Genomic DNA, 72,089 nt, shown 5'->3' with positions numbered 1-72,089 from the left:
ATTTTGGACTTGCATGGGGCCTGTAGCCCCTTTGTTTTGGCCGGTTTCTCCCATTTGGAATGGGCTATTTACCCAATACCTGTATCCACATTTTATCTAGAAAGTGACTAAACTGATTTTTATTTTACAGGCTCATAGGTGAAAGGGACTTGCTTTGTCTCAGATGAGACTTTGGACTTGGACTTTTGACTTAGTGCTGGAGTGAATTAAGACTTTGGGCGACTGTTGGGAAGTCATAATTGTGTTTTGAAATGCAAGGACATGAGATTTGGGTGGGGACACTACTATGAATTGTAGTAACCATAATTTCCATGTGTCATGGGAGGGATCCAGTGGGATGTAATTGAATCATTGGGGCAGTTTGCCCTATGCTATTCTCGTGATAGTGACTGAGTTCTCACAAGATCTGATAGTTTTATAAAAGTCTTCCTTCTTCCCTCAGCTCTCATTTCTCTCTCCTGCTGCCATGTGCAAAAGAACATATTTGCTTTCCCTTCTGCCATGATTGTAAGTTTTCTGAGGCCTCCCTAGCCCTGCAGAACTGTGAGCCAATTAAATCTCTTTCCTTTATAAATTACCCAGTCTCGAGTATTTTTTCAAAGCAGTATGAGAACAGACTAATACACTCTGTCATAATATTCTGCGATTACAAAGTCCTAAACATTTAAATTACTGTCATAAAGCTAAGAAGAAATAACTTGTCATATTCCAAACTCCTGGAGGAGCTCAAGCTCTGCTTTCTAAGTAATCCCTTCTCTGCTTTACTACTCAGTGATCGCTAGACTAGGATCCCTAAGTGAGATGACTCAGTTACATTTTGGCTCTATCAGCAGCCACGTGGCATTGGCTAGGTAAAAAGAAAGATCAAAATAGTAGGCATTTGCACCACTAATTTTCTGCCATCTTGTATTTTCATAATTTGTTATTTATTTCCCTTTCTGACACTCATAAGCTAATATAGTAAACATCGAAGAATATAGGAACATTATTAACTGGGCATACAGGAGTCTTTTTCCTTGTACCAAACATTCTCAAGCACTAAATCCAAAACGTAAAGTGCAATAAAATCCATATACCACTTACCCACCACTCGTAAATTATTTTTCTCTTCTTCACATGTTAACACCCAAAATCAAGCAAAAGCTATTAATAAATCTAAGTTCCAATGAAATTTGCTCTTGCTGCTGAACAAATCTAAGTAAATTATAGATAGATATTAGTAACTTGAGGTAAGAATTCCCAAAACTAGATGTATGGGGTGAGGAGTTAACTATTGACAACAGTACAGAATCTCATTTCCAATTTAAGAGATAAATAATATCAGGGGAAATCCTGAGAGCCAAAAGTGGAAGTACAGAAGTAAAGATGATAAAATAAATTATTAACTAGGAAAATTCTTCAATGAATGCTTCCTAGAGTGTGGTCTATTATAGATAAATTGAACAAATAGAGGATGGAGATAACAGAAATTAAAGGCACAGAGTACAGTGCTATGGTTTAAATGCTTTTGTCCCCTCCAAAACCAATGCTTAAACTTAGTACACAAAGCAACAGTGTTGGCAGGTGAGGCCTAATGGGAAGTGTTTAAATGATGAGGGCTCTGCTCTTATAAATGGATTAATGCCACTATAAAAAGAGCTTGTGGGGCTGAATTAGCTATTTTTTGGCTCTCCTGTCATGTGAGGACACAGCAAGAAAGCTTCATCAGATACTGATGCCTTGACCTTCAATTCCAACCTTAAGAATTGTGAGAAACAAATTTCTGTGCTGTATACTTACCCAGTCTATGGTATTCCATTACAGCAGCACTATGCAGACTAAGACAGTGGGAAAATATGCCTTCTTCATTGCAGAAAGGGTCAGAGAACAACAGTTTTCATGAACCAGAATGTCATTCTCTCATATATTCTCCATGTGCCATGCAATGAACATGTGATGAATGGTGCCAGTTCTAGCTATGTACAGTATATTAGAATTGTCCACATCATTTCTGAAGTTTCCATATGAATTCACTCTCCTCTCTGGCCCCAATACTAAGCCTCTCCTTTATTCCACTACTTTCCAAAGTAGAGAAATCAACCCTAGAACTACAGAAGCCCTTTCTGCCAACAGAATTTTCTGGAGTTTATGGTATTTGTTCAGGGCAAAAGGAAAATCAGGCAAAACCACAATATAGACTACAAAATTGCAGAGGAGAGCTAAGTCTGAGAAGCATTCAAGTTGGAGAGGAAGGAATGCCACAGTTGTGAAAATATGTTCTGGGTAGGTGACTGCAAAGTGAGGGGTAGAAATGCATAACCCAACTGGAGAAAGCCTACTGGTGCCAGAATAACTTTTGCTTCCCAGAACACTCACCCTCCCCCCTAGGAATGTGGAACAGACTGTAGAGAATCCAAACAATACCCTTACGCAGGAAGTAAATACACTAAGAGTGCAACCAGATGGCTTCATAGGCCATCAGTGACTGTTTTTCCCCTCTTTTCCCATTCCCTTTTCTTCTTATGGCTTAAAAGACCAGTCATGCATGTATTGCAAAGGCAGAGATCTGCCTCTTCTTGCTATTACCCAAGATGGCCTCACATGTATCCCCTGAATAAATCTTTGACTACCTACAAATTTGGAGTGGTCTGCTCCTTTCTTTGGTCTGAGCTTGCCCCGTTCTTATGAAGGGTAGATCTTGGTCCAGCAGGGAGTTTTCCCAACAGTCACCTTGCTATTTAACTATATTCACTCACTGTGCAAGTATCCCACCTCCATTATTCCAACTTGTGTACAGAATTCAACTCTCTTTAAAACCTATTATATACATAAATCACAATGTATATGCATTAAGTAGAACACACTCTATGAAATACAGAATAACATGGAAAAAATTGATATAATGGGGAAAATAAAGCATAAAACAAGATTGAGGAAGGAGATAAGCTTTGGCTCCTAGTTTCAACAGTTCAATGAAACAAAGATCAAAGCTAATATCTGACTTTCATAGTTTCATTCAGATGGGAGTCGGATAGACAAGTGTTAGCTTTGCAGAGGATAAAATAATTTAGTTTAGGCTTTGGGAAAATCAGATTCCTGTGTTTTAACATAAAATGTTCAGCCCAAGCAGGAAGCATAAGAAACAAATCAATGCCCTTGTGCTAATATTGTAAGTGGCAAGGCTTTGGAATAAGATAGACCTTGTTTGAATCTGGCTCCAACCCTAACTAGTCACATAATTTTGAGAAAATAGCTTAAATGGTTGCTATAGACTGAATTGTGTCACCCAAATTCATATGATGAAGCCCTAACCCCCAGTGTGATGATATTTGAAAATATGAAGCCTTTGGGAGGTAATTCTTTTATGACATCAGGGTCTTCATGATGTGATTGGTCCCCGTTAAAGAAAAGGCATCAGATCTCTCCCTGTCTCTCTGTCTCTGTCTCTCTCTCTCTTTCACACACACACACACACACACACACACACACACACACACACACATACACTCTCACTCACTCTCTCTCTCCCTCAACCCCCACCAAGTAATGACCCAGTATGAATATGGCTATCTGCAAGCCAGAAAGAAGGCCCACACCAGAAACTAAGTTGGCTGGCACCTTGATCTTGGAACCCCAACCTCCAGAACTGGGGGAAATGCCTGTCGTTTAAGCTACTCAGTCTATGTTATTTTGTTATAGTATTCTGAGACTCAAGTCAACTAAGACAATAGTCTTCTCTAAAATGGGGAAACTCTGCCTCATAGGGTTGATTTGAAAATCTAGTGACATAAAGCACATACATTATATTTTACAGTCTTCTAGTGCATCATGAGAAATCAATATGCGGTAGGAATCATTGTTCTTAGCAAGATAAAGACATTTAAAGTATTGATACTATTGAGTATCAATAGTATCAGTAACATTGAGAACTATTTCACACTATTGAGTATTTAGGACATCAAGGTCTTCATGATGTGATTGGTCTCCTTTAAAGAAAAGCCATCAGATCTGTCTCTCAAAAGTGTGAAATAACTTTTCACACTTCTCAAAATACTCAAAAGTGTGAAATAACACAAGTAGTTCCACACAACTGAAACTTTGGTATATGCAGAAAGGTATGGAAAATGAGGTCAGAATGGTAAAATAGTAAGCTACCTTTTTTTGTAAAGGGAAGAATGGAAGTTTCGTTGTGAAAAAATAGGTACATAATTGGGAGATTTTATGCAATAAGAGGATGAATTGAAGGCAGCACACTCATTCCTCACCTAGAAATTAGATAAAACAGATGATGATGATGATGATGATGATGATGATGATATTTATTATTATTATTATTTTGAGATGGAGTCTTGCTCTGTTGCCCAGGCTGCAATGCGGTGGTGCAATCTCGACTCACTGCAACCTCCACCTCCCAGGTTCAAGTGATTCTCCTGCCTCAGCCTCCTGAGTAGCTGGGACTACAGGTGCCTGCCACCACACCTGGCTAATTTTTGTATTTTTACTAGAGATGGGGTTTCACCATGTTGGCCAGGCTGATATCGAACTCCTGACCTTGTGATCCACCCTCCTCAGCCTACCAAACTAGAAAAAACAGATTATTAAGTATTGAGGAATTTTTCTACTGGTTGTCAAATATTTTGCATTATAAAGGCAGCAGAGGAGGTGATATTTACACCACGGGAATCGGCAATTGCTACAAATCAGAGCTCTTCTATAGTTGTTATAGTTAGATTAGTATCTACAGTTTTGCAACTGCATTCTATTTGTTGCATTTGTTCTTTGTTTCTTTTCCCCTCTTTTTCTGCCTTTTATTGTTTTAACTGAGCAATGATTTTTTCTTTTCTTCTCGACATATGAATTATACTTTTTAAAAAATTTTTATTATTTGCTTAGAGTTTCAAAAATATAGCTTTAACTAACCAAAATCTATCTTTAAATATTACTATATTGCTTTATGTATACAACACATACCATATAACAGAAAATCCCCATTCCTCCATTTTTTTCCCTGGCTCATTTCTTGTATTTATATACTATAATGACTGAATACATCATTACTATTATTACTTAAAGGAAAGTTATCTTTTAAATCAATTCAGAATCAAAATTTTTAAAATTTAATTGACTTGCATTTATGCCTTCTCTGACGGTCTTCTTTTCTACATGTAGATTTGATCTCCTTCACTTTTGAATAATAATTTTGCCAGATATAGAATTCTAGATTGCCATGCTTTTTCTTTCAATATACTTAAGTATTTCATTTTATCTTCTTCTTTCTCTTATTGCCTCCAGTGTTTCTGACAAAAACTCCACAGTGATTCTTGGAATTGTTTCTCTATATATAATACAATATTTTACTTTTCTGACTTTGACCAAGATTTTTCTTTGACTTTTCTGCAGTTGAAATATAAAATGTCCAGATATGATTTGTTTTTCAGCATTTATCACAGTGGATAATATCTGAGCTTCCACATCTGAGGTTTTGGCTCTGGTTGGTTTTAAATATTTCTTGGCAATTATTTCTCTAAATACTGATACAGGAGATAGAAAGATATTATCTTAGGCAGATAGTGAGGGCAAAAGAGTCCTTGGCAGAACTTCCCTTCTAACCAAAAGCAGCCCAAAAATCACTTATTTTCTAATAAAGAGCAGCCTGAAAGATCGAACTACAAACATAGGGACGGAAGCTGGGAGCTTGCATGAGGGGATGCTGGCAGCTGCACCAATAGAAAAGGCTACCTGGTGCCAGGCATGTTCACCATGGGGCTCCACCTTTCCTTTTTTGTTAGCATGTGTACAGTAAGAAAGAAATAAGCAACATGGAGTAGCTACCCACCTGCATAATAAAAGATGGGGGTAGAAGCAGCCAGAGATTTGGGCCCTATGCAGATGGCACAGCTGGTCCTAACCAGTTTTTCACACCCTATATAGATCAGACGCCGTCTCCCCACTAGCTCATCTATAAAAATCTCTGCATTTCACAGCAGATCAGCAACCATTTTTCCAAGACTCCTCTCTGTAGCAGAGAGCTATTCTCTTTCTTTTGTCTATTAAAATTCAGCTCTAAACCTCACCCTTTGTGTGTGTCTGCATCCTTGATCTCTGTGGCCATGTGACCAAGAACCTCAGGTGTCACACCAGACAAAGAGACCATTTCAGTACTTTTTATGCTTCCTTCTTTCTTTCCTTCTGGCTTTTCAATTACGTATATGCTACATCTTAAGATATCCCACCACAGTTATTAGATATTCTGTGGGCTGGAGGGCTTAATACTTTTTTCCTTTGCATTTAGTTTTGGAAATTTCTATTGAAGTATCTTCAAGGTAACATTCTTTTCTAGATTATGTCTGGTCTATTGATTATTTTCAATTTCTGTTACCATTGTTTCACTTCATACATTTTTGTTTGATCCCACTTTTAGTGTTTTCTTCTGTCTGCTTATGTTACCCATCTGTTCGGTATGCAGTCTACTTTTTCCATTAGAGCTCTTAACACATTAATCATAGTAATTTTAGACTCCCTGTCAGCAAATTTCCACATCAGGATCATATCTGAGTCTGCTTCTAATGGTTCTTTTGACTCTTCAGACTGTTTTTCCTTGTCTTTAGCATAACTTGCTTTTTCTTTTTGTTTTTTTGTCAAAAGGAAGACATATATGATCAGGTAATAGGAACTGAAATAAACAGACCTTTAGTATGAGATTTTTTGTTAGTCTGGCTAGTTGTTAAAATGTTATTTACTTTTTGTCCTGAATGTCAGTGCCAAAGGCTTCAGAATCCTTTACTGTCCTTTTTGTCTCTCCTCTTGACTTTGAACTTCCCTGAGCATCCTTCTCAGAGATCCTACCAAGAATAATCAAGAAAAATAAGGGATGATAATATAAATGGTCAATATCAGGAATGTAAAGGGATGACACTACAGATATTGAAATGGTAATAAAAAATTATGAAAAATATTATGCAAATAAGTTTACTTACTCACTTAAGTCCTGTAAAACAAAAATGTATTACAAAAAAAACCTGTGAAACACAATTTACCAAAACTGTCTTGTAAGGAAATAAAACAACTAAATATTTTTATATCTATTAGAGAAAGAGAAGTTGTAACAAAAATCTTTCCGTAGTGAAAGTTTTGGGAATAGATACTTTGAATTCTATCAGACATTTGAGGATAAAAGTTTACCACGTCTATACAATCTGTTTTAGAAATGTCAGTTTGCTGTCACACTAAAATTAAAGATATTACACAGAAACTAAAACAAAAACCAATTCTCACATGAAAATAAATGCAAAAACACTTTTAAAATATTGAAAAATTATACTTACCAATATACTTATCAGCATGATAAATTATAATACATCATTAAAAGTGTTTTATCTCAGGGACACAAGATTGGTTCAACATTTAAAACTCAATAACCTTTCCCTCTTCCTTGAGAAAGAGAAATTTATTTACTTGAGAGACAAAAGGAGAAGGCACCTGACTGAGGTGGCTGATGGCCATGAATGCATAAAGCAATCTTGCTAACTGAGGCTCTCAACAAATGGGTTTTGTTCTGACTCTTAGGGATAATTAGAGAAAGGCTTTAACACTCTCCACTTCCATTTTCCTTTCTGAGATCACAAAAATTATCACAAGGCTTTATCCATGGGTTTACAATGGACTTTAAAAGTCCCAAATGTGGTTTCTTGGTGTGATGTGTAAGAGAAAAGCTTCAGCTGAATTAAATTTAAAGAGTTTAACTGAGCAATGAAGGATTTGTTACTCAAGCAGCCTCCCAAGCCAGAGTAGGCTCAGAGACTCCAGCGCAGCCACATAGTGGAAGATTTATGAAGAGAAAAAGAAAAGTGAGATACAGAAAATGGACATGAGACAGAGAGCTGGATTGGTTATAGCTCAGAGTTTGCCTTATTTGAACGCGGTTTGAACAAGTTGGCCACATTTGATTGGCCAAAACTTGGTGATTGACACAAGAGTATACTACAGCCTGTTTACACTCCCATTTAGGCCATCATTCACGCTGTATGAGAAACCTTTAGGCTGAACTTAGAATATGTAAGAAGGCAGCTTTAGGCTAAATTTGATTTAACATTGCTCTTCTACTTACTTTTGCTTTTCTCCTTAGAGGCTTTCTGCTGTCTCCTAGACTGATGACTGGGTACAGATTGACAAACATTTTCTATAATAAGCCATACAGCAAAATCGTTACACTCTGCAGCTGGATGGACTCTGTTGCTAGTCAACTCTTCATTGCACCATGAAGTAGACATTGACAATGCATAAGTGAATAATCACAGTTGTGTTTCAATAAAATTTTACTTACAAAGTGGATGGTGTGTTAGTATTGTCCCACAGGCAGTAATTTACTAACATCTTGGTTAGAACATTAATCTGGTGGGAACTTCTCCTGAGGACTTTGAATGAGCATAGGAATTAGTACTTCAGATGATAAAAAGTCATGAAGGTTCATCCAGACGTTTTCCCCCTTATCAGGAGCTCTTGTATGTTCTATTAGTGAGCTTTCTGTGTGATGGCACAAATTGCAAATTATTGCCCACTGCTTCAGAATCAGTACAAATGCACATTTTTAAAGCATTTCTTTGCTTCATCTATTGCAATTTTATCTGCGCAGTATGGATTATGGAGCAATGTTCTGAATTGTCTTCACTGGTGACAGTAATTTGTATGTTGTATGCTGGAGTCCTAACCAAAGGCATTACTCTACATGAAATGACTACCAAAAAGGGGAAAGAAAAATGTCCTGAAACATGGTAATTTCTACCAAGTTTCCTCTACTCCCTGACCTTTGAATTGGGGTAAACTGACCTTCCTAATATCCCTCTCTACCTATTATCTTAAGACCAACTCAGTGTCTCTACATTAACAGCAACATAAACCTATAAAAGAAAACCATGAACACTCAAAGGTATTTTTATGGCCATCCTTCCAGATCCTCCTTGCTTTTTCTTAACTTACTTTTGCTTTGATAAAGTTATCATATGGCTCCAAATCCAGACGTCAACTATCCTCTCCATGACCCTAGTTTGTACTAAGATGATCAGCTTTCTTCTGCTCCATAGATGGCCTCAGATCATTTGTATTATTTGTGAAGCAAACCAAAAATACTTCTCAAAATACTTAGGACTGTTAAGTTAAAAACAGAAAATGGAGGGGAACATGCTGCCTCAGGCACTATTTGCCTGATGGCAGGACATAAATCTTTTCAGCCCGGAGAAGGCACCACCAGGAACCTGAGGAATCTGGGAACAGATTTTACTACCTTCCCACGTTTTCCCACCTTTTAATGACTAGAACTGCTTTCTCCTTTGCTTTTCACTATATAGAATTTATGGGTCTTTATTGAAATACTATTTAAACAAGGTTTCTAAGCCACAGCCTGGAGAGAGAAATACTTTTGAACTGAGGCCTATCCCTTGTGATGGGTAGAGCACACATTAATAAGCTGCTTGTTTTTCTTTTGTTAATTTGACGTTTGTTTTCAGGAGAGTGTCAACTAATAACCTAAAAAGGGAAATTTTAAAAAAACTTGTTTTCTCACCTACAGCTGTATTTCGGGCCCCACTTTCCACTCATGGCCACATCCTGCTTGCAGATCTGCTGCTGGGTTAACACAACATCATCTGCCAGTTGGTGTCATTTATTTGACATCTTGGGGTTATAGTACTCTGAAGGACACCCACTGCCCTTAACAGAAAAACACTGCTGAGCAAAGGGTTTAACAGGACTCTCGCTCTACCAGAAGTTCAGTGCATTTTCCAGGATTTTCAAGGCTTCGATGCTGTCATGTTGTGAGCCCACTATCCACTTGTGTTTTTCCATGAATAATGAAGGAAACCTGAGTAATCATGAATGTAATCATTGAGGTAAAGTAACCTAGTCATAGTCAAGAGGACAGCTAGTGTTAAACTCCTTTATATAAATTTGAGAAAGGATTTATATATTCATAATAACTTTCTGATCTGGAAAGCCCTAGGTTTGTCAACTATTAATAACTGGGTGAATGCTTCAGGTAGTATTTAAACCAATTGCTATTTCATAGCAGACATTCTCCCATGCAGGAGATGCAGTAAAGTACTGGTAGCAATAGATGCTCCTACCAAGATCTCCTCCTGCAACCGCACAGGAAAGCAGGGAGAAGAAACCACTTTGCTTCTCTCATATTTGACAATCATTCATCAGAATAGAGGTCCCTAATGTCCCACATGTAAGTCTGCTGGCTAAGAAAGTTCTAAGGTTGGAACTCCATTCAGATATCAACATTTGTAAGAAAAAAAGATTTTAAATATAACTGATACAAATTTTACTTTGATTAAGATACCTACAGGAAAGAAACTGTTCATTTTCTCTAACAGGATGGAAAGCAAAAAAACACGGGTGGGAGGAGTCTGCACGTTGTTTCACAACTCCTCTCTCCCTAGGGCAAAGCAGAGTGTGAGGAAGCCAGCACTGGTCAAGTGACTATAAGGAGGGCCATTTTCCCTTGTTGTCTTTGAAAATACTTCATTTTCTTAGCATTTCAGGAGATTATAACATCCTGTATTTCAGTTTCTGAGAGCTTTACTGACTAATTTCCCTATTCAAAACAATCCTCATTTCCTACATTTCTGAAGATCTCAAGATCTGGACTACTGTTGAAGAAATTCCCAGTAAGGTGAGTACTGTGGGTATTTTTTATAGAAAAGGTCTAGATGCTTCCTTGAAATCCACAAAATCACAAGGGAAAAAGCAATATTGGTTCTTCAGGGTGGTGGGGTGAGGGAAGTAAGGCTGGTATCAACGATATTCAGAAAAGTGAAAACTGCAGTTACTACTTCCAATTATTTACTTACTTCAAAGATAGTAGATATCCTTTATTCTACAACTGGGGCATGATTGAAGGAATATGCATTTTGACCATTGCAGATTTTAAAACAAATTCTCTGAGTATATATTCTGTGAGGTTAGAAAGCGTGGTGGACATTGGGGTCTGGGCAAAAGACAAGATAACAATTTCATTCTTTTTTATGGCTGCATAGTATTCCGTGCTGTATATGCACAACATGGATACAGCTGGAGAATGTTATCCTAAGTGAACTAACACAGGAATACCAAATACTGCATGTTCTCACTTATAAGTGGAAGTTAAACATTGAATCAATATGGACACAAGATGGGAACAGTAGACACTGGGGAGTGCTTGAGAGGGAAAGGTGGGAGCAGTATGTGGGTTGGAAGGCTATCTATCTGGTACTATGCTCGCTACCTTGGTGATGGGATCACTGGACAACAAGCCTCAGTGACACACAGTTTACTCATTTAACAAGCCTGCATATGTACCCCCTGAACCTAAAATGAAAGTAGAGGATAAAATAAGACAAGGTAATTATGTGCACAAAGTATCAGGAAATAATATTAAGTAAAAACACATCTAGACATACAGCTGTGTTTTATGGTATCTCAATTTTACAAAACATGTTCTCACACACAAACCTATGTGAGAATGTTTTGTAAATAATATTATTCTACAAATGCAAACACATAGTAGAAAATTTATCCATTTTGCAAACACAATTATTCAAATAAATTGTGTCAATATTTTCATAAGTATGTTTAACTTTTACATAAGCACCATTCTATACCAGATGTACAAGGCAGTTTTTATTCATTTTAAGATTACTTCCTGCCCTCCTGAAAGTTAATGATTTTTTATTTTTCTAGTGGCAATGTATAGGGGAGAGGCACAGAAGACAATTTGAAATAGATTTATATTGTCAAAGTTTAGAATTTTTAGAAGACTTTCTGTATAGCCTGGTGCAATATCTCAGTGTACTTGACTAGAATATGAGATTTTAAATGTTGATTTCAGAATTTATATATGTTAGATAAATATTGCTATCAATTATGTTGCTCAAATTTGTAAAAATGTTTTTTTTACCTTGTTCATTTAGTATTGGAAGATATAATATAAAAACTCCTATTATAAAACTGTATTTTCTTGTGCTCCTCTCAAATTCATATATATAATATATAGATATGCTCACATGCATAGTTGTATAATGTATATTATGTGTGTATGTGATCACGCATACAGGTTTCCAAACATAAACATACACATATAAATATATATATTTGTGGCACTGTGTACGTATGTGTATATATGAAGATAAATATATTATATAACATTTTATTGTCATGAAGGACTATACAATAATGAAAAATAATATACATTTATTATTAGATAAATCTATAATTTAAATTATTGTATCTTCCCAGGAATTCAACCTTTTACCATGTGGTATCTGATAATACTCTTTGTCTTAAGATCTTTTTAAAATGATTCTAACATAGATAAGCTGGCTTTCTTCTAGTTTATCCTTGTGTGATAATTTAAATTTTTTTTTCATCTTTCAGTGATCTTTTACTGACAATATACATACAGAAATTTTAAATCAAATTTGATAAAAGTTGTCATTTAACTAGTTAACCTCTTTATGTATAGGCTAATAATCAACATATTTTGGCCTGTTTCTGCTATCTTCACTTCAATTTATAACACTTCTATATTCTCCTACTTGTCTTTTTTTTAAAACTTATATTTCCATCTCACCCTTTAAGACAATTACATTAGTAAACTGTCATATTCTTTTTCTTCCCTCCCTCCACCATGTTGGTATACTTTCTGTTTCTCTTTTCTTTGATTAGGGCTTTCTTTTTAAGTCATAGGCACACATAATCAAGTTCGTTTTTCATTCTTGCTTGTCTTTTGGCCTGCAGCTTTTTAAAATTTTTTTTTAATTTTCTATTGAAAAGTACTTCCAAAAATGTTTCTGTGTGCATCTTTGTCTGGAAAAACTACTGAGGCCTTGAGGTTCCGGGAATAGTTTTTTGAGGATCTTTTGTTTAAATATCATTTTGTTTAGATTGAAATTCTAGTTTTAAAATTATTTTTTCCTTCAAGACAAGATGAGAGCATTTCTTTTGTACCTGGGTGGCTTGATATGTTTTGAAAATCAGAACTTGGAGGTTTATAAAGATTACTTAATGCACATTTTTCTAGAAACCCCAGTGTTATCAGTGTCATTACTACAAAAGCAAAAGCACTAATGTTTTGGCATCAAAACATATGAACATTTGTGTTTAAGTGGAATAAATAAAAATCATACATAGCCTCCTGTAAGCTCATATCTGGTTGCATTTTGCAAATAAATTGTGTTGTGATACTCACAAAACAAATGAAAACTTCCCATTTCTAAACTTTTTGTTTAGCAATTTATATGGGACTTTGGACCAGCATTATATAAAAATGATTCCATTCTCCTCTTTCAAGTAGATTTGTTGTTGAGAATCAGTTTCAATCTAATTTTTGGATCTCTGCAGGTGATCTATTCTTCATTCTCAGAGGCTTATGGAGTATTTATTTGCTTTTTAGATTCTTCAGTTTCACTGTATGTCTTTGTATATATTTTTTCCTTCATTCTATGCTTATCAATCTGAGAACACTCATGTTCTCTCAAGAAGAAAGCAATTAACAGCCCCAGGAGTTTAAATATCTAAATTACACAAGAGGTACACAAATACATGTTTTCTATAATGAAAATATTTGTTTTTGTAGTTGTTTTTATTGAGATGGAGTTTCACTCTCGTCACTCAGGCTGGAGTGCAGTGGCATGATATCTGCTCACTGCAGACTCCACCTCCCGGGTTCAAGCAATTCTGTTGCCTCAGCCTCCTGAGTAGCTTGGATTATGGATTACAGGCACCCACCACCACGCCTGGCTAACTTTTGTATTTTTAGTAGAGACGGGCTTTCACCATGTTGGCCAGGCTGGTCTTGAACTCTTGACTTCAGGTGAACTGCCTCCCTCAGCCTCCCAGAGTGCTATGTCAATTTAAAAAGGAAATAGGAATCCATAGCATGCTTTGAGTGTCATCATGTGCTAAAGTGCACTGGTGCTAAAGAGGTCCAGAGGAGTAACACTCTGTCCATAAGGGGACTCTGAAAATTTCTAGAAGACAAACTCTCAGTTGAGTCTAAAATGTTGTAGGAGAGGTAGTCAGAGAGAGCAATGTGGGAATGGCTTTCTAGGCAATGAGAAGAGAATTAGCAAAGTCATGAAGCATGAAAATGTTTTATACTTCTGAAATGTAAGATATAAGGAAAACATAAGTGCCAGAGGTTAAAAAAAAAAAAAAAAAAGAATGCAGATTATTCAAAGTCTTCTGAAACAATACAAGAAGCAAGGAATGTATTGAAAAGAAAATGGGCAAATATTGAAAGATTTCAGTGGGATAAAAATGTGGCTTATAGAGAGAAATGTGGATCTGTGAAATGAAAATGAATTAGACAAATCAAGCCTAAAAGAAAAATCAAACAACTATTGAAATATTCCAGCCAATAAATCCTGTGTTCCTGCAACAGAGAAAATGTAGATGTCCAGGAAAGTGATAGTTTTATGCGCACAGAGGACAAATATGGCAGAGTCCAACACCAAGGAAGAGGATACTAATGAGAGATGACAAGAGAAGAGTTAAGGAGAATAGGGTCGGCACCCCAGCATGAAACTGTAGTGCTGTGGCAGAAAGTTATTCATATAAGGTGGGGGGCTGCAGCCCATTTACACCTAGGCCACTCCAGTCATAGTGGTGGGTGTGGGAAGATTTAAGAAACAACAGGCAGGTTTTGGGGGATAGGCTCCAGCCCCAATAACGGATGGGAAGAGGAACCAAGCACTTTGACACTGCACAGCCCATACTCTAAACACTGAGACAATTGCTTGTTCACAGACCTCCCTCTAACACCTGGACCCAGTTCAACTATCCTCATTCAATGGGATGAATTACTTGGACATTGCTAAAGCAACAGTTCTTCACTCAATTTCTACAGTAACACATTTGCTCATTAAGTCCTTCTTTATCACACATATCCATGAACAACTCTTTCTTTTTCTTTTTTATTATTACTATACTTTAAGTTTTAGGGTACATTTGCACAATGTGCAGGTTTGTTACATATGTATACATGTGCCATGTTGGTGTGCTGCACCCATTAACTCATCATTTAGCATTAGGTATATCACCTAATGCTATCCCTCACCCCTCCCCCCACCCCACAACAGTCCCCAGAGTGTGATGCTCCCCTTCCTGTGTCCACGTGTTCTCATTGTTCAATTCCCACCTATGAGTGAGAACATGCGGTGTTTGGTTTTCTGTCCTTGCGATAGTTTGCTGAGAATGATGGTTTCCAGCTTCATCATCCTGATACCAAAGCCTGGCAGAGACACAACAAAAAAAGAGAATTTTAGACCAATATCCTTGATGAACATTGATGCAAAAATCCTCAATAAAATACTGACAAACTGAATCCAGCAACACATCAAAAACTTATCCACCATGATCAAGTGGGCTTCATCCCTGGGACACAAGGCTGGTTCAACATAGAAAAATCAATAAACGTAATCCAGCATATAAACAGAACCAAAGACAAAAACCACATTATTATCTCAATAGATGCAGAAAAGGCCTTTGACAAAATTCAACAACCCTTCATGCTAAAAACTCTCAATAAATTAGGTGTGGATGGGACGTATCTCAAAATAATAAGAGCTATCTGTGACAAACCCACAGCCAATATCATACTGAATGGACAAAAACTGGAAGCATTCCCTTTGAAAACTGGCACAATGAACAACTCTTTCTTATGGGCCACTCATTCACATAGGCATACATCTTCTTTTTATTGTCTGTATACATGTGTAACACTGTATACCATTTTTCTCTTGCAGGCTCACTTATATCTTTAGAGATGGCAAATAACTACAAGAAAATTGTTCTACTAAAAGGATTAGAGGTCATCAATGATTACCATTTTAGAATTGTTAAGTCCTTACTGAGTAATGATTTAAAACTTAATCCAAAAATGAAAGAAGAGTATGACAAAATTCAGATTGCTGACCTGATGGAGGAAAAGTTCCCAGGTGATGCTGGTTTGGGCAAACTAATAGAATTCTTCAAAGAAATACCAACACTGGGAGACCTTGCTGAAACTCTTAAAAGAGAAAAGTTAAAAGGTAATTGGGAAGAGGGAACACCCACTCCCTGCAACGATCCCCACCCTTCCCAACCTTGATTAGAATGCCACCTTGGTCGTAGCTGATACATCCTTTTCCCAATTTGTGACTCACTGGCCATGACAATGTTGGTACTTCAGATGCCAACAAGTTGACAACTTATGGCATTCCATTACTAATGTGGATTGACGTATATCGGAGTTGAGGTGCAATAAAAGAACAAAAAGGAGAGGGAGTTGAAGAGAGACTGAGACTTCTAGTACATTCGAAAGATTACATAATGACAAAATAAAATTATAAAAATTGTTGTTTATATCGGAGATATGCATATTTTGCCAATTAATGTGTCCATTCTATTGAGAATATTCAACGCATCATCATCCTTTATAATACAAAAGATAACACAGTACTTAAATGTAAGCATTGCTCCTGGAAGTATGAAGACCTCCCCTCTTGTCATATCATTGAGTTAAAATAACTAAAACAAAGTCAGCCAGGCGCGGTGGCTCACGCCTGTAATCCTAGCACTTTGGGAGGCTGAGGAAGGTGGATCACGAGGTCAGGAGATCGACACCATCCTGGCTAACAAGGTGAAACCCCATCTCTACTAAAAAATATAAAAAATTAGCCAGGCGTGGTGGCAGGCACCTGTAGTCCCAGCTACTCGGAGGCTGAGGCAGGAGAATGGCGTGAACCTGAGAGGCAGAGCTGGCAGTGAGCCAAGATTGCGCCACTGCACTCCAGCCTGGGTGACAGAGCGAGACTCTGTCTCAAAAAAAAAAGAAAAAAGGTCAAAACTCACCATATCTCACCTCACAAACATATTTAACATCTCCTTTCACTGGTTTCTGTAATGTAAATAGATCATCTGGAGAATATGACTAAGCAGTCAGCATCATGAGAACCTTACATTTTAAAAGGAAATGATAGAAGAATAGGATTGGGAAAGGGTTTGACTGAGCACATGGAGTTCAGAGAACAGGTAAGATGTTCTCACTGCACAGGGGAGGAGTGATGAAAGCACTGAGGAGTATGAGTCAGTGTTTGTGCCTTTGTTTCTCCTGCTGGCCTCCTAAAAGCCAGACTAGGCTAATGCAATAGAGGTAGACTAAAACACACCTGAACTCTCAAGCAGGAGCTAAGAGCAAATAGTATTGAAGCTGCTTCAGCTGTCCCCAATCATCTGCTCTGGGTTTATACATCTTCCTTTTTTCTGCATTGGTTGTGAATAAAATTGAATCCATTCCAGTCAAAGGAATAACCCCATCTAAAAAGACAAAACAGAAAGAAGTGGATCCTGCTACACCTGCATCCACCCCAAGCAACCGTCTCACAGCTAAAGGAGCAGAGGAGACTCTTGGACCTCAGGTAAGCTTCAGGAAGAGGAGCAGGCTTCAGGTCTCACAGTGGAAGCTCTGCTGTGGCTCTTCCACTCAATCTGTCCAGCAGGCAGTTATTTCTTCATATGTTTCCCATCAAGTTTCAGATTTATCAAATTACATAATAATTGATCATCTTTCTGCAAGGCAACAAGTTAAACACTTTAGTAAACATAATGTAAATATATATAAAATAAATATAATATTTTCATCCCCAATAGAGAAGGATGTTAACTTGAGAGTCAGATAAAAAATGTTTGCCTATGTTTACAAAAGCCTAGTTTTTTAACTGCAAGTCAGCATATCCCAAAGCACAAGTAAGTAAAGAGTGATGTGTGTTACTTTCTCTGCTCCCTTTTTAAAAATGAAACCATCTATGCCCTGGTCTTTCAATTGGCCTGGGGATGTACTTAAGTTTCCAAGAAAAATAATTTATGTATAATAAATATATTACCTTGTAATGAAAATGTGCTCTGCTTCATTTGACACTGAAAATAATTAACAAGAAAAATAAACTACTTGTAGAAAAGAAAAAAACCATCTGAAGAAGAGACTGGAACCAAAAGGAGTAAGATGTCCAAAGAGCAGACTCGGCCTTCCTGTTCTGCAGGAGCCGGCATGTCCACAGCCATGGGCCGTTCCCCACCTCCCCAGACCTCATCATCAGCTCCACCCAACACTTCCTCAACTGAGGTACACTCTTCCTGGTCCGCATTTGATTCATTTTCTTCAACCCAAAATGTAGGAATCTGATTTCATCTTCTACTGAAAAATGACATCAATGATCAGCCAGTAAATCAAATGTATAGACTGAGAATTCACTGCATTTTAATCTTTTGCTTCCACAGGCATACTTGATCAACTTGACATTATCTCCGACTGCAGGAAGTTTTCTGTCCTGTGTTGTTAGGGGAAGAGAGAGAGAGCTGTGGAATCTGGAACTTTCAGCATTGGACTCACTGTCTACTGCCCCCATCTATTACACACCCCTTCCTTTTGCTCACTAATTTGTTCAAGTTTCTTCGACATACACCATGCTCCTTTTTCCTTTAGGATTTTCACACACCATATTTCTTTCACCTTAAAACTCTTACCTGACCAACCCTATCCACCCTCTGGATCCCAATATTGAGATCTTATCCTCAGGGAATCCTCACTTAGACCCCTGTAACAGGTTAAATCTTCACGGTGTTCTGTTTCCTAGGAACTTCTTTCTTTTCTACTGTTTATGACAACTGAAGTTAATAAGTGTTTATCTTTCCCACCTACTCAAAGTAGGTCCAAGATTAGGGCTAGTTTGTAATTCTGTGGACCACCGTAAATCAGGGCCTAGTTCAGTGTCTGCCTCATGGGAAGCTTCCAATAAATACCTTTACTCAATGAAAAAATGAAAACCCAGTGGCTCACGCCTGTAATCCCAGCACTTTGAGAGACTGCGGTGGGTGGATTGCCTGAGGTCAGGAGTTTGAGACCAGTCTGGCCAACATGGTAAAACACCATCTCTACTAAAAACACAAAAAAATTAGCTGGGTGTGGTGGCGTGCGCCTGTAATCTCAGCTACTCAGGAGGCTGAGGCAGAGGAATTGCTTGAACCAGGGAAGTGGAAGTTGCAGTGAGCTGAGGTCGCACCACTGCACTCCAGCCTGGGCAACTGAGTGAGATTCCATCCCAAAATAAAAAAGTAAAAAAAAAAAAAAAAAGGAAACCATATTCTAAGATATGAACCACCACAGCTAAGCAAATGACAACTAAAGGTCATCTGACTCAGTCAAAGATACCTATTGTGATGCCAAAAGGTTGTAAAAACAAAGAGAAGTGATGGAATAGGGAAGAGAGCTCAGGAGTTTGGGAAAATGTAGGCAGACAGAAGACGATACACTAAGACTTACAAATGAAAGAAAGTAAATTACAATTAATAACTGCATGATTCTGATAATCCTTATAATGCTGTACTCATCTCAAATTTGGACAGGTCAGCCTTACTATATGCATGTATCAGCAATAGTCTAAAAACTAATTGAAACTCTAATGAGCTTTATTATAAAAAAGAATGTTCTATATTTCTGATACACAATAGAGGGAATCAACTATGATGGGCAACAAGTGATGAAACCACAACACCAACCTTAATTTGCTCTATTCCCTTTTTTCTTACATTAGATTTTGTATTAATATGACTATTTCAGAAAAAAAGGAATAAATGCAGACAAACCAGATCAAACTTAATTAACTTTACGTGAAATTCCAGCATCTATAACATGCCACATTTCTCTATATACCCTCTCATATTTACTCGTATGTATACATATATTTTTTCTGAAAATATCATCATACAATGTAATGTCCTATTATGTCTCTCTCAGCAGTTATATGATCCCCTTCATGCAGGTCTTGTATTCATGTGGCTTCTTGTGAGGTTGCATATCAGTTAATATTCTCATGGATGAGTCTACGGTTACTGATTAAACTTGCGTTGGGAAAGGACTCTTCTGTGTTAGGCTGAATGGGTCGCATGGATGAAAAGTCAGATCAAATAAAGTCCAATCACTCACAGATGATCACTGTATATGGTATTCCAGATCAGACCACTCCAGGAGCTGCTGGTTCGTGAATGAGGCCTACTTATTCCTCCAGTGCTTTTTTTGAAATTGAACAACTTTCCCTTCATTAATGTGCTCTGCTCCAAATAAAGGAAATCTGGATGTTATAGAGAGAGGATATTAAAGACAATCCACTCTGATCCTTGGTTTTCTGTCAGCATGCTACCTCCTAGAGCCTTGACATTCAGAAAGGCTGCAATGGTGGAAATGACACTCTGTAGAGTGTCTGTAGCCTGAACCTACTGGGATGAGGGCATTCTGAGGGGTTTAGCCCACAGGTGTTCTCACCTGCTTTAACAGCATTTATCTTAGGCAGGAAAAGTATGAGTTGTATGCTGAAAATTGCCCTGTCTACATTTGTAATAACTAAATACTATTGATGTATGTGGTTTGTGGTGGACACCCTTTACCATTTTCAGCGCTATTTAATTGTATTTTGTCTATTTTTATGCTCTGGCATTTTAAGCTGGTAAGAGTAAAACTACAACTCATTATTTTATCCTAAATTTAAGTTAATTCATGACAATCGGCTCAGCATCCACTTGTCTTATGTTGCTATTATATCTTACATTTTAAGGATTATTCTGTTTAGAGAAAAGTCTTCTTTTACTATGTGGTCTCCTATATTACTTCCTCTGGCTATGAGACTACTTCAGGATATCCTCTCCTTCCCTGTATCCTGGCCCCAGCTCTACACATCTATAATGTTTTGGGGCCCAATGTTGTGACTTGAGGTCACTGAAGAGCAATTCTGTATTCCTCACTCAAAAATTTCTTTTTTGTATTCCTTTTTTATCAGGCACAGAGCCTAAAACCATCGGCCAACTGTCAGGCAACCGCCAGTAAAAATATTTTCCGAGAAGACCAAATGATCGTGATGGTACTAAATGCAACAAAAATATTTAAATATGAATCCTCAGAAAATGAGCAAAGAAGAATGTTTCATGCTACAGTGGCTACGCAGACGCAGTTCTTTCATGTGAAGGTTTTAAACATCAACTTGAAGGGGAAATTCATTAAAAAGAGAATCATCATTATATCAAATTATTCTAAACATAATAGTCTCCTAGAGGTGAATGAAGCCTCTTCTGTATCTGAAGCTGGTCCTGACCAAACGTTTGAGGTTCCAAAGGATATCATCAGTAGAGCAAAGAAAACTCCAAAGATCAATATTCTTCACAAACAAACTTCAGGATATATTGTATATGGATTATTCATGCTACATACGGTAAGGCATCAAAGCTGTTTTGTGGCATTTTCTACAATAACACTTGAAATTAAAAGCCCTGATGTGCTAAATGGAAGTTTGCATATTTACTTAACATTAGAACTCAGGACTCTCTCAAAACTACTGACAAGTAGATAAAGTCTTCTTCAAGGTTAAGACCAGGATTAGGAGAACTATTAATCTTCTCATTCTTTCCAAAATATCACCCTGAAGTTCTTTAGTAAAACATTCACTGAGAAACCTTGAGACTTCATCAGCTATGACTATCTATTATGAGTCATAACAATCAAAGATAGTGAGGGATCTAGATCCATACAAACATAATACTAAACTTATTTATTTGATTATAATCTCAACTGTAGCAAAAATCACATTGTTTTCATTTTGAATACAGTATTGTCCTTTGAGGCTTGAGTTCCAGTTTTGACAATCAGGGCAAGAAATGAATTGACTGTTTATACCTGGAAATGAATTGCAGAAAACAGGTAGGACAATGTTCTGACCAAATGAAATGCATTCATCAAAAAGTATTGAATGACAGAAATATAAATTTGGGTGATACTTGGAGAATCAGGTAATCTGTACTCGTATATTAGATATGTCACCAAAAAAGAGCAGAATAATTTTTCTGATATGTTACTGTCAAAATTCATGAAACTACTTAGCTTGAGACATTCCAACTCAGAAAACCATCTATACCTGGCTATTGATTCCAGTAATTTCTTAGATGACCGACAGCTCATGATCTGTTATATTTATTTTCTAGAATGACCTCTTATTTTACCAGCATTGCTTTCTGTACACACTCCTAAAGAAATTCTTAGAAATACACATCCAGAACCATGAGTAATAGCCTTGATGAGCAAGAAACTGGAATGTTTGAGCTTAAGGACCTGAGTTCAGGATGGGAGCAGATGTTGAAAGAGATTCAGTAAGTGGAGAAAGTCAAAAAAGTAATTAGATAGTTACTAGAAGCTTGTTTTTTATTACAGATTCCTCATAACATAGTGAATGATGAGTTGTAACAGATGCCCATTGTTTTTGCATAGGGGCAGAGGCCAAATAAGCCTACCAAGGACTTCAGGTTCCTTTGTATCAAGGTGCTTTGGGAAGCATAGCTGTCCTGGAGGTGAAAGAAGTTGAAATTGGGAAGATAACTCATTGCTCTAGAACTGTAATAGAAATACTTAGAACATTAAGGACTTAAACAAAAAGGATATTGAAGGAGAGCTCTGTGAGATGGTCTAGACTAAGGCATATGTATTGTATGTTGATACAGTACTAGGAGTTGCTGTCTTGAGTCTTGTTTTTAATCTGTCACAAGAGACTTTCCCGTATGCACGGTAGTTACTATGTTCTCACAAACATGGTATTAATTTTTTGTTGCAGAAAATTGTAAATAGGAAGACGACAATCTATGAAATTCAGGATAAAACAGGAAGTATGGCTGTGGTAGGAAAAGGAGAATGCCACAATATCCCCTGTGAAAAAGGAGATAAGCTTCGACTTTTCTGCTTTCGACTGAGAAAGAGAGAAAATATGTCAAAACTGATGTCAGAAATGCATAGTTTCATCCAGGTGAGAAATAAAGAAACAAATATTAGTTTTCCAAAGATGAAAATCATTTGCTTTAAGTTTTAGGAAACCATACTTCTGTTGCTTTACACTTAAAATTCTGCAGAGTTCATGAGAAACCAAATGAGGCCCTTGCACTTACATTTAAATAGAGAAAATTATTAAAATATATTAAGACTGACAATTATCTTCTTCAAAAAGACATGAAACTTGTGTTAAATATTAAAATGTTTGAAGAAATTAGGAGGCCATAGGCCTAATTGAAGTTAGTTATCAAAACCAAGTTCTTTGCAGTAAGATAGGCTTGGTATATATCTTGCTCATTAGTTGCATGATATAGGAGAAATAGCTTACATGTTCCTCATAAGATTGGTTTGAAAATTAAATGAGATCATGGATATACATTTTGTATCCCATTGCCTTCCTTGTACATTATGACAAACCAGTATGCACTAGATACTACTGCTCTTAACAAGGTAAAGACAGACATTGGAAAGACTTCAGGCAGAGAAAATGTTGCATACAAATATTAAAAGTGAGAAACAGCATAGTGAGTTCTGTACAACCTTGGCATATGTGGAAAGGTATGAGAAACTCATGCAAGACAGGTAACAAGCAGCCCTTTTCTCATCTGTCTTATGCCATAAAGACAAAAATGGATTTCATTTAAAAAAATAAGTAAATAAAGATTTTATTTTACTAAGAATGTTAGATCATTTTACATTTTAGAAAAAAAATATTGGCAGTTGCCTGGAGGAATACATTAGATAGAGGCAATCTTTGAAGGTAATGACATCTATTAGAATTTAATAAAGGATGATATTCTCACATATTTAAAGATGTTATGCTTTCCCTAATATTAAAAAACATTAAACAAAAAAATGAATACTTTCAGATACAGAAAAATACAAACCAGAGAAGCCATGACTCCAGGAGCATGGCACTACCCCAGGAACAGAGTCGGCATCCAAAACCTTCAGAGGCCGGCACAACCCTACCTGAAAGCCATCTCAAGACTCCTCAGATGCCACCAACAACCCCATCCAGCAGTTCCTTCACCAAGGTACAATATCCTGGGTCCCATGCCTCATATCTCCCAAACATAAATTACAGGGCTCATTAGACTGTTGAAAGAGTTTCTCTTCTAATCCCTAACTGTGTACAATCTCTTGATAAAATTAAATCACACATGTATTTACTGAATGCATGCAGTGAGATACTACCACATGATAGTCTTTGCTATCTAAAAGATATTTGTGCAATGATTGCTGACCACAAGAGGGCTAGTATCTTGTGTTGCTCCACCTATGGGAGGAGTAATGGCCAGAGAAGTAGAGATGAAGACAAAGAGTGTGTTATGACCCACATTCCAATCACAACTTTCCCCTTTGCTTATTGGTATTATTTCTGAATTTATTTTCAGCATTCCAAGTTGAAATAAATATTCGAAGTATATATTTGGAAACATGCTATTTCATTGTTGGGAATCTATTCCTCCCATCTCATCACTGGCAAGAATTTCCTTAAATTTCAGATGCCAGCTTAAGTATTTTCCTCTGGCAAGTCCTCAATGATACAAGATAGCAGAACTGTTGAGTCCTGCTATTCTTTGCTTTTACAGGGCCTCCTGTCAATGAGAGTAAATTACTAATTTCACAGAAGTGAAAAGAGAGGCTTATCATATAAGATGTTTTCCATACTTCCCTAATCTGGGGTTTCCCTTAATAGGGTCAGTGTAGCACATGATATATTTGTAGAACAGAAAAAACTACAAGTCCCAGCATAGAACATGTAACAACAATGTTCTATGTTTGAGCACTTAACTAGGTGTTGGGTCTTACATGTTGTTCCTGATGTACATTATCTCATTCCCTCTTCATAACCATCAAGAGGATGCTACTTTCTGTCCCAATTCACATAGAAGAAAATAGACATATGCAAACATAAAAAAAATCTTCCTCAAGTTCTCAAAGACAGTGTTAGAGTCAGGATTCATATCCAGCCCTATTGAAATGTAAAACTTGAACAATTTATTATTATGTGGCTTTAGATTAAAAGTTGAGATATACTAATGTCAGCAATTTATTTTACAAATTTCAGAATTGACAGTGTCATTTAATGGGTATGTTTGCATAGCCCAGGCTCTGCAGGGCTTCTCAAAAATAATGAGGTACCCAGAATGAACAAAGTGTACTGTCATACAGAAGCCACTCTCCAGAATTGGAGTCCTCTCATTCTTCTCTATAACAGAGTGCTTTTTATATATTAGATAACTGAATTCTAGAAGTGGTAGAACTATGGAAATTAACCTATTAATGAATGGTAAAAAATCAGTGAAAATAGAGAAAATTATATGATTGAGACCACCTATGTCCTTGCTTTTGGAAAAAAATGTTAAAAAACATTTACTGCAAATGCTCAAGTAGATTGTCAAGTATTTCTAAATATGATTAACAGCCCTGAGGATTCTGGTTAACTTATGCAGACTACAAAACAGCAGAATTCTGCATGTGGAATTGTGGATTTGAAAGAATCCCTCTAGCACAGTGATTAGATAGATAGATAGAAACATAAAGCTGGATTTCCTACAATCTAAAGAACAGAAAACAGGTACCCATTTGTGTATTTCCTTGACTAGAAAGACTTAGTTAATAAACACCCATCAGACATTTTCAGAGTGAAGTTTGTAATTCCAGTTTCTGTGTATGCAGAAGAGGAGGTTTAGGGAATTTACATTTATACACATATTCCAGAGAACATTCACAAAGAGAGGGTCCTGTTAAAATGGATAAAATATTTATCATGTTGTGACTCATATTGAAAATTATTAACCAGAAAAAAATAATCTGTTTTCCTCCCAACAACTAAGGACACAACCACTCAAACTCCTGACCTCAAATCTCCTAATTCAGCCCCAGAGCAGAGTCAGCCTCAGCAAACTGCAGTGAAGAACTCATTTCCATATGGGTTCCAGCATCAGGTTTCTCAGTTATGCCCAAAAACCACATCATGCAGTTTCTTACACAAGATACTATCTTGCATTTCCCATTCCTGTGCTTCACAACATCATAATTACTAGGGTGATTGGATCATGACAGGCACCTCATTGATCCTGACTGAATACAATCTATTTAATAAAATTTATCATTAGTTAAGTATATTCTTTGAGACCTTATTAGATTTTGTCTTTGGTGTTTACAAAGTATATGTTCATGAAATCATTCCTTCAAGAGGATTACTGTCTTTTGTTGGTCCAGGTGTAGAGAGAGATTGTGGGGATGTAGCCAGATAAAGGAAGATGAATACAAGAATGTGTTCATTATCTATATTCCAGTTACCTTTCATCCTTTCACTTTGTTTATGACCACACCTCATGTTTTATTTTAAACTATCCATGGTCTTTTCCAAATCAGAAGCTTTGACATAGATTGCTTCCTTTGCTGGGATCATTTTCTCCAGTCTCTTCTCTAGCCCACCTCTCCAGCCTAAATCACTTCCTAGCACAAGTCCTCACTGGTACCTGTGGGGGTTTGTCCCACAGACCCTGACCCACCAACAGATGAATAACGTACACTGACACAGATATTCTGCCTGTCAGTTCAGCTAAGGGTCCAGACCCATCACAGACACCAAGGAAGGTGCTGTAAAGAGTAGCAGCCACAGCCTCTACTAGCCAGCCCTGCGGGCATTTATTTAGCACAGATTTAATTGACAAAGGCTTTGAGTCAACACACCTGTAGGTAATTAATCTGATCGCAGACCCCCCCCCCCCACGTACAGAGCTATTATGCACCCACGATTGATCAAAGGTTGGTCTTAAGACCACATGAGTAAACAAGCTATTTAGATAAACTACCTTCCTTTGTACCCACTTTAAGCTATTTACTCAAGGTAAGAATTAGGCTGATTTTAGCCATAGCCCTATCTTGAGACTTTTACAAAACCTTCCAGCCTTCCAAGAAGATTTGTGTCTATGTCCTGTAACTTCATCTTAAAATTTTTCCACCAGCCTGACTGAACTACAACATGTCCCCTTTTTCTGTTTTCTGCATCAGGTTCTCTTGACTGAAGCGTACAGATGTGTGCAGCAACAAGTCTGTTGGGCAGGGCAGTCATGGCTTTATTCCGGCTTTGCATCCTAGAATTAGCAAATAACATAAGACAATCATGAATATAATTAGCAGCATTCTTTTCCAGTCAAAGAGTGACCCCCAGGAGCAGGGGTCAAACCAGTAGAGATAATCTTGCACACCCTTCCATATGGCTGTTTGTTGGGTGTGTGGATCTATAGTGTGAAAGGATTCTAAAATTTTAGTTTTAAGTTGCTTTATGTCTGCTGTTAAATTGTCATGAAAGGTTTCCCAGAGGTGTTGTTTCACCTCATTCCAACCATGTATTGATTGATTCCATGGTAGAGAAATGATACAGATATGTTTATGCCCCCAGTCGCAGTTTCATTGCTGTCAGAATGACAGTGCATCTTGTTGCTCCCCAACATATTCTAAGGCAGCCTCGAGGGCTTGCAGTAGTGCAAGAATCTTTTGATCTATACCTTGCTGTAAGAGAAGTTTATTAGACACATTTCTGGCCATATTATCTACAAAAGCAGCTGTTCGTACTGATTCAGTAATAGATGCAACAGCCATACTAGCAGTTGCCGGGATGACTATGGCTGAGACCATAAAGGCTATAAGTATGCCTATGAATCTTTTGAGTCTGAACTGGGACAGGGGACGTTCTAAGGTGGCAAGGGCAGAGGAACCTTGCCAATCGCATGTCAAATTGACTGGTAGGAATGCCTCAGATTGTCTCCTTAATATCATAACGCTAGCAATATTTAAATTAGATATATTGTCATTAGTGATACATGAGGCAAACCAAGCCTGTCCCTGCACCTGGGTCACAAAGGCGGAGTTTTGGGGTGTAATGGAAATATCAGTTCCCATAAGGAAAACATATGGATAGGGAGTGCAAATTAGGCACTGATCAGTGTGATTACAAGTGAAGGCTGTAGTATAATTGTGACTGGAATTATGATATGTCCCATACCAGGTGTCAGAGGACGTGCTAAGATGTCCCAGGCACCATAAAGTCTCATGGGGTGACAAGGACTTTACTTGGGGTCTGGGATAACCCATCCCCCCATCAGCCCAAATCATAGGGGAACGTGATGAGGTTACAAAACTGATTGATGTCATGACGGATGACGACATCAGTAAGGCTGCCCTGCAAACAGCTGTGTGGGTTCCAGTCTAAGATGTTATAATTGCCTAGTTGGAGGCTATGGGCTTGTTCCCCATGACAGACCTCCCAGCTAAAATGGAATTCATTACTTTCCTGGCTTTGTTCTTTAGCACAGGAAGGAATGTTTGGGAAAGCAGCATTAATTGCATTACCCAGTTTGAGGCTACCTGCAGCTAAGATTGTTAAGGCATTTCTTTTGCCATGATGTAGCCACAGTTGGGTTTGGGCAGGTACACATTAAGAGTTAACCTTTATAACTTACACACAGTGGAAGGATAGTGGAGTGATATGTAGTGTTATCTGGCATCTTAGTCCAATGTGTGCCATTACTGAGAGACCCCACTGAGTGTAAATCTAACCCTCCTAGCCAAGCAATCACATTATTAAAGGCTTGAAAGGGAGTGTCTGCCCAAGTGACAGGGCAAAAGAAAGGCAGATCTAAGGTATGAGCCCAGTAGAGTTTAGCAGGTACAGGTTGCAGACAAAGCGAGAGCATAAAAAAGGAACAATACCCTAAGTGAGTTGCAATGTACAACAGAAAGCATAGCAAGAAGCAAATTATCTGGAGTGAATGGTGTCTGTGTCCAGAGCAGGATTCGTTCAGCCTCCTGAGTTGTCCTCTTCAACATCCCCCAGGTAATGTCTGGGGCTTGTGTCATCCAAGGAAGCCACATCGTCCAGGGCTGCGGGTCCTGCAGAGTTCCTTCATTTCTGGTACCAAGTTGGGTCCTAGCCACGCCGTGATATGGTTTGATGTGTCATGCTGGAATCCAAAGAGGACCTGAGGGTGTGTGGACACAAGCATACCCTCTTCCCCACGTTAATAATTCACTTGGACCACACCATACATTACCGTTCACATCTTTCCATAAAACTGAAGATTTTATGCCTAGAGAGGTTTTAGCAAAGTGCTTTTCTACAGCTGATTGAAATTTGTCATCTCAATCTTAAAAATCAAGCATAAATACGGCTTGTGCCAATAGTGTGGCAGGGTATTTACCCATACTCCCCCTTTTCTGTTTCTTGAGCATATTTTTAAGGGTGGAGTCGGCACATTCTACTATGGCTTGTCTTTGGGGGTTATATGGGATGCCTGTGGAATGTTGGATATTCCACGTGTGACAAAATTGTTGAAATTGTGAGCTGGCATAAGCTGGACCATTATCAGTTTTAATTTTTGTGGGCCGTCCCATAAATGCAAAAGTTAATGATACCTCCAGTGGATTTTCCAGGAAGAACGTGTGCACTAATTAGATGAATGTTAGTATCAACGGATACATGTACATATCTTAGTTTTCCAAATTCAGGGATGTGTGTAACATCTGTTTGCCATAACTGATTAGGTTCTAGTCCTCTAGGGTTAACACCTGTTGAAGGAGGAGATATGCCTGTGAGCTCGCAATCTGGGCATTGTAGGATAATTTGTTTAGCCAGTCTCTGGATAAGTTGAATTTGCTTAGATAAGTTTCTCCAATTTTGGTGGAAAAATTGATGCGATTAGGTGGCTTGGTCAAGCAGTGATGTCATAACCTGAAGGTCTGCTTGTTCATTGCCATAAGCCAATGGGCCAGGCAGTGAGCTATGGGCTCGAATGTGTGTAATAAAAATAGGATGTGTATGTTGATCTAGCAATTGCTGAAGTCAGAGAAAAAGAGCACACAGGGCGGGCTCCAGAGTGGACTTAATTAGGGCTGTCTCAAGGTTCTGCAATAAATAGAGTAAGCAGAATCGCTACCTATATTGATGGGCTGAGTGGAAAAAGTTTCCAAGGCCAGTATCAGAGCCCCAATCTCAGCTCTCTGAGCACTAGTAAACCCAGATCGAGTGATTGAATTATGTCTCCACCAGACTGGCGCTTTTCCATGTTTACACGAACCATCAGTAAACAGTGTTAAAGCATTAGGTGTGGGGGAGTGAACTACTTTTGTAGGTAAAACATTTACTATACTTTTTGGGAATGACGAAAATGGGTGAATCCCAAGGGCTATTAAGAGAGTATCATCCATAAAATGAATAACTTTGCAATCAGGAATTTTTTTTTTTCTACTGGGGAGCAAAGTTTGCTTTTAATTGCTTCTTAACTAACTCACAGGCCTTTTGTAATTTCTCTCCCTTTAGAGGTTACCGTTTTACTTAAATTGGATTTGGAGAGAGTCACGTTAGGGATAAGAGAGAGATAACAGTGGCCATTATTAGAAAGAGGTTTTTTAAATTTTTAAATTTTTCTTAAATCTTAGCATAGAATTATAATCTGGGATGTCGCTTGTATACAAGGAGCACGTGAAATTTTGCCGTGGTCCGCCTGCGGAGCTGGAGAGCTAAGCAGGCGGGCCCCAGGGTGGTGGCTGCGTTGTATTTGCCTAGGCGCTGCTTTTGCCTGTGTCGGTTTTTTAGTTTGTTTGTTTGTTGTTCCTGTGCGGCTCCCTCCTGCTGCCTGTTGGGTGGACCTTCCCGCAAGTGCCTCCTGCCCCTCCCCAGCAGGCTAGCTCCTGCGGCTGGGCCTGGCTTCCTGCCACGGCAGCTGCGCAGGCTGAGTTCCTGGGAGCATTAGCTGGCTGCGGATTTGTGAGCTTCCCCGCTGCCGAGCCTTTCTTTCTACCTACTGCTTGCTTGGCCGCACAACTCTGGCTTCTAATGCTTTTTAAAATCTTTTTATAAGCATTAAAAAAATGGGTTTATGATTGCCTTGTTGATCTTGCATTACTGGTCAGGCAAACGGCTGCCCTTTTAATGCCGCTTGCTTAAGACAGGGTTCCATACCTGGAGCATATCCCGTCTTTTTTCCCATCTATTGGAGGAGGGGGCTCAGGCAAAACCTCCGTTCCTCTTTGTTATTTTGGCTTGGTGATATTGGGGCTGAGGGAAGAGGAAGTGATAAGGCAGGTGATGGTTCCTCCTCCTTCCCCTTTTTAGGTTCTTCTGGTTGCAATGAACCAGAGCAGCTCTAACTAAAGCCCATGGCGTTAGGGCTGTTACTGGGACCCATTGCCTTTGTTCATAATGTTGTTTAAGATTTCTCCCTACTTGCTCCCAGAGCTCTACATCTAGCATGCCTTCTTTTAAGAACCATAGATTATGGGTAACAACAGTTTGCATTAGGTCCCTTAATTGAGCCTGTGAAACTGAAGCTCCGCTAGCCTTAAGCAGCTGTTTCCATACTTTTATATACTGTTTCTGTTGAGCTGATAACTTTCGTGCAATGATGAAACCCTAGCCTGAACTATCCCCGCCCCTGCCAAACTTGGAAATCCCAAGCGGGCACTAATGACTTACTGACTCGCTGACCAATGTTGCAGTTTTTTTCACCTTCATTTTTGGGAGGTCCGTTGCACTCCCTTTGCAGCATTCCTCACACAGGGCACCAGCTGCAGGGGTCCATCCTGCAGACCCTGACCCAACGATGGATGAATAACATACACTGACACAGATATTCTGCCTGTCAGCTCAGCTACAGGTCCAGGCCCCTCACAGACACCCAGGAAGGTGCTGTAAAGAGTAACAGCCACAGCCTCGACTAGCTGGCCCTGTGGACATTTATTTAGCACAGATTTAATTGACAAAGCCTTTTGAGTCAACAAACCTGTGGGTAGTTTGGTTTCCGACCCTGCCCCTGTAGGAGCAATTATGCACCCACGGTTGATCAAAAGTTGGCCTTAAGACCACGTGAGTAAACAAGCTATTTAGATAAACTACTCTACCTTCCTTTGTACCCACTTTAAGCTATTTACTCAAGGTAAGAATTAGGCTGCTTTCAGCCATAACGCTATCTTTAGACTTTTACAAAACCTTCCAGCCTTCCAAGAAGATTTGTGTCTATGTCCTATAACTTCATCTTAAAATTTTTCCCACCAGCCTGACTGAACTCCCACAGGTACCCACGTTTCAGATTAGATGAGGCCCTCCCATTGTTGGTTCTCTCAGGTCCTTCATTTATGAGTTTCCTAGCTCCCTTTACTTTTCATGATAGCATTTGAATAACTGGAGTGAAGGAGTGATTTTCCCCCTTTCTATACCATAAGCTCAGATGGTAGGTAGAGTCTACCCCAGAGGAACAGAATACAAGAGGGAAAAGGTCAGTTCATGCTATGTGCATCAATTCTTATTCCAGATTACCTTTTCCTCTGACATGATGGGGTAGTTACCTGCACTCAGGGTTCAGAAGCCTGTATTTATGGTGAAAGGGCAGGAAACTTGGAGGAAAGGCAAAAGAATTAAATCACTATTTTTACAATCATTTCTCACCCAAGCCCTAAGCTGCATTCTGACCCAGCAACAGACACCTCCACCACCTTATATACACCCTGGAAGATAAGCTTCCTATATACAAGCTCTCTATTTTGTTTTCGTTGTTATCATTGTAGTTCTTAATTTTAATTAACTATATTGCCTCAATAGTTTATTCAAGTATTATTTGAGCTAGCAGCCTGTGTCTTTTTGCCAACTTGGCACAAGTGGCTATGAATGGAGCCCTTGCTCAATCATTGCAACCTCAGATCCATATTCTCTTGGCCACTTCAATGTCCACTTAAATGAACATCTCCAGATAATGCCTTTCTCACTTATATTGATTGAATGGGATTATGTAGGAATTTCTAAATCTTACCTGCCAAAATCTTAATCACAACCCTTGCTAAAGCTGTACAGATTATTCTGCTGTACATAAACATCTCTAGGATAATATCCCAGGAGGATATTATGCCTTTATGGCCTCAAATACCTAAACACATCATGCAGCCATTTATTCTTGGGTGTCCAACTACCACCTGAAAAAAAGAGTATCCAACTACTTACTTATGGCTCACTAGGTGAGCACAAAAGTCTTGTTCCACTCATCATGGGTTTGCCAAAAGATTTTATCTGATATAGGTTCTATATGGATTGGGATTTAAAACAAGAAGGAGCCTATTCTTATCATTGATTTCTTATGTTATGTTAACCTAAAACCAAAAACACAAATTGACATGAATCAGGACTGGGGCTGGGTGCGGTGGCTCACACCTGTAATCCCAGCACTTTGGGAGGCCAAGGCGGGAGGATCACAAGGTCAGGAGATCGAGACCATCCTGGCTAACATGGTGAAACTCTGTCTCTACTAAAAATACAAAAAAATTAGCTGGGCATGGTGGCGGGCGCCTGTGGTCCCAGCTACTTGGGAGGCTGAGGCAGGAGAATGGCATGAACCCAGGAGGTGGAGCTTGCAGTGAGCCAAGATCACACCACTGCACTCCAGCCTGGGTGACAGAGCGAGCGAGACTCCATCTCAAAAAAAAAAAAAGAATCAGGACCTGGGATGGTAAGGAAAAGAATTACTCTGAGAAAATTTTTTAGTAATTTAAAATACTAGTCAACCAGAGTATATATTTTCTCATCCAAATTCCACCATTGTGATGGACTGTTTTATTTGGCTGTTTTTGAGAAGATAATAACTCAAGATGTTTTTGTCAATAAGTGGTAGATATGAATAAAGAAGTTTCTTTAATAAAATACTTTCTATACCAATTTGATCTAGGGTTTCCATGAGAAAGGTAAATAGGGAGTATGAGACATAAGTGATCAGAGTAGACATCCAAATCCCTGCAGAATGAGTACGATACCAAACGTAAATGATATTCTACTTTCTGAGTATTTACAGGGTACTGGTTTTAAAACCTGCATTCTATATGTATATGTATATTATCACATCCCTTTTTCATAACACAGTCATGAGAATGCTACTCACAGCCTTATACATAAGAGAAAACTGAAATACATGGGATTTAAAAATATTCCCCAAGTTTACAAAGATAGTGAGTGTGCTAAATGTAAATTACATGTACTTTATGTATCTTTTCTTATTTGTTCTTCCTTACACTGCCTCGATGATGTCATTATTAGTCACATTTCATATTTCTAAATACTGAGGAAATGAGAGGTTAAATCTTCATTTAAGATACTGCTTTTGAGGGCCAAGATGACTAACTAGAAACAGCTAGTGTGCACCACTCTTGTAGAGAGATGAGAGTAGCAAGTAAATGCTAGATCTTCAACTGGAACATCCAGGTGGAACATTGAGATCCACCGAGAAAACAACTTTATCCATGGAGAATAGAGAAGAGTGTGACAAGACAATTGCTCACCTGGGAATGGCACGGAGCCAGAGGAGGCTTCTCCACTGCAGGGAAATGGTGAGTGAGTGAGAGTCTCTGGGGACCCATACTTCTGCCACGGACCTTTGCCACCCTGGGCTCAGGAGATACCCCTATGAGACCACCCCACTGGAGCCTTCAGACTGAGAGGGAGAGCTAAGTGGAGCCTGGGCAGAGCCGCCACTCAGGCATACAAGGAACCCTTGGAGCCTTGGATCCAAGTATCCTGGAATTAGCGGCTACAGCTCTGGCAATAGTGGAGGTCGGGCTACCTCACAGGCCTTCAGGAAAGGAGCTGAATCCAGGGGACTAAGCAGCACTGGACTGCAAGCCTCGCCTCCACTGCACCTCACAGGATAAAGTCCACTAGCCTAGTACTCCAGCCACCCCCCTGCCTGGGCTCATGGGCCGGTAGCAGCTCTGCACTTCCCTGGGATGGAGCCCCCAGAGGGAAAGGCAGCCCGCCATTTTTGCTGTTTCACAGCCATTGTCACGGCTGCCTTCAGGCCCTGGAGAGTGTGTGGTGATTAGGGACTGGCTGGATCCCCAGCACAGCACAGATGCCTCATGAAAAAGTGGCCAGACTGTTTTGTACATGGATTCCTGATGCCAGTTCTCCTCACTGGGCAGGACCTCCTGACTTCAGACTCCAGTTATTCCCTGCCTGGGCTTTGGTAACTATAGCATCTCTATACTTCCCTGGGATGAAGCTCCTAGAGGGAAAGGTAGGCTGCCATTTTTCCCATCTTGCAGCCCTCTCACCAATTGCCTTCAGGTTCTGAAGGATGGGCAGTAATTAGTGATGGGCAGATCCCCAGCACACTGGAGCCACCCCACAAAGAAGTGGTCGGACTGTTGTAACCGTGGGTCCCTGTTCAAATTTCTTCTCACTGGGTGGGGCCTTCGGGCCTGGGACTCGAACACAACTACCCTGCCCCCTCCTGAACACGTCCGTGGAAAGCGGCTTTGCATTTGTCTCAGGAGAAAATCTCAGAGATAACCTACAACTCCTCCACCATTGCAGCTGCAGTGGCACTGCCCTAACTGCTCTCTGGCAGGGAAAGAAACAAAAGGCCTGGTCACTACACTGGCACCTTCAGCACACAGCAGCAAGCATTGGAGAGGAGTCCAGTCTCTCTTCCCTATGAGTTCCCAGCCCTACTCTTCACCAGACAGGGCTCCTGGCTTTGAACTGCAGAACAGCTGCCCCACCCATGGCTAAGCATACCATCTGCTAGTGACTCTGCGTTTCCCTGGGGAGAGGGTCCCAGAGGCAACTGATAGCCCCACTGCAACGGCCACAGCAGTGGTTCTGCCCCTGATCCCCTTAGTCCAAGGAAGAAACAAAGACCCCGAGAGTTTCACCTGCACTTCCAGCATACCACAGTCACCATACAGGCAGCAAGGCACAGTCTCTCCTCCCTATGAATCCTCAGTGCCCCACTCCTCAATGAGCTGAGCCCCTAGTTGTGGCCAGCAATGTAACTGCCCATTCCCTAGCTAAACATTCCCAGTAGCAGTGGCTCTGCATTTCTCTGAGGTGCAGCTCCCAGAGGCAACCAACAGCCCCTCTGCCACTGCTGCTGCAGTGGTACTGCCCTGCTGCCTTCAGACTGGGGAAGGAGCTGCAGTTGCCCTAAGGAGAAGAACTCAGTCTATCTCTCTTGTGACCCACCCGTAGCCCTGCTCTTCACCAAACAGGGACCCTCTGGCTTGGGCCCACAGCACAGCTGCCCCATCTTTGGCCAGTTGCACTGTCTGATAGCAGCACCTCGTTTCTCTGGGGTGGACCACCAAGAGACAAGTGAAAGGCCCACTGCCATAACCACTGCTAAGGTTTCTTCTGCTGCAGCCTCCAAGCTGGGGAGGGAACACAAAATCTGAGCTCACCCCAGAGCTGCAGTGTGCCAAGCTAAGATCTGCAGCCAGTACTCAAGTGGGAAAGGAGCCCACACTTTCAGAGGACTGAGAGGGAGCATGCCCTGCATAGAGCCTGCCTACTGGCGGATATACTTAAGCACCACCTACTGGATCACAGCCCAAAACTTCAACACCAAAAATATTTTGCTAATATAGACCCCTGTGTAACCATGGACAAGAATTTAGCTAGAAATTAAAACCCTGCACAAAGCCTCAGCTCTGTAACAACATCCAGGAAAGAAGGTTTCTAACTACTCAAAAGAAACAGTGCAAGAACTCTGGCAATTCAGAAAGCCAGAGTGTCTTGTTTCCTCCAAATGATTGCACTAGTTCCCAAGCAAGGGTTCTTAACCACGCTAAAATGGCTGAAATGACAGAAATAGAATTCAGAATATGGGTAGGAATTAAGATAATTGACATTCAAGAGAAAGTTAAAACTCAGACCAAGAAATCTAAGGGTTTCAATAAAATAATACAGGAGCTGATAGAAAAAATGGCCATCACAAAAAAGAACCAAACTGATCCGATAAAGCTGAAAAATACATAACAAGAATTTCATAATGCAATTGCATGTATTAACAGCAGAATAAAATAACCTGAGGAAAAAAACCTCAGAGTTCAAAGACTGGTTCTGTGAAATAACTCAATCAGAAATAAAATAGACAAAAGGGAATTAAAAAGAATGAAAAAAACTTCTGAGAAATATGGGATTATGTAAAGAGACAAAGTCTAGAACTCATTGGTGTCCCTGAAAGAGACAAGAAGAAAGCAAACACCTTTAAAACATATTTCAGGATATCATCCATGAAAAATTCCCCGGCCTTGTTAGAGAGGCAAACTTTCAAATTCAGGGTACATAGAGAAATCCTGTGAGATACTACACAAAAAGACCTTCCCCAAGACACATAATCATAAGCTTTTCCAAGGTCGAAATGAATTTAAAAATGTTAAAGACAGCTAGAGAGAAGGGGCAGGTCACCGGGCAGATCACCTGCAAAAGGAACCCTATCAGACTAACAGCAGAACTTTCGACAGGAGCCTGAAAAGCCAGAAGAGCTTGGGGCCTATATTCAGCATTTTTAAAGAAAATAATTTCCAAGGAAGCATTTCACATACAGCCAAACAAAGCTTCATAAATGAAAAAGAAATGAGATGCTTTTCAGACAAGCAAATGCGGAGGGAATTTGTTACCACCAGACATGCCTTATAAGAGATACTGAAAGGAACACTAATTATGGAAAGGAAAGAACATTACCAGACACTACAAAAACACAATTAAGTAGACAGAATAGTGACACTATAAAGCAACCACAAAAACAAGTCTGCATAATAATCAGCTAACAACACAATGACAGGATCAAATCTGCAGATGTCAATATTAACATTTAATGTAAACAGGCTACACACTCCACTTAAAAGGCACAGAGTGGCAAGCTGGATAAAGAAGCAAGATCCAATACTGTCTTCAAGAGATCTATCTCACATGCAATGACACCCATTGGCTCAAAATAAAGGGACAAAGAAAAATCTACCAAACAAATAGAAAGCAGAAAAAAAAACAGAGGGTGCCATCCTAATTTCAGAAAAAACAGACTTTAAACCAACAAAGAGTTAAAAAGACAAAGAAGGGCATTTCATAATGGTAAAGGCTTTGATTCAACAAGAAGACCTAACTACCTTGAATATATACACAGACAACACAGGAGCACCTAGACTCATACAGCAAGTTCTCAGAGACCCACAAAGAGACTTATATTCACATGCAAAAATAGTGGGAGACTTCAACACTACACTGGCAGTATTAGTTTGATCATTGAGGCAAAAAAAAAAATAGCAAAGATATTCAGGACCTGCACTCAATGCTTAACCAAATGGACCTAATGGACATTTATGGAACTCTCAACCTAAAACAACAAACACACAATCTTCTTATTGCCACATAGCATACACTCTAAAATCAACCACACAATCAGATATAAAACAATCCTCAGCAAATTCAAGAAAACAGAATCATACCAACCACCTTCTCAGACACAGTGCAATAAAAGTATAAATCTATAGTAAGAAAATGGCTCCAAACCTACAATTACATGGAAATTAAATAACCTTCTCCTGAATGACTTTTGGGTGAATAATGAAGGCAGAAATGAAGAAATTCTTTGAAACTAATGAGAACAAAGATAAAATACATCAGAATCTCTGGGACATTGCTAAGTCAGTCTTAAGAGAGAAGTTTGTAGCACTAAGCGCTCACATCAAAAAATTTAAAACATCTCAAATTAACAATCTAACATCACAACTAGAAGAACTAGAAAAACAAGAACAATCGATCTCCAAGCTAGCAAGAGAAGAAATAACCAATATCAGAGCTAAACTAAAAGAAATTGAGATGTAAAAAACAGGCAAAAGATCAACGAATCCAGGAGTTCATCTATTGAAAAAATTAATAAGAAAGATTGCTAGATAGACTAAAAAAAGAGACAAGATCTAAACAAACACAATTAGAAATGACCAAGGGAAATTACCACTGACCCCACAGAAATACAACAATCCTTCAGAGACTACTATAATCACCTCTATGCACACAAGCTATAAAACCTAGAAGAAATGGATAAATTCCTAGAAACATATAACTTCTGAAGACTAACCCAGGAGGAAATTGAATATCTGAATAGACCAAGAACAAGTTCTGAAATTGAATCAGTAAGAAAAAGTCTACCAACTAAAAGTAGCCCATGACGAGATGGATTCACAGGCAAATGCTATCAGATGCGTAAAGATGAGCTGGTACCATTCCTACTGAAACTATTCCAAAAATTGGGGAGGAGGGACTCATCTCCAATTCATTCTATGAGGCCAGCATCATCCTGATACCAAAAGACAGAGACACAACAAAAAAAGAAAACTTCAGGTGGTTATTCTTGATGAACATAGATGCAAAAATCCTCAACAAAATACAAGTAAAAAAAAATCTAGCAGTACATCAAAAAGCTAGTCCAACACAGTCAAGTAGGCTTTATCTCTGGAATACAAGGTTACATACACAAACAATAAATGTGATTCATCACATAAAGAGAACCAAAAAGCTACATAATCATCTCAATCAATGCAGAAACAGCTTTCAATAAAATGCAACATCCCTTCATGTTAAAAACCCTAGATACTCTAGATATTGAATGAACATACTTCAAAATAATAAGAACCATCTCCAACAAACCCACAGCCAACATCATACTTTATGGACAAAAGCTAGAAGTATTCCCCTTCAAAACTGGAACAAGAAAAGGATGGCTTCTCTCACCATTCCTATTCAACAGAGTACTAGAAATCCTGGCCAGAGTAATCAAAGGCATCCAAGATAGGAAAAGAGAAAGTCAAAAGATAAAGAAGAAAGGCATCCAAGTAGGAAAAGAGAAAGTCAAATAAAGAAATAAAAGGCATCCAAGTAGGAAAAGAGAAAGTCAAACTATCACTTTTTGCAGAAGACAAAATCCTATATTTAGAAAAATCCATAGTCTCTGCAGAAAAGCTCTTTGATCTCATAAACAACTTCAGCAAAGTTTCAGGATACAAAATCAATATACAAAAATCAGTACACATTCCTATAAACCAACAACATCCAAGCTGAGGTCAAAACAGGAATGCAATTCCATTCACAATTGCCACAAAAATTGACAAAAAGATTTATTGTATTCAACAAGGTTGGAAATCACCATACTACTTTTTTTTTCTAGAGCAGGCTATTTGTGAGATGAGAGAGTTTTCTTAGAATGTAGTCTGTTTTGTATATTGTGTCTTATGTGACAGGCACTGTGTACATCACTTTGGATCCATTTTTCTCATAATCTTCAAATCAAAATAATGAGGCAATCATTTCATTTTTTAGATGAGGAAACTGAAGCTTGGAGAGGTTAGGCAATCACAGAGAGGCTAACCAAGGAGGTAGTTATTGTAGATAGTTCCTATGTACCATAAGAATTACAAAACACTGCTCAAAGAAATGAGGGAACACAAACAAATAGAAAAAGTTCCATGTTCATGGACAGGAAAAATCAATATTATTAAAAATGGCCATATTTCCCAAAGCAATGTACAGATTCAATGCTATTCCTATCAAACTACCCATGACATTCTTCACAGAATTAGAAAACATGATTTTAAAATTTATATAAAACCAAAAATGAACTTGAAGAGTCAAAGCAATCCTAAGCAAAAAGAACAAAGCTGGAGGTATCACTTGACCCAACTTCAAACTATACTACAAGGTTACAGTAACCAGAACAGCATAGTACTGGTACAAAAACAGACACATAGACCAATGGAACAGAATAGAGAGCCCAGAAATAAGGTCGCCCACCTACAATCACTGGATCTTTGACAAAGTTGACAATGACAAGCAATGGGGTAAGGACTCCTTTTTCAATAAATCATGCTGGGATAACTGGCTAGTCATATGCAGAAGATTAAAACTGGACCCCTTCCTTACACCATATACAAAAGTCAATTCAAGATGAATTGAAGACTTCAGTGTAAAACCTAAAACTATAAAAACCTTGGAAGATGACCGAGAAAATACCATTCTGCATATAGGGCCTGGCAAAGACTTCATTTTGAAGATGCCATAAACAATTACAACATAAAGAAAAAATGACAAATAGGACTTCATTAAACTAATGAGCTTCTGCACAGCAAAAGAAACTACCAACAAAGTAATCAAACAATCTACAGAATGAGAAAAAAATTTGCAAACTTTGCATCCAACAAAGATCTGTTATCCAGAATCTGTAAGGAATGTAAACCAATTTACAAGAAAAAAATGAGCCATCCCATTAAAAAGTGGGCAAAGGATGTGAACAGACACTTCTCAATAGAAAACATGCACATGGCCAACAAACATATGAAAAAATGCTCAACATCACTAATTATTAGAGAAATGCAAATCAAAACCACAATGAGATAACATCTCACACCGATCAGAATGACTGTTATTAAAAAGTCAAAAAATAACAGATGCTGGTGAGCTGGCAGAGAAAAGGGAACACTTATATACTGCCAGTGGAAGTGTTAATTAGTTCAGCCATGGCAGAAAGCAGTGTGACAATTCCTCAAATAACTTAAAACAGAAATCCCATTTGACCCAGCAATCCTAGTACTGGGCATGTGCCCAAAGGAATATAAATTATTCTACCACAAAGACACATGCATGCATACATTCGTTGCACCACTATTCACAATAGCAAAGACATGGAATCACCCTAAATGTCCATCAATGTTAGACTGGATAAAGAAAGTGTGCCGCATGTACACCATGGAATACTAGACAGCCACAAAAAACAATAAGATCACGTCCTTTGCACCAACATGAATGGAGCTGGAGGCCATTATCCTAAGCAACTTAATGCAAGAACAGAAAACCCAATGCCACATGTTCTTACTTATAAACGGAGCTAAACAATAAGAACACATGGACCCAAAGAGGAGAACAACAGACACTGAGGCCTACTTGAAAATGGAGGGTGGGAAGAGGGAGAGGATGAAAAAACAATTCTTAGTGGGTATCGGGCTTAATACCTGGGTGATGAAATAATCTGTCCACCAAACCCCTGTGACATGCAGTTTACCTATATAACAAACCTGCGCATGTACCTCTGAACTTAAAATAAAAGTTAAAAAAATAATTTTTGGTCTTACAGGCAGCATTCAAATCCAGCCTTAATGAACTCTAAAACTTAAGTATTTCATGGTCATATATTGCTTCCAGAGTTAGAATGTAGATGTTAAAATTTCTGAAATATTTTTCTATATATTTAAAGTTAGACATTGTTATGGTTTGAGTTTGTTTCCATAATGCAGGTTCTGCAAGGCTTCTCATGAGAAATTAGGTAACTGTGACTCACTATTTCATTCTTTCTCTTTCACTGCCATGTTAAGACCTATGAATCAGATGCCTATATCTTCAGTGAATGGGCAGGCAACTTGAAGCTAAGGTAAAAGGAAAACTGAGTCACTATCCTCCAATCTAGTATCTTACCCATTACCAAATTGCACTCTGACCAACCTTCTTTCTGCATCACTAATACATGTATAACAGTTGAAGACAGGACTCCTATGTCAGGAGTTCTCATTTTTACATTTTGTTTTGTTGCTGCTTTTGTTCTTTTTGACTGGTCAATTCCAATAATTCATATTTCTCTGTACACTTTCTAAAATTACTATTTGTGGATAGTGCTATCAATCTAGCCTATTTGCCATCTTACTTCAGTGGTTAGATGGAGCGCGTTCCTGGTCATTATCAGCTCTGATCCATTTACTCTCTGCTACTTCAAAGACAAACTTAAACATTTAAAGACAATCCGTTTTCTGACGCATAATGGCTTAGACTAAATGGAGTGATAGTTTCTAAGTTCTCCTGTCTAAATACATAATACAGCCATTTCTACATTCATAGGAATTATTCTGCTGTACATAAACTCCCTTAGATACAATAATTTTAGAAAGAGGCATGTATCTCCATGGCCACCTACACCTAAATGCACCATGGACTTTTTCTCCTTTGGTGACGCACTCGAAGGTTGTCTCACCACTCAATCTATGATTCACCAGGTGAGCAGGAAAGCCTTGGCCTTTTACTCATCAAGGGTTTGCTCAAAAATTTGTGTATGATATAGGTTCATTACGCTTTGGGATCTAAATCCCGAAGAAGACAGAAGCATGACCATCTGTCATGACTCATCTAAAGCATAGATCACAGAATGAAATGAGTCATGATCAGGGATGGTAGTAGGGAGAAATTACAATGAGGAAAATAATCAGCAACTATTTAAATTAATATTCAACCAAAGCCAAGATCTTAGGCATCCAAATTCTGCTACTGTAATGAAAATGTTTTTATTAATATATAATTATGTATATTTAATTGTTAATGATTTACGGTGTACAAGTACAGATTTGTTACATGGTTAAATTGCACAGTGGTGAAGTTGGGACTTTTAGGGTATCCATCACCTGAATAGTGTATGTTGTACCCATTAGATAATCTCTCATCCCTCACACTACTCCCACACTTCCACCTTTCTGAGTCTCCAGTGTCTATTATCACAACCCCCGTATGTCCAATATCACTTCTTGGCCTTTCCACTAAGATAACTGTAATATCTGATCTTATCAGTTTTGACTTATTTTGAAGAGATACTTGTTCAATTCACTTTTATCAATAAAATTAGACTACTAGCTTTGGTAGAAGGGAATAGAGACTAGATTATTTAATATTCTTCCCATACCTCCTCAATGGGATTTTCTACAACTGGGTCAACATAAAGCATAAAGTATCTGTGAATAGAGCAAACACACAAACACTGCATATACTATAACAATGAAAATAATAATGATATTTCTTCTTATTGAGCATTCACTGGATTCTGAAGTAAAGCTGTGTTTATTACAAAATGTATAGCATATATTCTTTATTGCATATCCATGAAGATGCAACCTGTATCTCATTTCACATATGAGAATCATGAGGTTCAAAGAAGTTAGAAATCTCTCCCAAGCTAATAAAGATAATTAGTATTAGTTGAAAGATTCATATTCAACTTAGTCAACTAAAAAGTTTTTGTAGTTGAGGGAGTATGTTTCTTTCAGTGTGAGAGAGTAGATATTAAAATATCTGTAATATATCAATAAGCATTTCAAATAGTGTTGAATTTTACATTTGTTTTTATAATCCAGACTCTTCAAGCTTCTAAAACAGGATGAGGTGCACAAGATGGCTAGGGTTTGTTGTCCTCACTAGGAAACCACCATAAGCAAACAGATCTTTCAGCACTTTCCTTCTATCTCCTTAAGGACAAAAGAAAAATATTACGGAAATCTACAAATAGAAATAAATGAGAGAGATTTGATATTGGAAGTAGAATGTCCTTAAGTGCTTTCCTTAGTGCTTAGAGAGAGTCACATATGATTTTCCAGACACCCATTATCCTTACATTAACAAGATATATATATATATATATATATATATATATATGAATGACATGTTCTGGGAATGCCCTAGTGAAATCTGGAATGGTTGTGATTGCTGTTGGGAATCCTGAAGGATTTTGGATACCTGATGCACATCACTGGATAAACAGAATCGTGACTGGAACTGTGCTTTCAGAGAGTGCTGATAGCGAACTGAAGATCAGTATGCCCAAACAACCGACAACTGATTTTTCTGGGTCCTGAAGTGCAAATTACAGGAATCCTTTGTGTATTTGCTTGATGAAAATGGCTTCCATCCATTTGGCTAACATTGTTCTGAAACTTGCTACCCTTATAACCTAGGAGGGTTATTTAACAAAAATAACTCAAGCAGAGGTGCTTGACCAAGTTAGCCTAGACGAGTTTTCACCAGAAACAGAGCCAGGGCCCAATCACACACCTATAGAATTTCAGTCAATAAAATGAAGGATGAAATGCCATTTGTAAATGTACAGGTGAAGAGGTTATGATATCTGAATTTATGCTGTTTGCCAGAGAAAATGCAAGAGGGAAGAAAGCGTAAAAAAAAGAAAAAATAAATTAAAAAATCAAAAATGAAAACAGATGATGATATAGATATAGATGATATAGATAGATATAGATATAGAGGCAGATACATAATCAGGCTTCATCTCATAGTGAAACCATTAATCAGAAAAGTCGATCTTTTCCTCAGAACACAGATGCCAGAATCACCCGAACATATGACTCCAAGAAGATAGTATCTTCTCAAAAGTGGAGAGTCTGCATAGGTAAACTTCAGTCATCAGAGAGCCTCCAACCCTGAACCATCCTCAGATGTCACAGAAAATGTCACAAACCGCATCTGGTAGTTCTTTAACCAAAGTGCCAGCTTCTTGTTGCCATTCTTTGTGCCTCTCTTTATTATAATTAAAGGGATAACCAGTATCTTGACAGAGCTTTTCAATCAATCTCTGACTAAATACAGCTTTTTATTTTACTATATTTCTCATTCATTTATTAAGTATATAATCAGAGATGCTACTAGATTCTAGGATTTTTATTATTTACAAGGGATACATTGATAAAATCATTCCTGACCTAAAGACATTATTGTGATTTATGGTCCAGATATAGAGAACGAGTGGAAGAGAGTAAACAAAGATGAAGACATACAAGAGTGTGTTCCTCTCTTACATTTCATTGTTCATTCACAGCTTTCCCCTTTGCTTCAGAACCATAACTCACAGTTTATTTTCCACATTCTTACTCTTTCCTACATGTATTGTTTCGTATATGCTACTCCTTTTGTCTGGAATCTGTTTCTCCTATTCATTCACTGGCCTTTATATTTTCTGGGCCAGCCTAAAACTGTCCTCAAGCAAGACCTCCTGATAACCCCATCCAAAAATAAGACAGATCATCTCTTTGTGTCCTTCACATGTTCATTTGTTTTCTTTATAATACTTGTCACCACAGTAATTATAGTATATTTTCAACCCTGTAAGTAATTGAGATTATATATGCTACCTGCTCAGGTAAGTAAAAACAAGGGTCCATGAATGAGTTTATATCTGTGTGTGTCAAATCCTATTCCACACTGCATTTTACTTACCAGTAAGTTGGACTGTGTAGTCACCTGCCTCTGTGCCACAGCACCCTCTATCAGCAGTTAACAAGAAGTGAACTTACAGAAAGAAAAGGGGAGTATTAAGTCATTATTCTCTCATCTAGTTTTTCACCCAGGCCCCAAGATCCACACTGACCCAGCCTACAGCCTCAGTGACTCCCCCACACCTATGAGTTGAAAACAGACTTATTCTTTACAGGAGTTTGCTATATGTGATTGGATTTTTCTTTATTATTTTGTTATTGTTACCCAAAGTTCATATTTTCCTGAAGAGTGTCTACAGATTTTATCTGGTGGATCAGTAAACAGGCAGTGTGTTTTTGTCATCTTGGCAGAATTGGCCTCAAATAGACCCCATGCCTAATCATTGCCAGCTCAGATCCATTTTCTCTTATACTATAATGCTAGTTTCTGTGTATGCTGAAATGTGGGTTGAGAAAACTAAGTGTATGCCAGCATCCAGAGAGATTAGCAGAGGGAAGATTCTATAAAAAGGGATTTTGAAACACACACACACACACACACACATATATACACACATGTATTACATCCAACTTATGTAGGAAAATATTAAGTAGAAAAAATAGTTCTTTCTGTCATAAAGTGAAAGATTAAATTACCCAAATTTATGACTCCAGAAGGATGAAGCCCACCCAGGAGCACAGTCATCACCTACAAACTTTAGAATCATCTCACCAACTGTGGCCCCTCCTGTTTCTTCTGATACTTCCACCAACCGCCATCCAGCAGTTCCTTAAATAAGGTACCACCTTTCTATTTCCATTCCTGTACCTCTAAAATGTAATTGTAAGGGTAATCAGAGTCTTCAAAGGGATTCTCATTTAAACTCTATGTATTATTTCATTATTTTACTACATTTCTCATTCATTTATCAATACATAATTGGACATGCCACTGGATTCTAAGTCCTTCAATACTCACAAAATGTGCATTCATGTAATCATTTCTGTCTTCAAGAAGATTAGTTTTTCATTGGCCCAAATATAGTGTATGTGGGGAGGTATCCAGACAAGGAGAGATGAATACAGCAGTATGTTCGTACCTTCCATTCCAGTTTCCTTTCACAATTTTCCACTATGGCTAATGACCATAACTTAGGATTGATATTCAAAATTCCTATTTCTTTCCATAGCTAGTGTCTTGACATATGCTACTTCCTTTGTTTAGAATCCCTTACTCTCATCTCTTCATTTGCCCCAATATATTTCTGGGCCAACCAAAATCCCCCTTCCTCAGAAAAATACTGCACTGATATCCTCCTCCTACCATAGAACACATCATGCCAAGGTGTCCTGAACATTTCTCTTTATTTTATTTAGAACATTTATTACAATTCTAATAATGGAGTGTTCTTCAACCATACTTGATAATAAGTATAGTTTATAGATTTCTTGTCCAGAAGAACATCAGACAAAAGTGGACTAATGAATTTATATCTAAGTGTTCCAATTAAATCCCAGCCTGCTTTTGGCCACGATATGACCAGTGGAGTCACCTCCACCTAGGGAACAGAAGACTATGATCTACAATGAGAGGGAAGTTGATGAAAGAGAAAGGCAAGAGGAGAATCACGTCACCACTCTTTTAGTTGAAGACATGTCACCATACAGCGTAGTTGAAGACAGATTACCTATATACAGGGGTTCTCAATTTGTGGTAGTTTTTTGGTTTGTTTATGTTTTTGTTGTTTTTGATAAGCCGAAGCATCATATTTTCCTCAATAAATTATACGTAATTTACTTGAGAGTCAAAGCTAGCATGTCCTCTTTAGCCATCTTGGCTTAGGTGACCATGGATGGAACTCATATGTAGTCATTACCAGCTGAGACTCACTTTTCTGTTACTTCATAGACATAATTGGACATCCCAGGACAACATTCTGGAAAAGAACTTATTTCTCCTACATTTTGGCTTTGAAGGGACTACACAAAGTTTGCCTAAGTTCTACCATTTTAAATACGCATTATGGTCTGTTTCTATAGCCATTAGATTTATTTGACTGCATCTAAACCTCCCTTAGCCCAGGAATCCCAGCTAGGGTCCTATGTCTCCTACACTTAACCACCCATATAGCCATTTCTTCTTTGATATCTAGCACTTCCACAGGATGCCTGGAAAATATGTCCAATTACTTCCTCTGTGATTCACTAGCTCTGAAAGAAGTCCTTGCTTTTATATATTATAGGTCATCCCAAAGTGATTGTTTGTATTTAATACAATCTATGTTTGTATTAATTTTTAATTAATTATTATTAATTTTATAAATTTTTCTATGCTTTTGGATTTAAAGTCAAAAGCAGACCATTCTTATTTTTCATCTTTTGTCATGACTCCCCTAAATCAAAGAGCCCAGAATGGTTGGGAAAACAAATGGAGATATTACTGGCTCAGAATTACTGTATGGGAAAAAAAGAAGCTATTAGTTTTATTCCCAATCACTACAACTTTATCTGGGTTTTCCACAAGAGGGTCAACATAAATTATAATTCTTTTCTGGATCAGGCTGACACACAAACCTTGCATAGTCTTTGAAATAACAATGAAAATAATATTTTTCTAACTGAGCATCTACTGGATAAAGCTGGAAGTGAAAGTTATGTTTTTATGTACATGATTGCATTTATTCTTCAGTACACCTCTATGAGCACGGCAGGAAGACCGTGTTCCAGGGAAAAAATGTGTTCTGCTCTAGACAAGTTAAGTTTGAGATTCCCACAGGACATCTAAGAATTATCCATCTGACGTATAGAGCTTGAACTTGGATAATTTTGGCTGGGCCTTTTAGTGAATTATGTCAGTATAGACATAGTTGTTAAAACAGTGGATGTGACTGAAAGTACCTAAAAGAATAGAAATAATGATGCCTCTCATTTACTGAGTATGCAGAATGACTCAGACTATTCTAAGGGTTTTTCAATAATTATCTTCATTAATCCTTTATCATCCAATTGTTTCATTAACTCATTTAATTCTTTGTGGTACACAATGCACAGAAGAGGGAGTTAAATTTGAGGGTGGTCAACATAGTTCATAACAGTCCTAAATTACCAAGGATGTCCCTAAGCAAATCAGAACACAAAGGTAGCTGTCTTTAGTGAGAAACATCTCTGTGTAGACAGAGATGGTTGGATCTACAGGACAAAGTTTATGCTGTTTGTCACACATAATCATGTGGGATTCTTGGAACAAATAAAAGCTAGTATTGGAATGCAAAAAGATCAGAATAAAGGCTAACGTATTCAGACACACAAAAATGCAAAGGCTTTCTGATTGCTCCAGTTCTCAAGGACATTAGTCAAAACTCCCAAGCCTTCCTTGACAGCAGTTGCACCAGGAATACATTTTGTACACTCCTCCTACGTTTCTGCCCAGTGAGAAGTTTCCCTTTAGCCCTTGTCGTTGGACACACCAGCTCCTTTCTCTATCCTATTGTTCCCTGACATCTCCTGCCCTTTCACTTGGGCTCATGCTGGGTAGGAGTGAATATCGCATTTTATGGTCCCAACAGAGGGGGAAGATGTGATTCCAAGGACAGGAATTCATTAAAGGAGATAGGTGAGAATGAGAAAAGAGTCCTTCAGATGGAAATAGAAGCAGAGATGTGGCTCACAGGGAGGAGAGGCAGTGTGATTGAAGAAAGAAATGTATGGCCACCTGCATCTCAACTGGTTTATTTTTCTCTTTATGCTTCAAGGTCACCAAGGACAAGGATATCAAATAACTACCATTCAATCTTTACTCAAGTGTGGAAATTTTGCCTGAAGTCCTCTGTCTAAAAACCTGATGCCACTGGTAATGATGTTTATGAAGATAAGATCAAAGCACAGAAAATCATATATGTATATATATCTGGTTGAAATACTATATATATATATATATATACCAGCTATGAATTCTAGGAAATGGAATATTAAGGGTGCATTTTATTTCATTAGTTTTACTTTTATGCATTTTCTTCATATCATATTTTCCATTCAGAATTTTCATAATTTGAAAAAAAATAAACTTTTTTTTTTTCTAAAAGAGTGCTTCCATAGGAGTTTCTGTAATCTGTCTGTGAGTTACGTAAAAGCAAATAAACTGTGGCCTGTAAGTCAGGGTGGGGCACACAGATTTATAGTTTGGATGGGATCTTTAAGGAATAGGCCCTGGTCAAGACCGAACTGACTGTGCCCTGCCCAACGAATCCAGACCAAGGGGCAGATAGGGGTGAAATCTAGCCTATGATTCTGTTGCAAGCACTGTGTCCTGGGAATGAGTTGCTCTAGCCAAAACTAGAGATATCTTTTCAGAATTGGACTCCTGAAGGGGGAATAATTGGGTAATTTGCTTGCCAAACCAGGCACATTCTGGTGAGGTGCATGAAGGCACTTGCCTATGTTAGAGGAATTCCTGGCCCTGTTTGATGTAAATTATCTGGTTCTATACATTTCCTTCAGCACCAACAGCTCCTCAGGAGCTCTCCAACCATTTCCTCTTCCCAATTCCACTATATGAATCCATCAGAAAGTTGCCCAGGCAGACAGTTAACTTAGGCAAACTGAAGAATAATTAATTTATTTTAGAGTAGAATGGCAGAAAGTCAGCATCTAAAACTTACAATGTATTTACAGATCATATATTTGGCACCTGGTGCAATTATTTTGTGTCACTTAATCTTCACAGTAGCTCTAGAAGGTTGACAGTTTTCTCCTTTTTACTCTCCATATATAAAGAAAAAAGGGCACAGAAAGCAAATTTACTTTCCAAGTGACACTTAGGTGGTCTTATATAGTCCTTGATTTAACATCCAGGCCTGTTGTTCTGGCTTGGGTTAGGTGTGCTGACGTTAGGAGAACAGGGATAAGATGCAAATTAAACAATGAATAAGACGGATTCCACCTAAGATGGAGAAAGCTGAAAAGAGCCTCACTCTCACCCTTACAATTATGAAAAAGTAGATAAATGCAAAATAACAATCTTCTGTACTCATCAGAGAACTGTGGTGATCTGAAGCTATATATGCCTAATTAATCTAAGGAAAAGAGACATTATAAGTTCTGCCTTTATGGTTTGGACCAACAATGCAAGGAATAAATATAGTTTTTTTTTTTTCCTCTTGCCCTGCACCTTTCCGATTATGTCTTTTATCAGACATAAAGGTAAGAAAGTATGATAGATTCAGATACCATGAGTAAGTTTTTTTAGACATTCTTTATTGCCAGATATCATTGCTAATATTCATGTGTGTGTGTGTGTATATATATACGTATATATATATGATAATTTGGTTCATTTGGGAAAATCAAATTTTGAAGGATGTTTTGAAGCCACCGAATTTTTTCCTCATGTGCAGTGAAAAAACTGAAATTCAGAGATTGAGTGAAGTGGTCAAAATCACATCATTCAGCTAGTTAGGAAACAGATTTCATCTTGAGAAGGTGTCACAAACTGCTAAAACATCCTTCAAATTCAAATTTGACTTATGGACACTGAGCAAATAACTGCTTTATATACAAATGGTATTGGTATTCTGAGCTACTCAAATACATAATATTCATATTACTTTATGTAAACTAGGTGTAATGGACCACTCCTGAGTATGTAGATGATGGTAATTAACAGTTAGAGAATGAGTCATTTAGGTGCTTTGTCTAATATGTTTGCTGATTTCTCCCTGAAATTTTAACTTCTAAGGACAGTCATGCCTGTAAATGAGATAAGAAAGAAATTATCTTCCACCCAAAAGAATTAGCCTGTTCACTGTGTTTTAATTTAAACAGCATCAACCTCTAATGCCTTGACTCCACTCTATCTTATATTTTTATATCTTACTACACATCAGAGCTCCTACTTGGGACCACAAGTAGGTGAGAATCTGGGGCTTCCTCTAACTTTGAAATGTGTGAACCAAAGAGAAAGACAGAACAGCTCACAGAGATCTAATCTACCCTCATAGACATCTTAGAGATCAGTTTGTACCAAGAGGTTCTCTGCAAGAGGCAGAGAAATAGCTCTGAGAGGATCTCTAGTGTATTAGCAAATGATTGTGATTGGAAGAGGCAAACCCAACACTGTTAGCAACATTATTTCTCTAAAACCACATAGTGAGGCATGTATTAGAATTTTATTATGATAAACACATGAGATCAACCACTTAACAAATTTCAAGTTTACAATACAGTATTAAGAACTATAAGCGCAGTGTTGTGCAGCAGATCTACAGAGCTTATTCATCTGGCATATCTGAAGTTGTATACCCATCGAATAGCAGCTTCCATTTCCCCCTTCCTCCAGCCCCAGCCAACCACCATTTTATTTTCTGCTCTTGTAAGTTTGGCTATTATAGATACTCTACATAAGTGGACTCATACAGTATTTATTCTCTTATGACCAGCTTATTACACTTAGCATAATGCCCTCAAGATTCATTCATGCTGTAACTATTGCAGAATTTCATTCATGCTGTAACTATTGCAGAATTTCCTTCATTAAGAAATAATAACATTCCATTATATATACACACCACATTTTCTTATCTAGTCATTCAAAACTGGGACATTCAGGTAGTTTTCACATCTTGTCTACTTTGAATAATACTGTAACATACATAGGAGCGCTAGTAATATCTCTTCCACTTCCTATTTTAATTATTTTGCATAAATACCAAGAAGAAGAAATCTTGGGTCATATGGTATTCATATTTTTCCTTCCAACTTTTATTTTAGATTCAGGGGCTACACGTGCAGATTCGTTACATCAATACATTACATGTTGCTGGGATTGGCGTACAAATGATTTTGTCACCCAGGTAGTGAGCACAGTATCTGATAGGTAGTTTTTCAGTCTTCACCCTCCTCCCACCCTTGACCTTTAAGTAAACCACCAGTGTCTATTGTGCTTCTTTTTGTGTCCTTGCATACTCAATGTTTAGCTCCTACTTATTAGTAAGAACACGTGGTATTTGGTTTTCTGTTCCTGTGTTATTTTGCTTCAGATAATGCCTTGCAGCTGCATCTATGTTCCTGCAAAGGACATGATTTGTTGCAGGAAGTCAGGGACCCTGAATGGAGGGACTGGCTGGAGCCATGGCAGAGGAACATATATTGTGGAGATTTTGTGGACATTTATCAGTTCCCAAATAATACTTCTATAATTTCTTAAGCCTGTCCTTACTTTAATCTCTTAATCCTGTTATCTTCATAAGCTGAGGATGTATGTCACCTCAGGACCACTGTGATAATTGTGTTAACTATACAAATTGATTGTAAAACATGTGTGTTTGAAAACTATGAAATCAGTGCACCTTGAAAAAGAACAGAATAATAGTGATTTTTAGGGAAAACAACCATAAAGTCCGACTGCCTGCGGGGTTGGGCAAAAAGAGCCAAATTTTTCTTCTTGAAGACAGCCTATAAATGGATTTGCAAGTAGAAAAGATATTGCTAAATTCTTTTCCTAGCAAGGAATATTAATATTAATACCCTGGGAACAGAATGCATTCCTGGGGAGAGATCTATAAATGACTGCTCTGGGAATATCTGTCTCGTGCAGTTGAGATAAGGACTGAGATACACCCTGGTCTCCTGCAGAACCCTCAGGCTTACTAGGGTTGGGGAAACTCTGCCCTGGTAAATTTGTGGTCAGACCTGTTCTCTGCTCTCAAACCCTGTTTTCTGTTGTTTAAGATGTCTATCAAGACAATACATGCACCGCTGAACATAGACCCTTATCAGTGGTTCTGCTTTTGCCCTTTGCCCTGTGATCTTTGTTGGACCCTTATTTGTGGTTCTGCTTTTGCCCTTTAACCTGTTCCCTTAGAAGTATGTGATCTTTATTAGACCTTTACTAGTGGTTCTGCTTTTTGCCCTTTAAAGCATGTGATCTTTGCACCTACTCCCTGTTCTTACAGCCCCTCCCCTTTTGAAACCCTTAATAAAAACTTGCTGGTCTGAGACTCAGGTGGGCATCATGGTCCTACCGATATGTGATGTCACCCCTGGCAGCCCAGCTGTAAAATTCCTCTTTGTACTGTCTTTGTTTCTCAGCTGGCCGACACTTATGGAAAATAGAACCTACATTGAAATATTGGAGGCGGGTTCCCCCAATAATGATTTTGCTTTTTTATGGCTCTATAGTGTACCATATTGTATATGTACCACATTTTCTTTATCTAAACCACTGTTAATGGCCATCTAGATTGATTCCATGTCATTACTATTATGAAAAGTGCAATAAGCATACACATGCACTTTGGGAGGCTGAGGTGGGTGGATCATCTCAGGTCAGGAGTTCGAGACCAGCCTGGCCAACATGGTGAAACCCTGTCTCTACTAAAAATACAAAAACTTAGCCTTTCGTGGTGGCAGGCACCTGTAGTCTCAGCTACTTCGGAGCCTGGGGCAGGAGAATCGCTTGAACCCAGGAGACGGAGGTTGCAGTGAGCCAAGATCATGCCATTGCACTCCAGCCTGGGGGACAAGAGTGAGACTCTGAATCAAAAAATAAATAAACAAACAAACAAACCATACACATGCACGTATCTTTTAGTAGAACAATTTATATTCCTTTGGGTATATACCAGTAATGGGATTGCTGGGTCAAATGTTAGTTCTGTTTTAAGTTATTTGAGAAATCTCCAAACTACTTTCAACAGTGGCTGAAGTATTCAGCAAATAGTGTTGGGATCACTGGCTAGCTGTATGCAGAAAATTAAAACTGGACCTCTTCCTTTCACCATATAAAAAAAAAATGGCATATAATTGGCATTTCCACCAGCAATGTATAAATGTTCCCTTTTCTCTACAACCTCACCAGCATCAGTTATTTTTTGACTTTTTAAAAACAGCTATGCTGACTGGCATGAGCTGGTATCTCCCTGTAGTTTTGATATGCATTTCTCTAATGATTAGTGATATTGAGCATTTTTCACATGCTTGTTAGTTGCATGGATCTTCTTTTGAGAAAGATCTATTCATGGCTTTTGACCATTTTTAATGAAATTGTTTGGTTTTTGCTTGTTGATTTAAGTTCCTTATGGAGTCCAGATATTAGACCTGTCTCAGAATCATAGTTTGCAAATACTTTCTCCCATTCTGTAGACTATCTTTTTATTCTGTTGATAGTCTAATTTGCTGTACAGAAGATCTTTAATTAGATCTCACTTGTCAATTTTTGTTGTTGTCGTTACATTTGCTTTTGGAGTCTTTGTCATGAAGTCTTTGCCAAGGCTAATGTCCAGAATAGTATTTCCTAGGTTTCTTCTAGGGCATTTACAGTTTTAGGTTTTACATATATAAGTTTTTTTTAACTTTATATTAGTAGATTTTTAATATGGTGAAAGGAAGGGTTCCAGTTTTAATTTTCTGTATATAACTAGCCTGTTATCCTGACACTACTTGTTGAATAGGAAGCCCTGTTTCCATTACTTGTTATTGTCAACTTTGTTGAAGATCCAGTGGTTGTAGGTGTGCAGCTTTATTTCTGGGTTCTCTAACCTGTTCCATTGGTCTATGTGTCTGTTTTGTTCTAGCACCATGCTACTTTGGTGACTGTAACTTTGTAGTATAGTTTGAATTTGGATAGTGTGATGCCTCCAGCTTTGTTGTTTCTGCATAGGATTATTTTGGTTATTTGGGATCTTTTTTAGGTTCCACATAAATTTTAGAATAGTTTTTCTAATTCTATGAAAAATGACATTGGTAGTTTGATCAGAATAGCACTGAATCTATAAATTGCTCTGGAGAATATAGCCATTTTAACAATATCGATTCTTCCTATCCAAGAGAATGGAATGTCTTTCCATTTGTTTGTATCATCTCTGATTTCTTTTAGCAGCATTTTGTAACTCATGTTGTAGAAATCTTTTACCTCCCAGGTTAGCCGTATTCCTATGTGTTTATTCTTTGTGTGGCTATTGTGAAAGGAACTATGTTCTTGGTTTGGCTTTCAGCTTGGGTATTATTAGTTGTATAGAAGTGCTACTAATTTTTGTACACTGATTTTGTATCCTGAAACTTTGCTGAAGTTGTTTATAATTTCTGGGAAATTTGGGGCAAAGGCTATGGGGTTTTCTAGGTATAGAATCATATTATCTGCAAAAGGAGGTAGTTTGACTTCCTCTCTTTCTATTTGGATGTCTTTTATTTTTTTTTCTCTTGCCTGACTGCTCTGGCTAGAACTTCCAGTGCTATGTTGAACCAGGAGTAGTGAGAGTGGGCAAATTTGTCTTGTTCTGGTTCTCAAGCGGTATGATTTCAGCTTTTGCCTATTTGTGATATGATGTTAGCTGTGGGTTTGTCATAGATGATCTCTTATTATTTTGAGGTATGTTCCTTTGATACCTAGTTATTGAGGGTTTTTAACATGAAAGAATGTTGAATTTATTGAAACCTTTTCTGCATCTATTTAGATAATCATGTGATTTTTGTTTTTAGTTCTGTTTATGTGATAAATCACATTTATTGATTTGCATATATTGAACCAACTCTGCATCCCAGGAGTAAAGGTTACTTGATCATGGTGGCTTAGCTTTTGCTGTGCTGCTGGATTTAGTTTGCTAGTTTTTTTTTTTTTTTTTTGAGGACTTTTGCATCAATATTTATCAGGCATATTGTCCTGAGGTTTTTTTTTTTTCCTTTGTGTTTCTGTGAGGTTTTGGTACCAGAATAATGCTGACTTCATAGAATGATTTAGGGCAGAGTCTCTGCTCCTCAATATTTTGAAACAATTTTGGTAGGATTCGTATCAGCTCCTCCTAATCTATCAGGTAGAATTCAAATGTGAATCTGTCTGATCCATGGCTTTTGTTGGTTTGTAGGTATTTTATTATGGATTCAATTTCAGAACTTGTTATTGATCTGTTTAGGTATTCAATGTCTTCCTGGTTCAATCTTGGCAGGTTGTATGTTTTCAGGAATTTATCTGTTTCTTCTAGATTTTCTAGTTTTTCAGCATAGAAATTGTTCATAATGGTCTCTGAGAGGTTTTTGTATTTCTGTGGGTTCCATAGTAATGTCCCCTTTGTCATTTCTAATTGTGTTTATTTGGATCTTCTCTTGTTTTTTTGTGTGTATTAATCTGGTTAGTGGTCTATATATCTTATTCTTTCAAAAAACCAATTTTTAGTTTTCTTGATTATTTTTGTGAATTTTCACATCTCAATTTTATTCAGTTCAACTTGGATTTTGATTATTATTTTTCTTCTGCTAGCTTTGGGGTTGTTTTCCTTTTGTTCTTTCTAGTTCCTGTAAATGTGATATTAGGTATAAATTTAAGATATTTCTGACTTTTTGATGTGGGCCTTTAGTGCTATAAACTTTTCTCTTAACACTGCTTTAGCTGTGTCCCAGAGATTCTGATATACTGTATTTTTGTTTTCATTAGTTTCAAAGATTTCTTGATTCCTGCATTAATTTCATTTATTACCCAAAACTCATTCAGGAGTAAGTTGTTTAATTTCCAAATACTTGTATGGTTTTCAGAGATCTTCTTGGTATTGATTTGTATTTTTGTTGCACTGTGATCTGAGAGTGTGGTTGATATAATTTCTGTTTTCTGAATTTCTTGAGCATTGCTTTATGGCCAAGCATGGGGCCAAGCACATGGCACAGAGTATGTGCCATGTGCAGATGAGAAGAATGTATATTCTGTTGTTGAGTGGAATGTTCCTTATATGTCTGTTAGGTTAATTTAGTCAAGTGTGAAATTTAGTTCCTGAATATCTTTGTTAGTTTTCTGCCTCAATGATTTATCTAACAATGTTAGTAGGGTGTTGTATTCTCCCACTATTATTGTGAGGTTAGCTAGGTCTCTTCATAGATCTCTAAGAACTTGTCTTATGAATCTGGTTGTGCCAGTGCTGAATGCACACATCTTTAGGATAGTTAAGTCTTGCTTATAGAATTGAACCTTTTATCATTATGTAATGCCCTTCTTCATCCTCTTTGATAGCTTTTGGTTTAAGGTCTGTTTTTTTTTTCCTGAAATAAAAGAGCAACCCTTGCTCTATTTTGTTTGTTTTCCATTTGCTTTATAGATATTCCTCCATCCATTTAATTTAAGCCTGTGTCTTTACATGTAAGATGGGTCTCTTGAAGACAGCATGTAATTGAGTCTTGCTTCTTTATCCAACTTACCATTCTGTGCCTTTTAAGTGTAGTGGTTAGCCTGCTTATGTTCAAGGTTAATATTTATATGTAAGGATTTGACCCTGTCATAGTGTTCTTAGCTGGTTGTTATGTAGACTTGATTGTATAGTTGCATATTGTGTCAGCGGAATATTTACTTAAGTGTATTTTTTTGTGGCAGGTAGCAGCCTTTTGTTTCCATGTTCAGCACTCCCTGAAGGACCTCTTATAAGTCAGGTCTAATGACAACAAATTCACTTAGTGTTTGTTTGTCTGAAAAGGATTATGTTTCTCTTTCACTTACAAAGCTTAGTTTGGCTGGAAATGGAATCATGGTTAGAATTTCTTTTGTTTAAGAATGCTGAATGTAGGCCTTTAATCTTTTCTGGCTTGAAAAATTTCTGCTGAAAGGTCCACTGTTAGTGTGATGTGGGTTCCCTTTGTACATGATCTGCCTGTTCTCTTTTGCTGCCTTTCATATTTTTTATTTACCTTGATCTTGGAGAATTGGATAACTATGTGTCTTAGGGATTGTCATCTTGTGTAATATCTTGCTGGGGTACTCTGAATTTCCTGAGTTTACATGTCAACCTCTCTAGCAAGGTTAGGTAAATTTTCAGGGACAATATCTTCAAATATGTTCTCCAATTTGCTTGGTCTCTCTCCCTCTCTTTCTGTGATGCAAATCAGTTGTAGGTTTGGTCTCTTTACATAAACTCATATTTCTTGAAGTTTCATTCATTTTTTATTATTTTTTCCTTTATTTTTATCTGACTGAGTTGATTTGAAGAACTGATCTTCAAGCTCTGAGATTTCTTTCCTCAGCTTTCCTCAGCTTCTGCTGTTAGTACTTCCAATTATATTATGGAATTTTTGTAGTGAGTTTTCAGCTCTAGTAGGTTAGTTTGGTTCTTTCTTAAAATGGCTATTTTATCTTTAAGCTTTTGTATTATTTTATTGGATTTCTTAGATTCCTTCGATTGGGTTTCTGCTTTCTCCTATATTTCAATGATCTTTATTGCCATCTAGACATTGCTGGGTAGGTAGCATGGTAGTTTGGAGGTAAGACACTCTGATTTCTACAGTGCCAGAGTTCTTGCACTGGTTCTTTCCCATCTGTGTGGGCTAATATTTTGCTAGTCTTTGCAGTTGCTGTCCTTTGGATGGAGCTCTTTTATTTTATATTCTTTGATGCCCTTGAGTGTTTAACTGTGCTATAAGTTGGGTTTAGTTGATTGGCTTTGTTTCTAGATAATTTCATGGGTCCAAGGATCAGCTCAGCACTGTTAGCTGTGTGCTCTACCTCTAGGGGTCTGAAACTAGGCCAACACCTTTTTTTTCTGGCCACTTGAGGTAAAGGCCTTGCTGCACTGAAGGGGCTGAGGTGTTCTCAGTCTACTGTCTAAACCATCTATGTGGGGACATGCTGGCAAAAATGCTTTGGTGGGACAGCAATTGTGGGTCAGTGCGGCCAAAGCCATGCTGAAAGTTGGTGCAGCAAGGCAGAAACTCTGAGAGAGGCCAGCAGATGGGGGCATTCTGATCAAACCAGCCCCACCCTTTGAGCAGATAGCTCATTTCTATCCAGCCCCTGCAGCCAACAAAGGCTAAAGCCACCTAGAGGAGTATGGCAAGCCTTAAGGGATGAGCATCCATGTCCATGCTCCACTGCAGCCATTCCTGTGCAAAACCCTCTGTCTGTGCAATCTGGAGTTCTGTCTCTGCCAACTCCCCTGGCACTTCTAGCCAGCTCAGATGTCTATGAGAGTTATGAGATCTCCTACAGCTAGGATTCTGGAAGTTCATGGTGAGAGTGGGCCACTGTATACCTATTTCACTCAACACTTTCCCACATTTTTAATTTTTTAAGAAACCTCAATAATGTTTTCCTTAGTGATTATACCATTGTGCATTCCCATAAATAGCATATAAGGGTTACAATTTCTCAACATCCTCACCAACACTTGTTATCTTTTTTGTTTGTTTGTTTGTTTGTTTGTTTGTTTGTTAATACTAGACATCCTAACAGATGTGAGGTGATGGGATATTGTCAGACAGGCTTCCAAAGTGGTTACAACAATTTACATTCCCACAAGCAGTGTAGAAAAGTCCTAATTTCTCCACATCCTGATCAACACTTGTTATTACATAATTTTTTATTCTAGTCAGCCTAGTGGGTATAACCAACCTAGTGGGTATAAAGTGATTTGCATTTCCCTGATGACTAATAATGTCAAGCATTTTCAAAAATACTTATTGGCTGTTTATATATCTTCTTGGAGAAATTTCTATTCAGAGTCTTTGCCTATTTTTTTTTTTTTGAGACGGAGTCTTGCTCTGTCCCCCAGGCTGGAGTGCAGTGGTGAGATCTCGGCTCACTGCAAGCTCCGCCTCCCGGGTTGACGCCATTCTCCTGCCTCAGCCTCCCGAGTAGCTGGGACTACAGGCACCCACCAACACGCCCGGCTAATTTTCTGTATTTTTAGTAGAGACGGGGTTTCACCATGTTAGCCAGGATGGTCTCGATCTCCTGACCTCGTGATCCGCCCGCCTCGGCCTTCCAAAGTGCTGGGATTACAGGCTTAAGCCACTGCGCCCGGCCTGTCTTTCCTTATTTTTTAATTAGGTTGTCTTTATTATTAAGTTGTATAATTCCTTATAAGTCTCTTATGGAATATATGATTTGCAAATATTTACTTTTATTCTACTGGTTGTCTTCTCATATTCTTAATAATGTTATTTGATACATAAAAGTTTTTAGTTTTAATAAAGTCCAATTTATATTTTTTTGCTTGTGCATTTGATTTCATATCTTGGAATCTATTGCCAAATCCAAGGTCATGTGGATTTACACCTATGTATTATTCTAAGACGTATATAATTGCAGTTCTCACATTTAAGAGTTTTGATCCATTTTGAACTAATTTTTTCATGTGATATGAAATAATGAATCCAGTTTATTCATTTGTATGTGACTATCTAGTTGTCCTAGTATAATTTCTTGAAAATGACTAGTCTTTTCTTTTTAGAGAGAAAGCTGCAATACCCGTGAATTTTAAAATAGTGTCTTCCTGGCAAAGCAAATTAAGATAAAGTCTTTACAGTGGGCCTCCATTTCATATGACTATGCCTTATAAAAAGGGAAAATTTGAACACAGAGAAAGACATGCTATGGAGAATACCGTGTGAAGATAAAAACAGATAGAAGGTTATGCATCTATAAGCCAAAGAACACTGAAGATTTTCATCAAACCACTAGAACCTATGGACTAGGCACAGGACAGATTCTTTCACAGCCATCAGAAGGAATCAAATCTGCTGATGCTTGATCTTGGACTTATAGCCTCTAGAACTGTGAAACCATAAATGTCTGTTGTTTAGGCCACCCAGTTTGTGGTCTTTTCTTTTAGAGGCCCTAGAAAAGTAATAGTTTGAAAAAGTGATATGGGGTACTTTTGTAACAAATACCTAAAAATGTGGATGGAGATGGCTTTGGAATTGGAAAATTAGTATCAGCTGGAAGAATGAGGTATAAAATATAATTGATTTAAACTGGAAGAATGAGGTGTGTAATATAAAAAGTATAGGTTGCCTTGAAGAGATTATTGGTAAACATGAACATTAAAGGAGGTTCTGGTATGGACTTAGAAAGAAAAAGAGGACAGTCAAAGAGAAAGCCTCTATGATCTTTTAGAATAAACATGTCATCATCAACAGAATGTTGCTAGAAATATAAATGTTAAAGATGGTTCTGATTAGGTCTCAGGTGGAGATGAGCTATATGGAGGGAAAATGGGAAGAAAGGCAATCCTCATTATATAGTGAGAGAGGACTTGGCTCTCTTGGCTGTATTGTGTTGTGTTGAATAAAGAGTAGACTCTGTAAGTGATAAACTTGGATATTTAGCTGAGGAGAACTCTAAGCACAATGTTGACGGAATATCCGAATTTCTTCTTACTGTTTAAAATAAAATGAGGAGAGAGATAAACGGAAGAGAAAAATGTTTGAGAAAAATAAATGAGAATTTGAATACAAGCATTTGAAAAATGCTTATTCTATTCACATTGCTGAGAGAGAGACTCTGAAAAGAATACCAAGAGACACCCCCCTTGGGTGCTGGATAACCACTTGCTGAAGAGATCAGGTATATGACAAGTGGACACCATCAACCATTTCAGCTGACATGCTGTCAGCTTATACTAAAGTATGCTGAACATGGATCCAAAGAGCCTTAAAATCTAATATAATTTTCTCCACTGGTTTTTGGACTCGTTTGGGACCTGTATCACTTTTCTTCTGTCTGGTTTTTCCGTTTTAAAATGGAAATGTCTATGCTATGCCTGTCAGATCACAGTATTTTAAAAGAGATAACATATTTTCTAGCTTTTCAGTTTCACAGATGGAGAGGACTTTTGCCATGGAATTAATTATATCCTGAGTCTCACTCATATTTATTTTGATATTTAGTTGAGATTTTGGACTTAGTTAATTTTAATGAATGAGTTAAGACATTGGGGGATGTTGAGGTGAGGTGATTATATTTTGCATTTCATCAGGATATGAATTAGTAAGGGTCAAGAGTGGACTTCTACTGGTTGAACTGTATCCTCCCAAAGTTTGTGTGCTCAATTCCTCACTTCTCATACCTAAAAATGTGACTTTATTTGGAAATAGGGTCATTACTGGTACAATGAAGTAAGCTGAGGGCATTAGGCTAATTATCCTCTAATTCAATTACACTGGTGTCCTTATTTTTAAAAAGCGAAATTCCAGAGGCATATTTACAAGTGGAACATCATGTAATGATGAAAGTAGAGATCAGAATAATGCACTCATAAGCCAAAAGAACACCAAAGATTTCTGGCAAACCACCAAAAGCTAGGGAAGATACATGATACAGTTGCTTTCTCAGAAGAAGTCAACACTACTGACCTCTTGATCTCAGGCTTAATTCCTCCAAAGACATGAAATAATAAATTTCTGTTGCTTAAGCCACCCAGTCAAAGGTACGTTGTTACAGCAACCCTTTAAAACTAATACATTCTTAAAGGACTATCTTCCTTTTCATCAGAACATTTATCTCCATTTATTACATTTATTAGTTTCCTGTTAAAAAAAAATAGCTACCTTCCAAGTTCAAGTTCCATAAAACTTGGATTTGTTTTTAATTTCCTCTTTTATCTACAGAACCTTAAAGAGTCTCTGGTAGCTATTGAGAACTCAATAGAATGGATAAATGCATAAATGGGTGAATGAGTGAATGTCATGCTGGCTTCTCATCAATGCTTCTTTAATGCAGCTGTAAAATCTGGCTTAAGTCCCTAGGCTCTATGGCCAAGTTACATTTCAGCATGAATAGTCAACTTCCACTCATGATGTGAATATGACCATGTATTAAGATGGCCAAATTTAATTTTTTAAGGCACTCTGCTACAGAAGAAGATAAGAGAAATTGTTAGGTATTGTTTCTGATAGAACTTAAGCAGTTCTAGGCTGAAGAAACAAGGTGATCACCTTGCATTTAACAGAAAGAAGAATGATTTAGTTATTAGATTAATTTAATATGACTGTCTAGGGGTGGAATGAGCTGTATTATGAGATGGTGAGTTCTCTGTTGTGACCTTTCTTTTTGGGAGGCCATAATAGTCTATCATTTCTTTTTTTTTTTATTTTCTAAGTTGACAGATAACATTGTATGTTTTTATCAAGTACAATATGATGTTTTGAAGTATATATACATTGTGAGGTGGTTAAATCTCGCTAATTAACAAATATATTACCTCACAGCTGTCATTTTTGTCATGAGAAGACATAACATCCACTCTCCCTATATTTTTCAGGAATACAATATTTCATCTTTAGCTATAGTCACCTTGCTATAAAATAGATTTCTTGATACTTATTACTCCTATCTAACTATAATTGTATCTTTTGACCAACATTTTCCCATTTCTCCCTCCCCTACAACCTCCCTAGCCTCTGATTACCACCACTCTACTCTCTACCACTATGAGATCAACTTTTTGAGATTCTACATATGAATGAGTGATATGGTTTGGCTCTGTGTCCCCACCCAAATCTCATCTCAAATTGTAATCCCTGTAATTCCCAAGTGTCAAGGGAGGGACTTGGTGGGACCAGGCGGTGGTTTCTCCCATGCTGTTTTCATGATAATGACTGAGTTCTCATAACATCTGATGGTTTTATAAGTGTTTGACAGTTCCTCCTTCACACGCTCTCTCACCTGCCATCATGTAAGATGTGACTACTTCCCCTTCTGCCATGATTATAGGTTCCCTGAGGCCTCCCCAGCCATGTGGAACTGTGAGTCAATTAAACCTCTTTTATTTATACGTTTTTCATATAAATTACCTAGTCTTGGAAAGTTCTTCATAGCAGTGTGAGAACAAACTAATACAATGAGATCATGTGGTATTTGTGTTTCTGTGCCTGGCTTATTTCACTTAACAAAATTTCCTTCAGGCTCATCCATGTCATCACAAATGAAAGGATTTCCTTCCTTTTTGTGGTTAAAAGTATTATATTTTGTATATATACATTTTCTTTCTTTTTTGTGGGGGTTCGGGGATTTTTTTTTTTTTTTTGTGGCATTTGGGAGACATCATCTTCCTTCCCCAGGAGAGGGCAGAGAGTTGCCTGGATGTTTATGGGCAAATGGGTGCCCCAAAAGCCCATGAAAACAAGTAAGATCATTGGGGATCATGCGATCTTGTGTTCAAGTCTTATGTGGTCTCCACCTTTCTGAGTTCTTAAGAATAACAGCAGAGGTTGCAGTAAGCCGAGATGGTGCCATTGCACTCCAGCTTGTGTGACAGAGTGAGACTCTGTCTCAAAAAAAAAGAAAAAGAAATCTTTGGCCACACATGGTGGCTCATGCCTATAATCCCAGCACTTCAGGAGGCCAAGGCAGGTGGATCACTTGAGGCCAGGAGTTCAAGACCAGCCTGGCCAACATGGTGAAACCCTGTCTCTACTAAAAATACAAAAATTGACCGGGCATGGAGCAGATGCCTATAATCCCACCTACTCAGGAGGCTGAGGAGGGAAAATCACCGGAATCTGGAAGGCAGAGGTTGCAGTAAGCCAAGATGGTGCCGTTGCACTCCAGCCTGGGCAACAAGAGTGAGACACTGTCTCAAAACAAACAAACAAACAAAAAACCAGGATAACAAACACAAACACAAACAAAAGTCTATTACATAGCCGTGCATTTCTTAGCTTTGTCTTTAAATGCAAAAGCTGACCAAAAAGCTAGCAGTGCTGCAAATGGGATGCCCAGACCAGCACCTCAGGGCTCTGTTCTCTGTTTCCATTATCAGCCGACACATGTGTGGACCTGCCTTACTCCATTAGGGCAATAGGCATATTCCATCCACCTTGCTAGTTGACTAAAGCAAATGACCTCTGACCTGGTTTTCTCTACTGGCCTTTCACTTTGGAGTTCAGTAGTGTATGTCAAGTTTGTTAATTTAAAACACACACGCACACACATATATACAATTTATCTCTGGCCAAGGCCAGAGACAGGCACTTCAAAGGAGGCGGGGTTGGGGTAAGAGCTTTATGCTGAATGGATTGGCTAAATATACATATTCAACAGGTTACAGAAAGAGCTATAAATATTCATGAAGGTGGTTGCCCAAAGACGTGGGGGCCCGTCCCTTGCATCAGCATGACATGGATGTGAGACATGGAGTATAACATTTTGGAACTTTATGGTTTAACAACTACTCTATTGGATTTTGGACTTGCGTGGGGCCTGCAGCCCTTTTGTTTTGGTAAATATCTCCTATTTGGAACAAATGTATTTACCCAATGCCTGTAGCCCCATTTCATCTAGGAAGGAACTAACTTGCTTTGGATTTCATAGGCTCATAGGTGGAAGGGACTTGACTTGTCTAAGATGAGACTTTGGAATCGGAATTTTGTGTTAATGCTTGAATGAGTTAAGACTTTGGGGGACTGTTGGAAGGGCATGATTGTGTCTTGAACTGTGAGGACATGAGATTTGGGAGGAACCATGGGCTAAGTGATAAGGTTTGACTCTGTGTCCCTACCCAAATCTCACCTTGAATTGTAATAATTGCCATGTGTCATGGAAGGGACCCAGTGAGAGGATAATTGAATCATGGGGACAGTTTCCCCCATGCTGATCTTGTGATAGTGACTGACTTCTCACAAGATCTGATGGGGATTTCATAAGGAGCTTCCCCCTTTGCTCAGCACTCATTCTCTCTCCTGCTGCCCCGTGAAGAGGTGCCTTCCACCAAGATTGTAAGTTTCCCGAGGCCTTCCCAACCATGCTGAACTGTGAGTCAATTAAACCTCTTTCCTTCATAAATTGCCCAGTCTCAGGTATGTCTTTATTAGCAGTGTGAGAAAGAACTAATACAGTAAATTGGTAATGGGAGAGAGTGGAGTGCTGCTGTAAAAATAACCAAAAATGTGGAAGTGATTTTGGAACTAGGTAACAGATAGAGGTTGAAAAATTTTGGAGGGCTCAGAAGAAGATAGAAAAATGTGGAAAAGTTTGGAACTTCCTAGAGATTTGGAAGGCTCAGAAGACAGAAAGATGTGGGAAAGTTTGGAACTTTCTAGAGACTTGTTGAATGGTTTTGACCAAAATGCTGATAGTGATACAGACAATGAAATCCAGGCTGAGGTGGTCTCAGATGGAGATGAGGAACTTTTTGGGAACTGGAGTAAAGGTCACTCTTGCTATGCAAAGAGATTGGCAGCATTTTGCCCGTCTTAGAGATCTGTGGAACTTTGAACTTGAGAGAGATGATTTAGGATATCTGGTAGAAGAAATTTCTAAGCAGCAAAACATTCAAGAGGAAGCAGAGCACAAAAGTTTGATAAATAGGCAGCCTGGTGATGCAACAGAAAAGAAAAACTCATTTTCTGGGGAGAAATTAAAGCATGTGGCAGAAATTTGCGTAAGTAAGGAGCCAAATAATAATCACCAATACAACGGGGAAAGTATCTCCAGGGCATATCAGAGAACGTCAAGGAAAATCCTCCCATCATAGGCCTGGAGGTCTAGGAGGGTAAAATGGTTTCCTGGGCTGGATCCAGTGGTCCCCTGCTCTGTGCAGCCTTGGGACTTACTGCCCTGTGTCCCAGCAATTCCAGCCATGGCTAAAAGTGACCAATGTAAAGTTCAGGCTGTTGCTTCAGAGTGTGCTAGCCCCAAGCCTTGGCAGCTTCCATGTGGAGTTGGGCCTGCAGGTGCACAGCAGTCAAGAATTGAGGTTTGGGAACCTCTGCCTAGATTTCAGAGTATGTAGGGAAAAACCTGGACGTCCAGGAAGAAGTGTGTTACAGAGGCAGAGCCCTCATGGAGAACTTGTGCTAGGGCAGTAAGGAAGGGAAATGTGGGGTTGGATCCTCCACACAGAATCCCCACTGGAGCACTGCCTAGTGGAGCTGTGAGAAGAGGGTCACTGTCCTGCAGACCCCAGAATTATAGATCCACCAACAGCTTGCACCGTGCACCTGGAAAATCCACAGGTACTCAATGCCAGCCGTGAAAGCAGCCAGAAGGGCGTACAAAAAGCCACAGGGGTAAAACTACCCAAAACCAATGGGAGACCACCTCTTGTATCAGCATGACCTGGATGTGAGACATGGAGTCAAAGGAAATCATTCATTTTGGAACTTTAAGGTTTAATGACTGCCCTATTGGATTTGGCCTTGCATGGGGCGTGTAGCCCCTTTGTTTTGGCCAACTTGTCCCATTCCTAAGGGGTGTATTTGCACAACGCCTGTACCCCCATTGCATATAGGAAGTAACTAACTTGCTTTGGATTATACAGACTCATAAGCAGAAGGGACATGTATTGTATCAGATGAGACTTTGGACTTGGACTTTTGTGTTAATGCTGGAATGAGTTAAGAGTTTGGGGGACTGTTGAAAGGGCATGATTGCCTTGAAATGTGAGGACATGAGATCTGGGAGGAGCCATGGGCTAACTGATAAGGCTTGGCTCTGTGTCCCCATCCAAATTTCACCTTGAATTTTAATCATTGCCATGTGTCATGGAAAGGACCCAGTGGGAGGTAATTGAATCACGGGGACAGTTTCTCCCAGGCTATTCTTGTGATAATGAGGGACTTCCTACAAGATCTGATGGTTCCATAAGGGGCTTCCCCCTGTGCTTGGCACTCATTCTCTCTCCTGCTGCCCTGTGAAGAGGTGCTTCCACTATGATCGTAATTTTCCTGAGGCCTCCAAGCCATGCTGAACTATGAGTCAATTAAGGCTCTTTCCTTTATAAATTACCCAGTCTTGCATATGTCTTTATTAGCAGTGTGAGAATGAACTAATCAATAGTCTTGACACATGCACATGCATACTGAACAAACATCCATGTAGTATATGACCCATGTTCACTTTGTGGTGTAGAGTTAACATTGAAATGTATTACAATTAGAACATATATATCAAAAGGTCTTTTCAGGACACAAAGGTACACAAGTGCACAGTCTCTGCAAACTGGCCAGTCAGCCCACGTTTGGTCATCTTCTTATCAGGATAATAATATTGAAATCAGTATTTTGTCCAATCAAAGCTGTAGCTATGGCTAATGGAACAGGGGCTCAGTTAATCAGCACCTGTAAGCTGGATGAGTTGTAATTGTTTTAATATTGCTTATTTCAAGGTCAGTGCTTGTTTAGCTGCTAGAGATTTGAAAAAATAACTTTGTCACAGTTAGACCATAGGTTATCCTTTTTTAAATTTTTATTTTAGGTTCAGGGGTACATGTGCAGGTTTGCTATATAGTTAAACTCATGTCACAGGGGTTGGTTGTACAGATTATTTTGTCACCCAGGTACTAACTCTAGTACCCAATGGTTATTTTTTCTAATCCTCTCCCTCCTCCAACTCTCTACCCTCAGTAAACCCCAGTGTATGTTGTTCCCTTCTTTGTATCCATAAGTTCTCATCATTTAGATCCTGCTTATAAGTGAAAACATGTGGTATTTGGTTCTCTGTTACTGTGTTAGTTTGCTAAGGATAATGGCCTCCAGCTGCGTTTATGTTCCCACAAAAGACATAATCTTATTCTTTTTTATGGTTGCATAGTATTCCATGGTGTATATATACCACATATTCTTTATCCAGTCTACCACTGATGGGCATTTAGGTTGATTCCATGTCTTTGCTATTGTGAATAGTGCTGCAATGAACATTCACCTGCATGTGTCTTTATGATAGAATGATTTATTTTCCTTCATGTATGTACCCAGTAGTGAGACTGCTGGATTGAATGGTAGTTCTGTTTTTGGCTCTTTGAGAAATCACCACTTTCCACAATAGTTGAACTAATTTACACCCACCAACAGTGTAAAAGCATTCCTTTTGCCCCACAACCTTGCCAGCATGTTATTTTTTGACTTTTTAATAATAACCATTCTGGCCAGGGGCAGTGGCTCACATCTGTAATCTCAGCACTTTCGGGGGCCAAGGTGGGTAAATCACCTGAGGTCAGGAGTTCAATACCAACCTGGCCAACATGACAAAGCCCTGTTCCTACTAAAAATATAAAAAGTAGCCGGGCGCACTGGTGGGCGCCTGTAATCTCAGGTACTAGGGAGGCTGAGGCAGGAGAATTGCTTGAGCTCGGGAGGCAGAGGTTGCAGTGAGCCAAGACTGCACCACTGCATTCCACCCTGAGTGACAGAGTGAGACTCTGTCTCAAAAAAAAAAAAAAAATTAAAAATTAAAAACAAAATAATAGCCATTCTGACTGGTGTAAGATATATCTCATTGTGGTTTTGATTTGCATTTTTCTCATGATCATTCCTATTGAGCTTTTATTCATGTGCTTTTTGGCCACACATATGTCTTCTTTGAAAAACATCTGTTCACATTATTTGCCCACTTTTCAACAGGGTTGTTTGTTTTTTTCTTATAAATTTGTTTAAGTTCCTTATAGATGCTGGATATTAGACATTTGTCAGACGCATAATTTTTAAAATTTTCTTTTATTCTATAGATGGTTTGTTTACTCTGTTGATAGTTTCTTTTGCTGTACAGAAACTCTTATGTTTAATTAGATTCCATTTTTCAATTTTTGCTTTTGTTATGATTGCTTTTGGCATCTTTGTTATGAAATCTTTGACCGTTCCTATGTCCAGACGGTATTGCCTAAGTTGTCGTCCAGGATTTTTATAGTTTTGGGTTTTACATTTAAGTCTTTAATCCAGCTTGAGTTGATTTTTGTATACGATGTAAGGAAGACGTCTAGTTTCAATCTTCTGCATATGGATAGCCAGTTCTCCCAGCACCATTTATGGAATAGGGAGTCCTTTCCACATTGCTCGCTTCTGTCAGCTTTGCCAAAGATCAAATCATTGTAGGTGTACAGCCTTATTTCTGAGCTCTCTATTCTGTTCCATTGGTCTGTGTATCTGTTTTTGTACCAATGCCATGCTGCTTTGGTTACTGTAGCCCTGTAGTATGTTTGAAGTCAGGTAACATGATGCCTTCAGCTTTATTCCTTTTGCTTAGGATTGTCTTGGCTATTTGGGCTCTTTTTTGATTCCATATTAATTTTAGAGTAGATTTTTCTAGTTCTGTGAAGAATGTCATTGGTGATTTGATAGGAATAGCATTGAATCTGTAAATTGCTTTGGGCAGTATGGACATTTTAATGAAATTAATTCTTCTTATCCATGAGCGTGAAATGTTTTTCAATTTGTTTGTGTCATCTCAGATTTCTTTGAGAAATGTTCTATAACCCTCACTGTAGAAATCTTTCACCTTCCTGGTTACTGTATTCCTGGGTATTTTATTCTTTTATTGGTGGTTGTGAATGGGATTGCATTCCTGTTTTGGTGCTCTGGTTGGCAGTTGTTGGTGTATAGGAATACTACTTATTTTTGTACATTGATTTTGTATCCTAAAACTTTGCTGAAGTTGTTTATCAGCTGATAGAGCTTTGGGGCTGAGACTATGGTTTTTTTAGATATAGAATCATGTTATCTGCAGAAAAGGACAGTATGACTTACTCTTGCCCTTTATTGTTTTTTCTCTTGCCTAATTCCTCTGGCCTGGACTGGAAGTACTAGAACATTATTTATTCTTTAAGTGTTGGAGTGCACGACTTAATCCTTGCCTGGCACGGCCCTAGGTCCCGTGTATAATTTAGTATTTTTTTGCCACGAGGACTCTGTTCTGTCAGTTTTATGATCTCTGTTTTAACAATGCTGATCAGTTGTTGTGTCTAAACCATAAAAGGGAAGCAGGGTATAGGGAGGTGTGTCTGACCTCCCACCCATCATGGCCAGGAACTCAGTTTTAAGGTTTTCCTGGGGTCCCCTTGGCCAAGAAGGGATCTGTTCAGTCAGTGAGGGGCTTAACATTTTACTTTTTGTTGATAGGCCACACGTCTTTCTCCATGCTTTTTGTATGTGTGCAACAGTCCTCAGTTACCTGGACCCAGGTGTTTCTAATTTAGGGGTTCATCAATCATGCCCTGTCAGGTTCTGTAGATTCAGCTAGAACTGGCCAGAGCTGCTGACGCCAGTGTGTGTAGCCTTCCTCACAAAGGGCCATTTGTCTGGCCACCAAAGCCACCTTTTGCACTCAATGTGCACTGATTCTACCTGGATGTCCTTTCTACCACGTACCGTCTTACCCAAACCACACTTTCAATTTCCCCAGCCTACCCTGAGGACACAGACCTGGGCTTTCTTCCTCTATAAAGAAAACACTTTTGTCTTCCCAAACTGAAACACAGTTGTCTATACCCATGTCACATGTTCAAAAAAAGAGTACCTATCTTTTTTGTTTGTTTGTTTGTTTGAGACAGCGTCTCGCTCTGTTGCCCAGGCTGGAGTGCAGTGGTGCCGTCTCAGCTCACTGCAAGCTCCGCCTCCTGGGTTCACGTCATTCTGCTGCCTCAGCCTCCCGAGTAGCTGGGACTACAGGCACCCGCCACCATGCCCGGCCAATTTTTTTTTTTTTTTGTATTTTTAGTAGAGACAGGGTTTCGCTATGTTAGCCAGGTTGGTCTCGATCTCCTGACCTCATGACCACCCGCCTCGGCCTCCCAAAGTTCTGAGATTACAGGTGTCAGCCACCGCACCCAGCCAAGAGTAACTATCTTAATTGAAAACCTTTGAGCAGTGGGCAGCCTTCTCACATTTTGGTGATGGCACTTGGGCTGGAATTGATTAAATTTCTGGTCTGGTGTTGACC

General features: G+C 38.5%; 1 protein-coding gene across 3 annotated transcripts; it reads left to right on the top strand.

Annotated features, from left to right (window-relative positions):
- The first annotated feature begins 15,766 nt into the window (after positions 1–15,766).
- On the top strand, positions 15,767–46,489 carry PYHIN1 (pyrin and HIN domain family member 1). Of its 3 annotated transcripts, none has more exons than XM_032154056.2 (7): positions 15,767–16,046; positions 17,296–17,414; positions 17,951–18,118; positions 20,832–21,254; positions 22,644–22,832; positions 23,725–23,892; positions 46,370–46,489. In XM_032154056.2, exons 1-7 carry the CDS (start codon positions 15,782–15,784, stop codon positions 46,487–46,489), a joined length of 1,452 nt encoding a protein of 483 aa, XP_032009947.1. In that variant the 5' UTR covers positions 15,767–15,781. The 3 variants fall into 3 exon arrangements, with proteins under 3 accessions (XP_032009947.1, XP_032009946.1, XP_058295124.1); XM_032154055.1 differs by having other exon boundaries at positions 15,782–16,044; positions 17,267–17,414; XM_058439141.1 differs by lacking the exons at positions 20,832–21,254; positions 22,644–22,832; positions 23,725–23,892; positions 46,370–46,489 and adding an exon at positions 18,274–18,432 and having other exon boundaries at positions 15,782–16,044; positions 17,267–17,414.
- Positions 46,490–72,089: the final 25,600 nt, after the last annotated feature.

Source organism: Hylobates moloch, unplaced genomic scaffold (genome assembly GCF_009828535.3).
Source record: "Hylobates moloch isolate HMO894 unplaced genomic scaffold, HMol_V3 SCAFFOLD_5, whole genome shotgun sequence".
NCBI lineage: Eukaryota > Metazoa > Chordata > Mammalia > Primates > Hylobatidae > Hylobates > Hylobates moloch.
This window is presented reverse-complemented; position numbering and strand designations above follow the sequence as displayed.

Coding starts and splice junctions, on each gene's coding strand:
- PYHIN1 (XM_032154055.1), top strand. CDS start 15,782: ATGGCAAATAACTACAAGAAAATTGTTCTACTAAAAGGATTAGAGGTC. Junction 17,415..17,950: donor AGGAGACTCTTGGACCTCAG/GTAAGCTTCAGG, acceptor AACTACTTGTAG/AAAAGAAAAAAACCATCTGA. Junction 22,833..23,724: donor AAATGCATAGTTTCATCCAG/GTGAGAAATAAA, acceptor GAATACTTTCAG/ATACAGAAAAATACAAACCA.